Source organism: Strongylocentrotus purpuratus, unplaced genomic scaffold (genome assembly GCF_000002235.5).
Source record: "Strongylocentrotus purpuratus isolate Spur 01 unplaced genomic scaffold, Spur_5.0 spur5_scaffold_14, whole genome shotgun sequence".
In the NCBI taxonomy this organism is placed as follows: Eukaryota; Metazoa; Echinodermata; class Echinoidea; order Camarodonta; family Strongylocentrotidae; genus Strongylocentrotus; species Strongylocentrotus purpuratus.
In genome coordinates this window covers 33919734-33991822 of record NW_022145599.1, presented here as the reverse complement: position 1 = coordinate 33991822, position 72089 = coordinate 33919734, and the positions used below count along the sequence as shown (strand labels likewise).

At 36.7% G+C, this 72089-nt stretch overlaps 3 protein-coding genes across 3 annotated transcripts in view; 2 read left to right on the top strand and 1 right to left on the bottom strand.

Annotated features, from left to right (window-relative positions):
• The window catches only part of LOC100889134, a 7964-nt gene extending 1490 nt beyond the window's left edge, over nucleotides 1–6474 (bottom strand). Inside the window, exons 1-6 of the mRNA XM_003730141.3 lie at nucleotides 6339–6474; nucleotides 4035–4107; nucleotides 2574–2624; nucleotides 1685–2329; nucleotides 965–1083; nucleotides 351–461 (exon numbers count right to left, since the gene is read on the bottom strand). Coding sequence (XP_003730189.2) covers nucleotides 351–461; nucleotides 965–1083; nucleotides 1685–2329; nucleotides 2574–2624; nucleotides 4035–4098 — 990 coding nt within the window. The 5' untranslated portion in view covers nucleotides 4099–4107; nucleotides 6339–6474. The remainder of the gene's footprint in view (nucleotides 1–350; nucleotides 462–964; nucleotides 1084–1684; nucleotides 2330–2573; nucleotides 2625–4034; nucleotides 4108–6338) is intronic.
• Nucleotides 6475–27571: 21097 nt separating this feature from the next.
• On the top strand, nucleotides 27572–41884 carry LOC115923859 (hyalin-like). The gene is made up of 7 exons (XM_030985249.1): nucleotides 27572–27884; nucleotides 28729–28980; nucleotides 31130–31384; nucleotides 33821–34072; nucleotides 35837–36088; nucleotides 37142–37252; nucleotides 41660–41884. The coding sequence occupies exons 1-7, from the start codon at nucleotides 27572–27574 to the stop codon at nucleotides 41854–41856; spliced, it is 1632 nt and encodes a 543-aa protein (XP_030841109.1). The 3' UTR covers nucleotides 41857–41884.
• A 1401-nt stretch (nucleotides 41885–43285) lies between these two features.
• On the top strand, nucleotides 43286–52135 carry LOC115923858 (adhesion G-protein coupled receptor G2-like). Its single transcript, XM_030985248.1, has 8 exons — nucleotides 43286–43453; nucleotides 45049–45231; nucleotides 47111–47590; nucleotides 48249–48407; nucleotides 49291–49406; nucleotides 50107–50390; nucleotides 51150–51216; nucleotides 51502–52135. The coding sequence occupies exons 1-8, from the start codon at nucleotides 43286–43288 to the stop codon at nucleotides 52016–52018; spliced, it is 1974 nt and encodes a 657-aa protein (XP_030841108.1). The 3' UTR covers nucleotides 52019–52135.
• Nucleotides 52136–72089: the final 19954 nt, after the last annotated feature.

Genomic DNA, 72089 nt, shown 5'->3' with positions numbered 1-72089 from the left:
CGCAAATATATGTACTACATCTACATAAGATACAATGATGTATATCCTATTTATAATATATATATTACCCTGCTGTACGAATGTGAGGTGCAGGGGCGGCGATCACTGGATGCGAGGGGATCTTCCTCTCGGAAAATTTTAAAAAACTGCAAAAATAAATGTATAGCTGGATGGCCCAAGAGTGCAGCGTTTAGACGAATACAAATGCATAAGCAAATCTCACTCGGTCACTACGCTCCCTCGCGTACTATCATTCAAAATGAACAAGTAAACATCGCATGTCGTCCCCCCCCCCCCCCCCCGGTCATTAAAAGAAATCACCGCCCCTGGTCAGGTGTCATACAACTTACCCCACATATCTCATTAGGTGCGCAGGTAGCAACGGGCGATGAGTCATTCTGTATGCCATAACAATCAGACGTCTTCAATGTGGCCTGACACGAGAAACAGGAGAGCGCCATCTGCGGGTTGGACAATAAAAGGTTTAAGTAAATTATTTCAACGAGGCAAGAAATCAAATATTACAATACATGATAATTCTAAAGTTTGCTTGTTTGTCCGGCAAGGATATGAAAAGGGTTGGAAATTCATCAAGGCATTTCAGATGTGGCTTTACACCAAGTTTATTCAATCCACATGAGCAATTTGTAAACGTCTAAAAACAATGGCACTAGTTTCCAGCGCAATATTTGGTTTTATTTTTTCTCGATTTCTTCTTCTTCTTCTTTTTCTTTTTCTTTGGTTCTTTTGTTCATTATCTTCGTTTTCTTAATTGTTCTTTTTTCAGGGGTTTTGGAGTGAAGAGTTATACCCTGCAACACTTCTGATGAAAGCTCTCTTCCGGGAAGTAGTCGGTAGTGGAAAGCCTATATTACTGTATGAAATTGTCTTTTTGCCAAACGTATAAAAAAAACTACAACAACTGCAACGAAAATCTGTTGACATCTTTACACATCTATCTTACCACTGATGATGAATGGTGCATTGTGGGAGTATACATCATGTCTGATGACGCCATAGTTGGTTGTGGTTGTGTGGTGCGATGGATCATACCACTTGTGTTCATCATAGTCGTCATACTATCTGAAAGATACATTTAAATTCCATTTGTTAATCAACTCAATAATAACATTATCAATGATAATGACGACATAACTGAACGAAAATAAAGAATTTTTGAAATTATTCTTTTGACAAAGAAATGTGAAAAGGAGTATAGTATTAAGGAGATATGAAGTAGTAAATCGGAAAATAACTATTTTTCAGGACATGATTTTGACTCAACACTAATACACTAATTACTCGTTCAATTATGAGTATCTTCTTGCGTTAATTTTCAAACGTATTGGTACTAACAATATATAAACAATGGCATCATGGTATGGGCTAATCCACTGAGCACCTCTCTCTCTCTCCTTTGTGTTGCTCTTCGATTGGGTGGGGGGTGGGGGGGGGATATGTGCTCCCGTACCCCTCTATCTAAGCCATTTCTTACATTAACTCAGTGGATCATTTTTTCTTTACTTTGACACACCAGGGCCCCGCAACGCAAAGCTTAGCCAATGATCGTAAGATTGATTTGTGCGATAGATTGCATTGATCACCACGTTCAAAATTCACTCCTAGGTTCATATGCTACGCTTTGTGTTACAGAACCCTGATCCATAGACAAACGTTATGTTACCGTTCATGTGTTCTTTAGAAGCCTCGGACATCATCCCTGTAGTCATATTCATGTTCATCGTTGGTGTCATCGTTGGCTTCATATCCGTTTGCGATGTATTTTCTAATCCCATGTCTGTCGTCATGTCATGCATCCTCGTATTCATATCTGTCGTCATCATGTGATGTCTATCCATGGTAGTAATTTCGGACGTAATGTGGCCATCGTTTGTGGTCTTCTCAGCTGCTGTCATCATCGTCGTCATCATAGGATCGTCGTCGCTCATCATTTTCGATGTCGACATCATGTGTTGATCATCGGTTGTCATCGTCATTGTCGTCATCATCTTATCGTCGTCGCCCATCATTTTCGATGTCGACATCATGTGTTGATCATCGGTTGCCATCGTCGTTGTCGTCATCACAGGATCGTCGTCGCTCATCATTTTCGATGTCGACATCATGTGATGATCATCGGTTGTCATCGTCATTGTCGTCATCATCTTATCGTCGTCGCTCATCATTTGCGATGTCGACATCATGTGTTGATCATCGGTTGCCATCGTCATTGTCGTCATCATCTTATCGTTGTCATCCATCATTATCGATGTTGTCATCGTGTGGTCATTACTCGTGGGCATCATATCAGTTGTTTTCATGTCATCGGCTAGATGACAAAATAAAGAAAGAAACAATGTAAGCAAACATATTATAGTATTTTGCAGTACATTCATATTTTGGTAGATAGTGGGTAGTAGGAAACGAGACTGCGTGTGGACTTTTCAAAAGTTTAGGGATTTAACTTCACACAGGTACAATAATAAAATTTGACAAAGAAAAACAAAACATCAACAGCAAAATGCACCTCAGACTGCTGAAAATGAGCGTTACGTACAAATGTATATACTTACTCTGTTGAGCATTGCAACTCATTGGATCCAGGCAAATACAGGCTAACAGGGCTGCAAAGAGAGAGAGAGAGAGAGAGAGAGAGAGAGAGAGAGGGGGGGGGGGGGGTTGGGAGATAGAAATGATAGCGATATAGAGACGGATAAGTAAGACAGAGAAAGAGAGAGAGAGAGAGAGAGAGAGAGTGAGAGGGGCAACAAATAGGGGCCAGGGGTGAGAGAGAACACATTCCCAAACAAAAAGACTGATTAAACATACTACTTCATTTGCATAATGAAAAACGTGAGAGAGAAAATTAACATAATTAAACTTTCATAAGGTCTGAGCTATTATTTTGCTAATACGACGGTGCATTCATGGGTATTCCTATAACTGGCTGAAGTCGGGCGTATAGGATTGATTATTTCCAGAGCGGATAAACACATTCAACCGAAAAAAATGATGATACCACACACTGTGTGCAATCAATGAAATGAGACAATCATCATGGTCATTACAAATCCTTGTAGCTTTTATTTCGGCTGTTATTGTATTCCACAAGGATGACTGCCTGATGTAGTTTCGTCTATTCTTTTCGATAGAAAATAAATAAATAATGCACGGTCTTTTCCACAGAATATAAGAACACAATATAACAAAATCAATCGGGGTCATTACACATAGGAATATAATGATACTATTGATTTTAAGTGATAGATTTAGCCTCTTAGGACTTTTATCAGGACTTTCTTTGGGGGTAAATGATATACTGAATGCTATTGGTCATCGTATATACTTAAAGTACCATCTTATGATAGTAGGCTATAGTTATATACGAATTGTTGCTCGAATTGAGTACCATGCATTTGGGGTTTAGTTAGGGTTTTTGGTTTTGGTTATGGTGAGGATTAGGGTTTGATTTGATTTGATTTTTTCTTTTTTGCATCTTTTTTTCTCCTTTATCATACATTATTATGCAAACCCACCTTTTATCAACCCATTGGATGGCTCAACCGATAAGGTCAGCGTACTATAATTCAGAGTAGTAGGTTCAAATCCCAGTAATTATTCCTTCCCATTTTTGCCTTTATAAAAAGTGAGGCAAAGCAAAACATAACCAAAGTCTAATTGGTTGTGACCTTTTTCCAACCCGCTTTGATAATTAATAGGATGGCTTGCCTAGGTTAAAAAAAAAGCCGCCCCGGCCCCCGCCAACCATCGAAATAAGCCCCCTTGGACACTTTAGAAATACTGTGTAAATAGTATGCAGCATGGATCAACGTTTGATCACCCTATAAATCAAACATTTTGATCAATATTACTACTGATTATTCTTAGTGAAATTGAACAATAAACAAAATATTCTGAAATTGGGTATGAAAAAACGCTGTATGTGATTGGACATATTGCCATTTTGTGGGCCATTTATACTAAGTTTGTTGAACGGCGTCAGGTTGTGTAGTTATGACGTTTTGTACACTTACCAGAGATGAATACATATGCCAAGATGAAGCTGGGCGAATAGCTGCACAGCGGTGAGTGCTTCATAATGATGCCCTACAAGAATTAATCAAACAGAAGGATTAATAAGGACTGATCAAAATACAAACCTCGATTGTACTTTGTATTACTTCCAGCTGAGTTATTTTAAACACACACGTAAAATACGATGTCAACTACTTTCTAAAAATCAACCTCAGGCAATTGAAATATCCTCGTACATCACCAATGGAAACGTGCAAACATGACGATGACGTGTTACACAATCCGAATATGATTTATATGTTGATTTTTTGCAATAGTTGCAATCGTGTTGTAATATTCTACATAAATGCTATAATCACGTCATGAGCCTAAAAATGGGTAACATATCAAGTTGGAGGGAAAAATATTAAAGAATGACATCGACAAAAAATGATGACACATTCCTCCTTCACAAAGAAATTGTTCACAAATAACAGAATAAACAAGGAACAAGAGACGAAAGCCTCTTAAATTGCATTTATCATATGAACGACAATGTTATTGTAATACAAATTATTCAGAATCACAACTGAAAACTCAGAATGGATCAATCAAAACAGAAAGCAATTGATTTGTCTCTGTCCATTTCTTTTCAATACCCCGTCGTTTCCACGAAATCTCCTTCACAATAGTGTTCTTAAATAAACTAGAAACTAAAGACGGAATTTACTAGGGTGGTAAAGTGATTATCATGATTAGGTAATTTAAACCACCACTGTCATAAAAATAATTCAGAAGCACAACTGAAAACTCAGATGAGATTCGAGAGAGTCAAAACACTGTCCATGTATGACGTACCATGTAGGGGATTTCACACCATTAAAAGAAAACACTCTTTAAAGTGTATATTTTAAGTCCGAGTTCTTTTTTCCTCCACTCACGTCATTATCATCACGCGCGGATACTCCGCTATGTGTGCAACTTAAACGGGTGAGGCGGCTCCACTGTGGAATAAATGGTTGGCATGGTAACACGAGATTAAGTTTCCTCATACCGGTCTCAGTGCTATGAAAGAGCAGACATTTTGTAAACCACTTTGTAGTTCTTCATCTCTAATGTATGCATGTACTTCTATCATGGACATAACACGCTAATATACACCGTCATGCATTATGCAATCCATACATAGCAATGCATTGTTAAATTCCCGTAACACAAGGCGTGTCATTGTTTGACTAAAACAATGAAGTTTTTGTATCATCGTAAAGTCTGGAGAAAAACAACACATTGCAGAGTTTCAATTCAAGTCGAGTTGAATTCAGGGAACTCCTCTATTGATCTATACGCGTAAAGGAGCCGTCGAAAAAACACGCTTAGGCCGAAATAATGTCATATCCCCGCTCCTCTTCCTTTCCCTTTTCGGTCAACCATCTTTTATTTAATCATTATTATTTGGTATGTCATATGGCATGAAAGCAAGACAAATTGGAGAAAAAAATCTAGACAATACGGTATCAAAATTAATTGTGTAATTTCATTCCTTTAACCTCGATACTGCATGCACAAGTAAAATCATTTTTACTATTTCTTTTGCAATTGATCCTTAGAATGTGTTTTTACGTAACAAGAACATTTTATTTCAAATACCATTGAATTGGCCCCCCTCCTCATTTTCAAGAAATCTATACGATATGCTATAATCATGAGATAGAGTTGAACTTGATTGTACCAGTAACTACTATTTATTATTTCGACATGGTTTGGGTCATACTTCTATTCTCTAACCAGTCTGATGGTGCTGAGAAAATTGATCAACATATAATGACAATGCAGACGAAGATAACAGTACGAAAACAAATTTTATTCATACAGTGGTATTGATTATAGGGGAAACTTTTAGATGCAAAATATAATTTTGTCGAACAATCTAAAAAGCACTCCATTCAACCATGCTCCATCGAATAACGTTATGGTCTGATTATCAACATCATGATGGTTATTTTTAGAAATGTAATTCTACATTTGACATCAATTAACTCTCTTGCATTGCTGTATAGATTTGTACCAAAATGAATGTCGATTGTGAGTGGAGCATAATTAATCAAGTGCTATGTACATGTACAACATTTCATAAGACTGATGAATTGAATAATAATGAGCACATAAACTAGCATGTGATGTCGCTTCCTGGCTACACATTTCCCTTGTCAAACGAATCACGACAAGACTTTAGCTCATGTTCATCAAAACGACACATCAATTGCATACCAATACTCACTTAAAGATTATGTATCACCACCATGGTTTTCATTTTAGATGCCTACCTGTATGCCAGCTAATGTTCACCAGTAAATGGATGCCGTCTTAATAGGTTGCACGACCTTGTGAATGCACAGCCTCCGATTGAGATGCTCTTTCTTCTTGCTGTGTTCCCAAGATGCTGATTGCCTCCTCCTTAGCTCGCCCAACACTGCTATAATAGCGATCGTGCTGTGCCGATGTATACGGCTGCTGAGAAGGAGAGGCAGAGACGGTTGCTATGCAACGCATCGTTGACGTTTACCTGATTAAGCAGCGAGACGTATTGAAGATGTCTAGTATTCTGGACAAGGCTTTGTTCCTTTCATTCCTTCGTACTCTCTCCCTATCTCTCTCTCTCTCTCTCTCTCTCTTTCTCTCTCTCTCCCCTCTTTCACCCCTCTCTCTATCTTCCCTTCTCTTCCCATCTTTCCCCTTCTTTCCCTTTCTTGTTCGACCGGCTTAGGGTCGAAGTTGAAATCAAATTAAAACGTTAAGATACACGGATGGGATGGGAAAGAAAAAAATAGACAATAAGAGAGAGAGAGAGAGAGAGAGAGAGAGAGATAGAGAGAGAGAGAGAGAGAGGTAGAGAGAGAGAGAGAGAGAATTAGAAGGGAAGAGATATAGAGGCCAAGGATAAAGCGTTGTATTCAAGATGAGCGTGGACATTATGTCATGTATATTATGGTACGTGATTTTATACGCTTTTTTCTTCAACATATACATTTTCTTTTCTTTTTATTCATGAAATTCAGCTTTGAAGCGTTGTCTATTTGTTTGTACATGTATTTGAGTTTGCTAATTGTGAAACTATTAGTAAAATAGTCTTTAACGAGAAGGGGGGGGGGGGGGTCTATTGTGCTAATAAATTTCACAGTCAGTATACTACAGTAGATGCTATTCTTAATACCCACGATGTACTTGATTGCTGAATTCCATGCAAACTGCAATATGGTAATCGCAAAATCACACTGGATGACTTCATCTTTTCAAGCACAAACATTCTATTCATGCTGAATATCCGAAATACAATCTTTAATTGTAAAGGCAATGATTTCAACGAACACAATTCAATTCGGGCTATAAAGAATTGGCGTTAACACAAAGCGATGTCAAGGAATCAATAGCAGAATTAGACAGGTATGATGTATAAACACGGGTTGTTAAAGCCCGTCTGTAATAGTTTGACCAGGGGGGGGGGGGGGGGGGGGGGTTATACCTCCCTGCAAGGTCACCGACTGGTGGTTATTTCATCAAATCAGCTCTCAATTAACATAATAAAAAGAAGATCATGGGGGACCGACAGGCACGCAGTTAGGGCGCAGTTAGCTATACGTAGTGTAGTGGGGCTTTAAAGGGGATGTTTGAGATGACTTTTTTAAAAATCCCCCAGTCCTGCAGGAGAGTGGTTATTATTTTTTATAGCACTAAATGAACTTCAATGTCAACTGACCAACGAAAACGACAAAATAAATTAATATATATGAGGGCAGATAGACACAAACATGTCAGTCTGGTTGGGTGTCAAGCTCTTGGGCCGTTGATAGTGAACCCTTAAAAAGTTATCTGGACTATTTCATGAGAAACTTTTAAATTTGAGGTTTACTTATGCAAGCCTACCAGTCAACACTGCAAGATTCATGCAATTAGATTGACAGCTCCCGCGATCTGCAACCCTTAGATCGACATTCACTAATTTTCATTAGACCGACATGCCACGAGATCGTCTGTGCACGAGTCGGACAGCCCAAGAGACCGACAAAACAGAAAAGAGGAAATTCGCAATAAGGTCCAGTACGGCACTAGACCAACGGCCCACAAGACCGACAGCACGTGAGACCGATGCCTCCTGACAATGTTTCAAGGGATTGATTATCCACGGCACACGAGCCCGACAACCAACCAGACCGGCTTTAAAAAAAATCTACCCTTATATGTTTCTTTGTTTTGTCGGTTTCATCTGTTGTTGTTAATTAGTATTAAGACATTTCTGATTCTGGTGAATGCAAGTTTTGCACGATTGGGGGAAAGGTATCGATACTAGTGATGTCAAACTGTTTGATTAAGGAAAGAAAGATTTACATGTCTCTCCCGCCCTTAACGGTATTAGATAACTTTGCCTTTGATTCTAAACAAAATCTTGGATTTAGCTCATTCTGCAATCATAATCAAAACATTTAGGTCTGAAATGAATCCCATGACGTTTACAAGCCACTCGCATGTTTGATTATCAAGATATTTAGGATTGGAATTCGGAATTTAAAAAGCCAATTTCCCAACGGATTTTTACAACACTACAGCCATTAGGGTAAATGAAAATGGTAAGACCGGTCACTGAAAGACTTTTACTTTTTTGACGCACTTCTTGATCATTTTGACACGCTATTTTTGTAGGGCTTCAATATAACACCATATCACAGACACTGATAAGGTAGGGGCATGTATCTGAGATTTGTAAAAGTGGAAACATTATTAAACAATGCCTTCACTAAGCACATGCAAATGTTGGGAAAAACATGTCGTCCCATTCAACCTGATGTACAAAGCATTTGTATGAACAACCTTAGGGCATTGGGTACCTAATTGTTGAAGCCAATTCTAGCGGAAATCGTTATGACTTATGAGAGAACAAAGAAACATACAGTAGTTCTAAAATAGTTATCTTGTAGAATAGAGTTTGTCAGCTTATAAGCCATGTTCAGACGGGGACTTCCTAGTCGGCGTAATGCCTAGATCACATATAAACCGGACCCCGTACGATTTTTCCTGCCTGGCGCCTTGCCGTGGATTTAGAGACCGTACGGGAACCGTCCGATTTTCATTTCTACGGCATGTGTGGTCACATATTCCGCGGCGCCCGGGAGGTGCCCAGAGAAAATTGGTCGAGTGAAATGCAAGGCGCCCGTAAGGGTGCCGGCAGGGTGCCGGCCGAGTGCCGACCAGTTACCTTACGGGCTCCTTCCGATGAGCAGGTGTACCGATGACTCCCGGAAGGTGCCCTGCCGGGGACCGGCCGGGGTTCTCAAGGCGCCCGGCCGGGTGCCGTGCGGTACACTGGACTACAAAGCGAGTCATAAAAAATGTCCCATCTTTTAAAAGTTTTATTGTTTGAAGTATGAATATTTAATCATGGGTTTCATGATATATCTTGATAGAGTTATCCTCCCAATACATTTAGTTACCATTTTCATTTGAATCTCTGCATGCATCACTGAATCAAATATCCAGAAATGGACAATAAATATTAAATTGAAATTGAATTGAAATTGAATATCAGACAATCTTTACAAGACTGCCAGATCTCACTTGCGCCAAGTTATTGGGTGAGGAATTAAACAGTGCATTGGTCAAAGGCAGTCAGACACGCGCACACGCACACGGCCTAACGGTCGGATAAAAACGCCGGGAGAATTGGGAGCAGCCAACTCAGCACCACGGCGCCCGTACGGCTTAAAAAACTGTCCCGGCGCCCGTAGGAACTTTACGGCAACCGGCCGGACACCGGCCGAAAATTCCCAAAATGTTTGTTTTTACTCGCCGTACGGGCCCCAGAGTGAATATGTGAAAGCCCCATAAGTTAACCCCCGCAGCAGGTGAATATTGGACATACACCATTTAGTTGTCCGCACCCTCTTTCTCGGACCAACTTGCCACGATTAAAAGGAGAACGAAAGTCAATAAAACGATACTGTCAGAGAAGTCATTTGCTTTTGGAGGTTTTTTTTAGAGGTGGAGCTTAGCAGGTAAAACAAAAGTAATATAAAAAATAATATAAAATATATGACATAAATTTACATCAAAGAGTACAGTACATTATTACAGATCAACAAAATCAACATGAAGTTGTAATTTAGTCACCCTTTAAAGGAACTATCACACGACTGGGGGACACAACCGTAAAATGATATAATAATTTCCTTGTATAACTGCCTTTTGGATACTAACAGCATAAACCTAACTTGTTTGGTCGACTTTTCTAAAACATCTTTGTTTAAATGTTTAACATTTTTTTAGGTAGGCTTTAATTATATGATATATATAATATACATATTAAGTAGTGCCCCAAAGGAGAAGGCCTTTACTAAGAAAACTGATTTTTGTGGTATTTTTGTACACTGGACAAACGGGAGAGTAATCCGCGACTATGTTGTAATCCAATAACTAAATTGGCTATTTGAGATTAGTGATCTCACATTCTAAACACTCATAACTTTCACATTTTTGATCCGATTAATGTCAATCTTTTCCCCTTTTTTACTCTTATTTCTCGATTTTCATACAAAATAAATTAGTACAAATAATTGATTGCCCGTTTAGGGTCAGGAAAACACGTTAAACGCAAAGGAATGAGACCCGAAAAGCAGTGTGCGTTTCATATGAACAAAATACAAAATACATTCATAAATTTCCGCCTTTAACGAATGTGTTTTGGCACTCATTGAGCTTCTAAAGAGAATTCATCAGGAAATTGTAAGACCGGATATAGTGTGTGTGTGTGTGTGTGTGTGTGTGTACGGTAGCGTGGAAATTCACAATAGTTATGTGTTATGATGGTTCAATGGTATTTATTTGACCATGCCATTGCTAATACTAGAATAGAAACGTGTCACCCTTAGGCTATATTTATCGTGAAGGTTGAAGAAAAAAATAATAGTCGAAGCTATCCGTCTGTTCTCTTTTATTCTTCGGTATGATGGTATGTATCTTTACTCCTATAGGGGAATATAGGGGAGGAGAGGGGGGAGGGGAGGGGGGGGGGGAGGGGTAAGAGGACACTTTTTTTTTGGGGGGGGGTCTCGAAATTTGAAAATTTGACATTTTGCTCCGTTGGGGGAGGGGGGGGGGGTTTCCTCCAAAATACACACATAAAAAATACAAAAGGGGGGGGGGGTTTACCCTCAACCCCCCCCCCCCCTGCGTACGCGCCTGGGTGTGACGACGTTTCGCTTTTATTTTTTCATTTCCTCATTCTCCCTTTTCTTCCCTTTTTCGCAACATAAATGCAGTTTTGCAGAGGGGACCATTTTACAAGATTCAATAATTCTACGATGCCGAGCAAGATGAACTTCACTTTAGATTGTGTAATTCTTTTTTTGCTGGCATCACAGGCTGTGGCACAATGTAAGTATATGACGTGAATCATGTTTGTTAAAAAGAAATTGTTCATATGTTGAACCTGTGCAGTTATCTCGTTAATTTTCTATCCGCCGAATTATTGTTAGTTCGCCATAAGTCATTTTCTATTCCAAGCATTATCTGATGCGTTTCATGACTCAGTACCCATTAGAAATACAAACGTGGACCGTCGAAACACTTCTTATTTTGAACAGAAAATGACAAATCGCTTGAATTCCGAAATGCCCGATTTTAACTTGGTTAATGATGAGAGCGACACTTCATCGCATAATAAATGTTCTGTCTATTTGTAAACCCAATATTTATTTACAAACGATAATGTGTCATTAGTAAGGAATAATGTCACAGCTCTGCATTATAATATAACAAGTCTTTGAAAAATGTATGATCAATTGCATTTATTTCTAAATTCCATTAATGTAGGATTTTTTGTCATCGGTCTGTGTGAAACCTGGCTATCCGAGCTACTCGCCCTACCTTTTACTCTAGACGGCTATTAATTTGTCTCGAATAATAGAGCAACAAAACAGGGTGGTGTAGCTTTTTACGTAAGCAATGACTTCGAGTTTGAAGGCAAGGACAATTTGTGTTAAATGACTGATTCGTTTGAAAGTATTTATATCAAAGTAGATGTACCCACGGGAAAAAGAGTTATAGTAGGATAAATTTACAAGCCACCCGACTGCAACTTTACAGAATGTATGGATATACTACTCTCTATTTTAAATTCACCATCCCTCGTCAACAAGCATTGTTTTTTAATGGGAGATTTTAATTCAAATGTGTTTCACTATAATGAATATTGTCAAGAATTTCTAGATACCATGATTTCTAATTTCTTCCTTCCATGCATTACTAGGCCTACAATAGATGCAGATGCTTCATCAACACTGATTGATAACATTTTTGTAAACATGTCTTGTTGTAGTGACCAAACTATTATTATCGCCGACATATCAGACCACTATTCTAGGTACGTTTTCACCGCGCATGTTCAGTCTCAGACCTGGGGCGGTATTCTGAACCCTGTGTTATCTCTAATATTGTTGTATCTTTGAAGATAAGATAAAGTTGGTATTCTGAACACTGTTGTAACTTTTGTGTTATCTTTTGTTGTATCTTTTCTCTCATCTTATTGGCCGCGCCTGCGCTCATACTTTGGTGCGCTTGTAATTGTGCGTATTATTAATAAAGTGGCATTTAATTCTCATTTGCATATGCGCACGGGAGATAATATGTCGAGATAATTGGTATTCTAAAAGTTGTTGTATCTTTTATCTTATCTTATCTTGCATGGTATTTACAACAATATTTACAACAATATTTACAACAGGTAGGGGGTTGTTGTATCTTTCGTGGTGATATAATGGCGGCAATATTTTTTGCCTAGAACCAACTTCGTGCCAATAGACGAGTTAGAAGAAGATTGTGTGTTGACCGGAAACATCACAGATGAGAACTTTCTAAGATATTACATGCTAGGATAGGACTATTTTAATGCTCTCATCTTAACCAATATAGCAAAGTAGCAAATCAGCTGTTGAAAAATGGAAAGGCCCCCAAGACGACTAATTCACACAGGCACAAACTACCTGGAGTTGACCAGAACATGTCTCTTTTCACAAGACCTATTTCTGAAGAAGAACTACAGAAAGGTATCTCCACGCTACACGTCAACAAGGCGGCAGGCATCGATGACATCAGATCGGAGCAGATCAAACACATGGGCTCTGTAGCACAGAAATGGCTGCTAGACATGTTTAACAACTGCATCGAGAACACATGTGTCCCAAAACAGTGGCTCCGAACCAAAGTCGTCGCTATCCTCAAGCCAGGAAAGGACTCGAACGAAGCCAAGAACTTTCGACCGATCTCGCTCCTGTGCCAAACATACAAGCTGCTTGAACGCCTTATTCTCAACAGAATTGGGCCTCACGTTGACAGCCAACTGAACTGTGAGCAGGCAGGTTTCCGACCAGGAAAATCCACCACGGGACAACTTCTCAACCTGACCCAACACATCGAAGACGGTTTTCAGAACAACCTCATCACAGGTGCAGTATTTGTGGATTTATCTGCGGCTTATGACACTGTCAATCACCGAAGGCTACAGACAAAACTTCATGACATCACAAATGACCTCAAACTCACCAGATTCATTCAGAAGATGATGCAGAACAGACGCTTCTTTGTCGAACTGGATGGGCAGAAGAGCAGATGGCGGAAACAGAAAAACGGTCTCCCCCAGGGTGGCGTCCTGGCGCCAACACTCTACAACATATACACTGCTGACATCCCTTCAACAGAGAACACTCGAAACTTCATCTATGCAGATGACACCTGCATCACAGCCCAGCATAGTACCTTCGAAGCTGTTGAACTCCATCTCAACACAGCGCTCGCAAGCCTTTCGGAGTACTACAGAGCAAACTACCTACGGGCAAACCCATCCAAGACTCAGGTGTGTGTTTTCCACTTGAAGAACAGGGAGGCAAAGAGAGAACTGAAGCTAAAGTGGAACAATGTGCAACTTAACCACTGCGAGCATCCAGTGTATTTAGGTGTAAAACTTGACCGCACTTTATCCTTCAAGAAACATATCGAGAAGACAATAGGCAAAGTAGAATCTCGAAATGCCATCATCGGGAAGCTAGTATCTTCACACTATGGCGCTGACCCCAAAACTGTACAAAGTGCAGCTGTTGCTCTATGCATGTCATCCGCAGAATATGCTTGCCCAGTTTGGAGCAGATCAGCCCATGTGAAGAAGCTTGACACCACACTCAATAACACATATCGAAAGATAACAGGATGTCTGAAACCAACAAAAGTTGAGGAGATATATCACCTCGCTGGCATTGGATCTCCTAACCAAAGGCGCACTAACACCTGCCTAAAGGAACGGATGAAGCAGGCGACAGATGACAGACACATGCTACACGGATACTTACAACCCCACAAACGACTTATATCCCGACACAGCTTCCTCGATTCTGTCCCACCACCTGAACAGAATCCTCCACCATCAGTCAAGCCCGTACTCATCAAAGGTCTTAACCTGAAGTGGCCGGAGTGGCAATGCCTAAATCGAATGCGGACGAGAATGGGACGGTGTAAGGTCAATATGGCAAGATGGGGCTATGCCCATGAAGGAGATACTCTCTGCGACTGCGGAGAGACTCAGACGATGGACCACCTCTTGCAGTGCGGCGGAACGGGTTGCACAGATGAAGACCTGTCCCTTGTTAATGAAACGGCCATTGCAGCAATCGAGCGATGGAAGAACTTAATTTAATTTAATTTACTTCTAAGTTAAGGAACTTTACATTACTATCTTGATCTAAGGAGACACGAACGATAGTGAAAGCGTGATTTGTCTTCATGATCCACATTCAACAGCGCATAATGATGACGCGCGTAATAAGTGCTCAAATAACTAATTACGCCCATGATTAGTATGCGCTAGGCGCATCTTCAGATATGGCATAAAGTATTCCTATTGGTTGATCTACTTATCATGCTTATATAAAATAGATTTTGATTGGTAGGGTCCATACAAATGGGCGTGTCATCAATGGTCAAAGATAAGATAGAGGCGGTCCTTCAAGAGATAACACAGGGATAAAACAATGTTCAGAATACCAACTTACAACAATATTAGCGCTGTGTTATCTCTGGAAGATACAACAAAAGATAACACAAAACTTACAACAATGTTCAGAATACCACCCCTGAACCAGTAAAGCGCACAACAGCATCCCGTGCTATTTTGGAGCTTTTCCCAAGTTAACTGGTCTGAAGTACTTGATACTAACGATGTGGACTGTGCATATATAGTTCATTGATAAATGTTTGTCTCTGTTTAATACTCATTTTCCAATAAAACCACCGTTCAAACCAAACTATTAAAAAGTCGCCAGGTCTGGATTACTATGACACTGTTATAATAGTTTTGTTTACAATATCAAATCATGTTGCACTGATGAAGCTAAATTCAAATAACCTCATATCGTAATGTTTTAACATCTGTGCTACGTCAGGAAAAAAAAGGTTATTTTTCTTCCCAGTTTTCTACTCACGAAAAAGATATAACATCTACTTGGACAATTATTAATGATGTCTTCAGGAAAGTTAAAAAAATTAATATATTTGGATAACATTATTTATAATGGTAATGTCGTAAAAGACTCCCTAGGCATTGCTGAAGCATTTAATTCATATTTTGCAATCTCGCTGATAACATCCCCACGCCCACAAAACCTTTCTATACGTTTTCAAAAAAGAAGGTCTCAATCTATATTCTTTCTTCCTATTAATGAAACAGAAGTTCTTGATAATTGTGTCGAATGTGGATTAAAAAAGGCAAAAAAGAGCGCAGGATATGGCGGTATTTCAAAAATCAAAATTTCTTCATGACAAAGTCGTTCACGAAATAGTTTCCTCTTTAACTTGATGCAAAAAAGCATTAACGCCTGTACACTTTCGTGTTTTTTGTTTGTTTTACTTTCTGTCAAGATTTTTTATTTTATATACAGACACGACACGAAATTGTCTCTCGTTATAAAGAACAAGTTCCAACAAGATTGTGAATTGCTTTTATATGATTAAAAATTCAAGAAATTAATTTGTATTCATTTATTTATTTCAGTCATTCATTACTTTCTGTCCAACAGAACAAAAACACAAAATACGTAATAATGAACAAGTTCCGACAAGAAGTAGAACTACCTTGATATTTTTTTTTACTGTACATCGTTTACAGATGACTGAACTATCTTAATTTCTCAGCATTTTTGCAGCATATGGATAAAACAAAAGCGTAACGATAATGGTTACAGACCAAGCGATAAAACAAACTTTTGCAAACACACACACACACACACACACACACACACACACACAAAAAGTCACACAATAAACATCATACCAAAGAGGTATACATGCATTCTACACAGCTAGAAGCGGCTGGTGACAATTATAGGCACTCTAAGTCTGAGATGCAGTGAACTAATATCGATTTGCTAACCAGAGCTCTCAGCCTAAAATGAGAGTCTGCTGTTTCAGCACATTTAACAAAATATGTTTTTTATAAAGGCTAGTATTCACATTTTACGTATATATATATATATATATATATATATATATATAAAAAACCCTATACATGGAACATCAAGTGGACATCATAAAAACCCTAACCCTAACCCTAACCCTAAACCTAAACATTACCCTAATGTCTACTTAATGACTTATTTTTTCACTCCAAATGTCCCTCCAATGACGCATTTAGTAAAATTACATATATCGAGAGAGATATATAACAAAATTGGGCCTTCTATGAGAAATTAAACGTAAACAACGTTAAGAGGACACCAAATTGTTCTCCTAATGGCAATGTCTACTTTAATAATGACTCCCTTTTTTCACTCCAAATGACCCTCTAATGACCCTCTAATGACGCCTTTAGTAAAACAAGTATATATTTGTATATATATATATACATTTAAAGAAATATTGTGTAAGATGTCTAGAAAGGCAAACTGTCTTTAAAGGCCAAGTTCTGTGTTGGGATTGCCTCATTAGACAGGTTTTGATGGATGGATTATTTCTGTGGACTGGTATAACCGTAACGTACTGACCGATGTTAAATACCATCAGTTTGGTTTATATAATTCAATGATAAAAGAGAAAGTACATTTTTATAAAGCTTCATGGCATTCTGATCAACAGTGACCTGAAATTGGAATCAAATGTAACATATATCATCAAAAGAGCACACAGAAAACTTCACATACTACGTATCTTAAAAGGCACTGCCTTCCAGGCCGCAATTTGTTAACCATATATGATGAATATGTTCGGCCCATTCTTGAATATGCAACACCGGTTTGGAATAGCGGCATCACCAAAAAACAATGCGAAAGATTAGAAAAATTCCAAAAGCGAGCCCTCCACATCATCGTTGGTGCTCAGTATATAACTTATAAGAACGCTCTTTAATACCTGCTTTGAAATGCAAACACTTGAGCAAATGAGACATTCGCTGTGCACATCTTACATTGGAAAATGTATTTCCAGTAACTAATTAAAGAACATCTTATCCCAGATTACTCAGAAAGAGTTCTTAGACATACTAAGAAATTACCCGAAATACGTTGCCGAACAAACAGAGTGAACCAAAAGCCACACACCACCCCTTAAACGCATCCACGATTCTAGTTAACACTAAAAAAGATGTTTCATACCACCAATATTATAGTAATGATGTAATAACAAAAGTGCAATACTTAAATACAAACTATAGCTTCAATTACTGATACACACAATGTAATGAAATCAAGTTTTTATGTAGATTATATTATATATATATATATATATATACCTCTTTTATATTTATACTTGGGTCTAATCTTTGTATCCTTATAATAAATACACCACATCTTCTGTATCGAAGTTAAAAATCTATGATCACCATTCATTTGTAACTGTTTAAATGACTGAAATTATCCCCTTTTTTCGTCTGCTTCTTCTTCTTATAATTCCCCTTTTTCTGGATAAAACATTATAACCTTTTACTTAGAGTAGCTATTATTAATTCGTACAATTCGTCATACGTGTTTTCTATATAAACTTCGCCGCTATCGTTTGTAGTTTGTATAATGTGTAATGCTTGGATATTTATATCGATACCTTATGATAGTGTTACTATTCGCACTACCCTCTGTTTATCCTCTCACTATCTTCTTCTTCTTCTTCCTCCTTCTCTTATACTTTTTCCTCTTCTTCTTCCTCTTCACCTTCTTTTTAATCTTACCATCTTAATATCCTCTTTTCTTTTCTTTCTTTACTCTTCACCATTATCATGTTCTTCTTCACTTTTCTTTTTCTCCATTTTATATAAAATGAGTTAGGGAGATCAAATAAGAAATAAGAATTTTTAAAGTGAACTATTTGTTTATACAATTTACTCATTCACGTTCAGTTTTGATGTTTTTATATGAATGTTTTTATATATTGTATTTTACATCAGTAAAACATTGCCCAATTGGCCGTTTAGGCCGTGATGCATTGCTATTCTTTTATTCTTTCATTCTTTCACTTTTCTTTTTCTCCATTTTATATAAAATGAGTTAGGGAGATCAAATAAGAAATAAGAATTTTTAAAGTGAACTATTTGTTTATACAATTTACTCATTCACGTTCAGTTTTGATGTTTTTATATGAATGTTTTTATATATTGTATTTTACATCAGTAAAACATTGCCCAATTGGCCGTTTAGGCCGTGATGCATTGCTATTCTTTTATTCTTTCATTCTTTCACTTTTCTTTTTCTCCATTTTATATAAAATGAGTTAGGGAGATCAAATAAGAAATAAGAATTTTTAAAGTGAACTATTTGTTTATACAATTTACTCATTCACGTTCAGTTTTGATGTTTTTATATGAATGTTTTTATATATTGTATTTTACATTAGTAAAACATTGCCCAATTGGCTGTTTAGGCCGCGATGCATTGCTATTCTTTTATTCTCAATACAACCATTATCAATCCAATTCAATTCAATTTACCCAATCTGACGTATGGAATATGTTATCTTTGTTATGTTGGGATGTTGGTCCTGATGTTAAGACAATTATTGTTTACATGGTATGGTATGAACAGATATCATATTAGAGGAAGTTGAAATGTCCCTATCCAAAATGATTGAATACAATATAACAAGTCCCAATTGAAGTATAAACGAGCCGTTTCGTAAAGTAGAATAGGCCCAAACAGGTTCCAATAACAATAATTTATATGGTTTCATTCATTAATGAAATATAAACATAACAGAAATTGAAGGAAAAACAAATAGTACCCGGACTCTTTTGTGTTCGTTCATTGGTAATAATGCATGCATTCATATGAATCACCTATGATTGTATTTGTATGACCGCATTATTTAGGGAGCGTATGAACTGGAAAGCATGCGTGCTATTTGAACCAGGAAGAGTCGATGTGACAAATATTTGAAGTACACATTACTCTATCGTCTGAATATCAATGTCATGTTCGATTGAGATTAAAGCGACGGATGAACTCAAACTATTTTGTTTTCCAGTTCATCAGATATGACACATTTTATTATGACCGTAATATGTTGTGTATCTTGTAAGGCGTAGAAGAAGTGGGTACGGGGGCAGGGGGCGTGAACTCAATCAAATTGTGAAGAAAATTAACTTCCCAGGTTTTATCATGGGTGTGAACCCTGGCTACATAGAAGTTAAAGGGTGTATGGCTTCTGGCTGGCAGCCCCTAACAAAGATTTTGAAAAAAACTAAGGAGACAGCGAACATTAAACGGCCAAACAGCTTAGTTAGTAGAACGCCGGTGTCGTGGCGACAAGTGTCTCCGTAAAAGCACGCTTAGCAGACAAACCTCGACGTATTTTACTGGCGAGATGTGCGTCCTAGATCGGCAAGATGAGTCTGCGATTGGCGAAAAGTATTTACTTGCCTAAATTGTTTACTTTCGTGACCCATCTATTAAGGAACTACATGTTTTTTTTTTGTTTTTTTTTACATGATATTGTCTAAAAGTACATTCCTGAAAGTCTTCAAGCGCAAAACTCGCGCATTATTAAAAAAAGGAAAAACCCTAAATATTTTTACCAATAAACTCGAGAAAATTATTTAATCACAGCGCTCTAAACATTAGCACAAAACGGTATTTCACAAGCCACAGCCAATCAGATCATTTGTTTCATCGACGCAACACTAGCAATACGTCATAGCGACCTCCATGCTGCGGGTCGAGATGCTAGTAGTGGGATCAGTGGCAGAGGGATATATAACACCCGTTTATTCAAAGAATGGCCTATTAACTCACATGATTCTGTAGATATTTTGTTTTAAAATGATCCACTTGATATACTTAAATTGCAAGAAGCTTGGGAATGTGATTCAAGCTATGATTCTATTCAATTAGTAACAATCTAGAAAGGAAAGATAAAAATACATCAGGTATGTGTTGTTGCTTGCTGTATTAAAGGTAAAACAAAGTTTTGGTATGGGGTCATGAATTTGGTTCAAATCAACATGTTGGAAGCATATGCGATTCTACAATATTCAATGATCGTTGTCGGTTGAAATCGAGTCTAAAGTTATGAAATTGTAAATAATAAACGATTTATGTTGTATAGCTCCCTCTCAAGGTCAATATATTAATTTAGCTATTAAACAATGTTTCTTGACCAAAATCGACCAATTGGCTCATACCGTTTGTAAATTATATATCACAACTACATATTCTAAGATTTTCATGGTCGCAACTACTATTGTATGGCCGTAGGCACCATTTGAAATTCATCAAAATTTACCGGGAGCACCGGTAAATTTTTATATTTAATTTATCTCGAAAGCAGAAGTTTTTGAGGGGCTAAATTTTCTAGTGTTTATAATTCACCACAGGGGAATCCAAATATATCAGAATTGGAAAGAATCACTATCCAGCCAATTTTCATAATTTCCCGAAACTTTGTATTACCTTTAATTTTAATTGGATCTACCCCCGTAAACATGATTTAGACCATGAGAACCTGGAAATGTTATGGTTTTAAGTAAGATTTAAACATCTAAATTTTCATTTGATTGCTTTTGTACATCGAACACATTATTATTCCACCCACTTCTATTCTATTAAAAGCAGAACTCTAATTTGAACAACCTTTACAATCTACTCAAAATGTTATTATCCTTGGATATTTCACTTGTAATAATCCTCATTGTCATCTAAACTAAAAAAACAACAACAACAATTACCAGAATATTGAATAATAAGATCAAAGGTCAAACGCCATGGGTAAAATTAAATGACAACAAGAACACGACAAGTAAACAGGTACACGATACACACAAACGTTTGATGACATTTGAAATTTGTCCAACTTCTCATACCTGTATAAATGTGGAATACAATTTATATAATCAGCTGTGTTTTACAAAATATTATTAGGATACGATAAAATCTTGTTTGGGTCATTCGATTAACAGTATCTTCTTATTTTTTAAAAACTATATTTATGTTTCGAGCTGTCATGGTTAGCGCGTTTAGTGTTTTTGGCCTTTTTATACCTCGATCCATCCATCGTGATTATATCCTGAATGCATACGTCTGTCTGTTACATGCTATTACTATATTAATTGTGGCATAGATCACAATTTTCCATATTTTGATTTTTGTTATTACCTAGGAAAATCTTTTAGAGCCTATGCTGTTATACATGCATGGCTATTAAGTTTTGTCAAACTCGGTCAGTTGCTGAGCTAGCGCCATGAGCGTCCCTGGACGGTGTGTGCGCTCTATAAGTTTACACTATTATTATTATTATAGTAGAGGTGTCGTGGACGAGTGGATATGTCACCGGACTGTGGATCACAAGGTCCGCGGTTCATATTGGACCGGTTGTCTAATTTTCGCCAGCACAAACGTAGCTAGTTCGCCTTCTATAGAACGTTTATAGCAGTCGGCAATCGGCGGATCAGACGACTCTTGATAGTGATTTTGTATGTGAGATTACTTTGCTAAATATAAAATACTAAAACCTTTTCCATATCTTTAAACTATCATTGATACCTGATAATTAAACAGTTAGTAAAATACATCTACCAAACTACGTAATTCAAAGAAATACTTGACTGAAAGTAGGGGAGTTTGATGGGGTGCACACTTGCACCCCTCTGGATAATGTGAATAGTGTGCGAATAGTGTGCGAATAGTGTGGTGTGTCATGAATATTCATGTGTGTGCTTACCTCGGCAAAATTTTTGCCTATACTAAATGGAAAAATTACGGTGGGGGGGGGGGGGGGGGGGTTGGCTGAAGTGGACAAAATGAACCAAGCAGAACTGATCTATGATGATTCATGCTTCTTATACTTCGTGTGCTTGACCTATAATCTTACAATCGCGTGGTACCTTGCGTCCAAAGTTCGACTTGTTACACATGCGTTATATATGCAATGGCGAGCTTGCGACCTATTTTGATCACATTACGGTGGGTGAACTTTCAAAAGTCAATGGGACATGAGGGTACCAATGAAAGAGCTAGTGTCAACGTACGTCGGGGTGGATGAGCTTTTCGTTTAAACAAAAAAAGTCCCACCGTGGCACTAATGTCTTTTGGCAAGACATCGATCTACAGTTGCCACTCTCCACCCAGGTGTTAAATGGGTACCCAGTAGGATGTGAAAGCTAATGTGTGCAGGTTAGCATAAGTGCGGTTGGAAAAATGACGCCTGGCTGGAATTGTTATTATTATTTTATTTGGCAAATCAAGTCACATAATACAACAATATAACAAACATGAATTGAGATTAAAAAAATCAATAGAAAGCATATATAAATATTGCAATAGCAGGTGCATCCGGTCGAGCTGCCCGGGTATTTGAAAACGTTAACCAAATAACTGTGATCCGCAGATCTTCCTCCCTACACCCAACTAGATGCACCTAATATTGGTTAAAAGAAAGCTTTAAAAAAAAGATAGATGGGGAGAAGGGAAATTGAGAAAAAGGGGAGAAAAAAGAAGGAAAAAGAAAAAAAGGAAAGAAAAGAAAGAAAAAGAAACAAACATTGCATTACAATTTCTTTTTTAAAGTTGTGATTTCATGACAGGTATAGTAACATATTGTTACTGTTAATCATTCACACCATCATCACGTTGTAAAAAATAAAAATAATATCATTATCATTATCATTATTGACATTATTACTACTACCGTTACTATCATGATTATTATCATTATTATAATTTATATCATTGAAATCAATATTTGTATTAAAACATCAATAAAAAATAATTTTCATTGAGATCACAATTTCAACAACCATAACAACCAGTCTCAAAGCTATTACACGATCATAATATGTACAGATGAAGGTAAGCCCTATATCATGTTTATGAAAATATTAAAATTCAGTAATACAATTTTGGAATGATTTGGAATGGTTAAAATGGACTGTGTATGATTTCAAGTACATATAATTATTGTTTCATATTATATAATGAGAAATGGAACAGAAATTATACGGTATACATCTCAGGCGATTCATATGTGAGGTCTTATTTATAGAATTGAAGAATTATTTATATTCTATAAAATGACTATAAACAGCAACAATTAGATAACTAGCATTACAAAAGCATAAACAGCATTAAAAGATCACACTGTTACAAATATGTATATGCATACACGTCACTATTATCAACATCATCTTCCCTATCATTAATATTATATTCCACATACTAAGAATCTTGCTCTACGATTGGTCATAAGTAAATCACGTAATGAAAGAAAGTTCGCCCATTATTGATGGGAGAAGCAAAAATTTCGTTACACTGTGTAGATAGAGGTACTATCTACACAGTGCAACACACTTTCACTGAAGATTATCCAAAAGCGCACTAAAACAAGTGTAATTAAGCGCGCATTATTTACCAATGAGCGCAATTAAAGAAAACACATACGCGCACCGTACCCTCAAGGGGTTGGGTTAAACTTATTTTTGTTGTTGGTGTGAATTCGGGCCTAGGTGTCTTTTATGTAGATGCATACACGTCGATCCTTTTCTTTTTGTAGTTAAATTGTTATATTAGATAGCTTAGACAGATACCGAGATGTGATTGGTCCAGAGCTCGTCACGTGATATCAATTGCGAGGATCCAAATTGTTATATTTTCCTGGCCGGTCACTTTTCAGTGTTATATTTTACCGGCTGGTGAAATGAATATATTTTTAATCAATGCATGTCGCCCTCTTGAGGACTGTATGTCACCAACTACATACATTACACCATTATCGAGGGCCATTTTATTTTTTCAATATTTTTTTTTCATGAATTTTTTTTTTTCCCAAGAAATTTTTTTTCCACATTTTTTTTTTTTTTTTTAACCCCAATTTTTTTTTTTTTTTTTTTAAAGGTGATCTCGACAAATTATTTTTCCGTAATTTTGATTGTCTCCGAAAAAAAAAAAAAAAAAAATTCGGGCTAAAACAAATATGGACCCCCCCCCCCCACAAAAAAAAAAACCCAAGGCTATCTAATATAACAGTTATTGACTGGCAGGGGGTATATAACATTCTTTGGACCTGAAGGGAGTTATATTTTCCCTCGTGACCATATTTTCCCTCAGCGCTGCGCGCTTCGGGAAAATATAACCACTTGGGAAATATAACTCCCTTCAGCGGTCCAAATAATGTTATATTACACCCCCTGCCAGTCAATAACTGTATAATAGATGTGGAATATAAAGCAAATAATCAACTTTTGGTTTCGGGCGATGGCAAACTATCACTTCCTCGTCGATCAGAATGTATACGCTATCTTTCCTCAGCTTCGCTTCGGAAAGATAGCTACATCCAGATCACCTCGAAAGTGATAGTTTGTCCCATCACCTTCACCAACGGTAATTATTTGCTTATTATTAGTATTGCACTCATTATTATTGCAACGATTATATCATATAACTGTTACAATCATTATTATTATTATTATTAAGAAATATAATGTATAATACAACATGAATAAATACGGAATCATATAAACAGATTTACAAGCCAGAGTTCAACAACTTCAAGTGGGAGCACCAAGAGCCGATTTGAGTCAATAGTACATCGTTACGAATTACGAATATGATCAGGAAGTGTGTCCCACAATTTCGGAAATGAGTTAATGGCTGACGAACGCAGTCTTTCAGTTCGAGCGAACAAATGTTTGAACTTCAGGTCGGTACTATACCTTGGATTTACATTTATGGCGCTGTTTACACTATCGCATGATACAAACACAAACAAACATTTGATAATGAATGTGATCAAAGTGTACTTTCGACGAGACTCAAGAGATGACCAGCGGAGCTAGGCGTCGCAACCTTTCCTCGTATGACATTTCCATTCTTCTTTGTTTAAGAATGCTCCCCTTGGAGTGGAGAATGTGCATACATTGTGTGCGGGTAAGCCTGAATCTGATGACCGGGCAAATAATGTATATATTTATCTGTAATACGCTTTGAGAGGGCCTTCAGTCCTGAAAAGCGCTATATAAGAACTAGATATACTTGCAATAATAGATTTTATGGTTTTTTTTTTACGTATGTTAATATTGGGTTAATTAGAAAGCTGGATATTGTCTTTGGAATTCTTCATTTGTATGATACCTTCATCACTGAAGTAGATCTTTTCTTCCAATCATTTTATATGTTTTTATAAAGATGCATCAAGTAATACATTTACACTAGTGCATATTTTGCCATTTGTCATTTCTTTTTCATGAAGTTTGAGAGCGTATAAAAACAACTATTTCTCGAATATTAAAGCAGTCATTAATACTTTTATATGCCGAAAAAATTATGACACCACCTTGGCCTTTCTCTTGTTTAGCTGCACGGTTGTTTTTTATGAGTGTTTCTTTGAGAGTATACTAGATCTAGATTCTAGTCTAAGCAAGATATTTTTACAATTTTAGGGGTAGGCCGGCCCTGTGGGGAATATGGAGAAAAACCTGCGCTCTCATATGACACCTCACTTATTGAGTATCACCTTCAGGATCACGAGCAATATTAGTTTGAATGTCTGGTAATTAAAACATCGACCAATCTAGCATGATCGAATGCGCAATGGCCAATGGAAATGCACAGGGATGTGTGTAATCTCTACGGGAAGGATCTGCATCTGTCCGTGTGTGACGTACAAATCACTACAATCACCAGCATCTGGTTGTCGCGTACTAGAATCTAGATCTAGGCCTACTGAAAAAAAAATTATGGAAGATTTCACGTACCCTTTTTGGTGTTCTTGCTGTCAGTATGTCTAGCATTTGATCCTCATCCAGAAGTTAAAATCTTGGGAGAGTTTCTACAGCCATTTTTGCCTTGTTCGAATCGAGATATATTGCCGTACTAAAAATGCCGACCAATTCTTCGCACACGGTATCCGGTATCCGCGATCGCTCAAACCATTTTTTAACATGTAAACCTATGGGTAACCATGGTTACTGGGATTTTAGAACTATTTTTTTAGAACATATTTTCCCGGTTACCATGGTAACTGGGATTTTAGAACTATTTTTTTGAACTACTACATGGGTTTGGAATTTTACCGGGAATTTTACAGGAATAGTTAAGTTTATGAATGCAATTTCGACCAATCAGATGGCTGGATTTCTTAAGTGAGGTATATAACGCAAGCTAAACCCTTCACTTGAGCCGTGCAATTTTCTTTTATTTATTTTAGATCTGAATGTAAGATGTGAATGTGAGTATAAGGTTCATGTTAGTACAGAAGTGTAGGAATAATACAGATGGAAGGGATATAAAACAATATAAAAATGACTTATTCTCGGAACAAGCTAAAACTATTCGCACTCAGGAACATCATTAGTACTTTTCTCCCTCGGGCCGATGGCCCTCGGGAGAAGAGTACTAGTTGATGTTCCTTCGATGCGAATAGTTTCAGCTAGATCCTCGAGTGTCATTGTATATTTGTATATTATATCCAGACGTTTCCTGCCGACTACATCGGAATAGTTCATTTGTTATTGGTGACGTCACGCGCAGTTGCCTTTTTCCCTAGGGAAAAAGGGAACTGTGTGTTTTCCCAGTGAGCAAACAGGATTTCAAATGCCTCCGCACGGGCAACTCCCACTGTGTTACGGCGCTCTCAAAGCCCAAGTCCACTCCAAAAATAACTTTCTTTCAATAGAAGCAGAAAAGTCAGACAAATCAATCAAATTTTCTTTTATTTCGTTTCGATCTGAATGTAAGATGGAATGTGAGTATAAGGTTCATGTTATTGCAGAAGTGTACAATTAGGAATGATATACAGATCGAGGGGATATTTGTATTTGTATTTATTAACATTTATTTCCTTCTCAACAGTACAATATGAAACACAATGTATATATACATGATATATGTAACACTTATTTCAACAGAGTATACAGTAGATAATTCAGATACGGAAGGATACGGATATAAAACAAAAATAAAATGACTCATTCTCGGAACAAGCTTAAACTACTCGCACTTAGGAACATCACTAGTACTTTTCTCCCTAGGCCCGATAAAAAGGTGAAAATCTGTTGATGAGATTTCAAATTAATCCAACTCCTCGTACATTTATTCTTCCCAAATTGTATCTTTCAGTTGACAGAACGCCACCTGTTGCCACATGCCCTGCGGATATCCTGCGGGAGGTTGGATTAGGACAAACAAGTATTCAAGTCTTCTTTACTGCACCTACTGCAATAGACAACAGTGGACAAGTCCCGACAATTACTTCTCAATCTCATTCAACAACAGATTTCTTTGTCCCTGGTAACACCCAAGTTACCTGGACCTTTGCTGATGCCAATGGAAATCAAGATTCTTGCAGCTTTAACGTCACTATTACACAAGGTTAGTATTACTGAAATAATGATCTTTTGAGTTAATGATACGAATCTGCATGGATCTACCTCAAAAAAAATTATCCTTTCTAACTGCAAAATATCTGTATTATCGGTTACACTGACGTTATCTGGAGCTTTGTAGATGGCAAGGACAACATTAGGGTAATAACAGCTTTGTTTGTCATACAGGTTAGTATTACTGGGGAAATAAAGTTTGATTTAAGAATTGAATGTAAAAAAAAAATTTACCTAAAATATAAATGATATTCTTTATAATTTAAAATAAACCATCTAATGATCATCTTTTTTTTTAAAGTTAACTTGATACAACAAAAAAAGTTTGATTTTCTGCAGAAGAATCACCTTGTATATCTTTACCATTTTATGTTTCAATCTGATAAGTGTTGTATTGTGTTCTTTACAAGCTTGTCATACCTCGATCCATCCATCAAGATTTAAGCCTGGATGTTTACGTCTGTCTGTTACATGGTATCATTATTCTGTCATTTTAGACTACATTAATTAATACAATATTACTACAATCTTACGTTCCTGATATAACTTATAATGTATCTGTGTATTATGCTACCCATATATCTTAAATGCTAAGTGTCATTGCAATAAAACTCCAGAGTAATTTGGGGCCAAATCAGCAGCTCTATGTTAGCTTTTGGGGATAAAACGACCAAATGTTTATTTCATGCAAACTTTGGCTCTCTTTACAGAGAAAATGTAGTTAGAACATTTCCTATGGACACATGTAAATAGGTAAAAATGTGAAAATCTGTTGATGAGATTTCAAATTAATCCAACTCCTCGTACATTTATTCTTCCCAAATTGTATCTTTCAGTTGACAGAACGCCACCTGTTGCCACATGCCCTGCGGATATCCTGCGGGAGGTTGGATTAGGACAAATACGTATTCAAGTCTTCTTTACTGCACCTACTGCAATAGACAACAGTGGACAAGTCCCGACAATTACTTCTCAATCTCATTCAACAACAGATTTCTTTGTCCCTGGTAACACCCAAGTTACCTGGACCTTTGCTGATGCCAATGGAAATCAAGATTCTTGCAGCTTTAACGTCACTATTACACAAGGTTAGTATTACTGAAATAATGATCTTTTGAGTTAATGATACGAATCTGCATGGATCTACCTCAAAAAAATTATCCTTTCTAACTGCAAAATATCTGTATTATCGGTTACACTGACGTTATCTGGAGCTTTGTAGATGGCAAGGACAACATTAGGGTAATAACAGCTTTGTTTGTCATACAGGTTAGTATTACTGGGGAAATAAAGTTTGATTTAAGAATTGAATGTAAAAAAAAAATTAACCTAAAATATAAATGATATTCTTTATAATTTAAAATAAACCATCTAATGATCATCTTTTTTTTTTAAAGTTAACTTGATACAACAAAAAAAGTTTGATTTTCTGCAGAAGAATCACCTTGTATATCTTTACCATTTTATGTTTCAATCTGATAAGTGTTGTATTGTGTTCTTTACAAGCTTGTCATACCTCGATCCATCCATCAAGATTTAAGCCTGGATGTTTACGTCTGTCTGTTACATGGTATCATTATATAAAATAAGGAATAGATTACAATTTTCCATAATTTGATTCTTGTTAAAACCTAGGAAGATCTTTTAGAGCATATGCTATTATACATTCATGGCTATTCAGTTTTATCATACTCGGTCAGTTGTATATGGTAATTGAGAGATGTTTCTCATGTTTTTTTTTTTTTTGCATGACAACTTTTCTGTCATTTAAGACTACATTAAATATTAAATACAATTTAAGTGTACACAATAAGTGTTATTGTGTTCTTTACAAGCTTCCATTATATGAACTCTGTCATAGATTATAGAACTGAAAAAGTAGGATGTTGTTAATAAACTTAGAAAAACATTAATAGTAACTGTTGCTATACATGCATGGCCAATTTTAGACTGTTTTGGGTGTCAATTTAAGACTACATTAAATATTAAATACAATTTAAGTGTATACAATAAGTGTTGTATTGAGTTCTTTACAAGCTTGCATTGCATGAACTCTATCATAGATTATAGAACTGAAAAAGTAGGATTTTGTTTTTAAACTTGGAAAGACATTGATAATAACTGTTGCTATACATACATAGCCAATTTTAGACTGTTTTGGGTGTCAATTTAAACTAGATCAATACTGCATTATTACACTTTTACGAACCTGATTCCTAATATTCTACCTAATAATTATAGTGCTTGTGTAATGGAGTTATGTATCATTACAATAGAGCCACTAAATGAAGTAGGTTGATTAGTTTGGGGGATAAAAAGACCAAATATTAAACGTAATGGGTAAAATATGATGAAAACGATAGTTCCATTTATAGTGAACATCTAGTTGATGAAACCTTTCATGTAAAACACAAGCATGTTAACAGGAACAAAATATCAATTACAGAAATGTCGATAACATTTGAAATTTCTCCAACTTCTCAAACCTGTATAAATGTGGAATAACATTCCTAATGATCAGTTGTGTTTTATCAAATAGTATTTGGACATGAAAAACTCGTGTTGGTGTCTTTATTAAAACAGTATCTTGTTATTTTTTGTTATACTATATTTATGTTTCGAGCTGTCATGGTTAGCTCGTTTAGTGTTTATGAGCTTGTCATACCTCGATCCATCCATCGAGATTTAAGCCTGGATGTTTACGTCTGTCTGTTACATGGTATCATTATATAAAATAATGAATAGATTACATTTTCCATAATTCGATTCTTGTTAAAACCTAGGAAGATCTTTTAGAGCATATGCTATTATACATTCGTGGCTACTCAGTTTTATCGTAATTGAGAGATGTTTCTTATGTAGTTTTTTTGCATGACAAATTTTCTTTCATTTAAGACTACATTAAATATTAAATACAATTTAACTACAATTGTATGTTCCTTATTTAACTTATAATGTATCTGTAATGCTACTTACATAATTGAAGCGTTCAGTGTCATTGCAACATAACTCTAGAATAATTTGGGGCCAAATCAGCAGCTAGCTCTTTGTTAGCTTTTGGGGATGATACGACACATTGTTTAATTTCATGGAATCTTTGGCTCTCTTTAAAGAGAAAATGTAGTAAGAACATTTTGTATGGACACATGTAAACAGGTGAAAATGTGAAAATCTGTTGGAGAGATTCAAAATGATCCACCCCTCATACCTTTATTCTTCCTAAATTGTATCTTTCAGTTGACAGAACGCCACCTGTTGCCACATGCCCAGCGGATATCCTGCGGAAGGTTGGATTAAGTCAAACAAGGAGTCAAGTCTTCTTTACTGCACCTACTGCAATAGACAACAGTGGACAAGTCCCAACAATTACTTCTCAATCTCATTCAACAACAGATTTCTTTGACCTTGGTATCACTCAAGTTACCTGGACCTTTGCTGATGCCAATGGAAATCAAGATTCTTGCAGCTTTACTGTCATTATTATTGTACAAGGTCAGTATTACTGAAATAAAGATTATTTAGATTATAAAGATTATCTTAGATAGATGGCGCCTCACAGGCAGCACGTCGTTATTCAGAGCTCTCTCTTTACATGACTTTGCTCTGTATTTTCATCGCTTTTCCTTCATCTTCAAGTCTCAGATGCTGAGTATTCTACTACTGTATATGAACTGATATATCTGGACCATGTAAGTTATGTAAAAGATTGTTTAGAATTTCACAGTCCATGATTGAAATATGTGAATGAATTTTGATAGTTTTTATCTCAATTTTCTGCAATACTGAATATTTCTTGCCATCTCCCCTCATCTGTAATGATAAGGTACCCTTTGTCTGTCTCTTCCTCTCTTCAACCCTCTCTCTCTTTCCATCTTTCTCTCCCGTCCCCTTTCTCTTTCTTTCTCTCCTTCTCTCTCTTTGTCATCACTCCAACTCTCCCTCTCCTACACCTTTTTTTAACAAAAATTTGAATCTGATCAATGAATGTTTATGAAATGTCTATATGTTTGATTATTGATTTATGTCATATGTTGTGTTATTTCAATTTGAATTGCAATTGTATTGTATATAACCTTGTGAAATGGATCGCAATTCAGCCATTGGCTGCGATGATCTTTTTAATAAAAACCATTTCTATCTATCTATCTATCTATCTATTATTTGATTAAATTACATAAACTTGCATAAATGGATCTTCCTCAGAAATAAAAGAAAATCCCTTTTAACTGCAAAATATCTGTATTATCGGTTACATTGACGTATCTGGAGCTTTGTAGATGGCAAGGACATCATTAATGTAATTGCAGCTTTGTTTTTCATACAGGTAAGTATTACTTGGGAATTAAAGTTTGATGTACGAATTGAATATTAAAAAAATCAATCCAAAAATATACATGATATTGTTTATAAATATAGACTAAAACATCTAATAATCATCTCTTTTTTTTTAAAAGTTAATTTGATACAAAATAAATAAAATTTATGATTCTTTTGCCGAAGAATCACCTTGTATATCATTTTATGTTTCAATCCGGTAGTGTTTTATTGTGTTCTTTACAAGCTTGCATTATATGAATTGTGTCATAGATTATAGAACTAAAAAATTGACCGTTGTTATCACTTGGGAAGACATTAATAGTAACTGTTGATATACATACATGTCCAATTTTAGACTCTTTTCGGTGTCAATTTAAACTAGATCAATACTACATTATTACATTCTTACGATCCTGATTCCTAATATTCTACTTATTTAATAATAATATTAATAATAACAAAAATAATAATAATAATAATAATAATAATAATAATAATAATAATAATAATAATAATAATAGCCTAATAGTCCACTCCAAATTTTATTAAACTGAAACGCAAATTCTGTTTGCCCAATTGATCGTGGGCCCGGCAGCCACTGAGCAGCGCCAGATCGACGTTGCTCTGTCCCTTATAGTGCTTGTGTAATGGAGTTATGTGTCATTACAATAGAGCCACTCAATGAAGTAGGTTGATTAGTTTGGGGGATAAAAAGACCAAATATTAAACGTCATTGGTAAAATATGATGAAAATTATAGTTCCATTTATAGTGAACATCTAGTTGATGAAACCTTTCACGTAAACATGAAAAGAATATCATTTACAGAAATGTCGATAACACTTGAAATTTCTCCAACTTTTCATACCTGTGTAAACGTGGAATAACATTCCTAATGATCAGCTGTGTTTTATCAAATAGGATTTGGATATGAAAAACTCTTGTTGGTGTCTTTTTTAAAACAGTATCTTGTTATTTTTTGTTATACTATATTTATGTTTCAGACTGTCATGGTTAGCGCGTTTAGTGTTTTTGAGCTTGTCATACCTCGATCCATCCATCGAGATTAAAGCCTGGATGTTTACGTCCGTCTGTTACATGGTATCATTATATAAAATAAGGAATAGATTACAATTTTCCATATTTCGATTCTTGTTAAAACCGAGGAAGATCTTTTAGAGCATATGCTATTATACATGCATGGCTATTTAGTTTTATCATACTCGGTCAGTTGTATATGGTAATTGAGAGATGTTTGTAGTTTTTTGCATGACACATTTTCTGTCATTTTAGACTACATTAAAATTAAATACAATATAACTACAATTAAATGTTCCTTATTTAACTTATAATGTATCTGTAATGCTACCCACATAATTAAAATATAACTCTAGAATAAATTGGCGCCAAATCAGCAGCTCCTTGTTAGTTTTTGGGGATAATTCGGTCAAATGTTTAATTTAATGGAAACGATGGCTCTCTTTACAGAGGAAATGTAGTAAGAACATTTCCTATGGATCTATTTAAACAGGGAAAAATGTGAAAGTCTGTTGATGAGATTTAAAATGATCCACTCCTCATACATTTATTCTTCCCAAATTGTATCTTTCAGTTGACGGAACGTCACTTGTTGCCATTTGCCCTGCGGATACACAGTTGGAGGTTGGACCAAGTGGAACGAGTAGACAAGTCTTCTTTATTGAACCTACTGCAACAGGCAACAGTGGATTAGTCCCGACAGTGGTTTCTCAGAGTCATACACCAGGTGATTTCTTTACCCTTGGTACCACCCAAGTTACCTACACCTTTGCTGATGGCAGTGGAAACCAAGATTCTTGCAGCTTTAACGTCATTATTACACAAGGTGAGTATTGCTAGAATAATGACATTTTGAGTTAATGATACGATTATTTATCGATCTACCTCAGAAATAAAAGAAAATCCCTCTTAACTGCAAAATATCTGTATTATCGGTTACATTGACGTATCTGGAGCTTTGTAGATGGCAAGGACATCATTAAGGTAATTGCAGCATTGTTTGTCATACAGGTCAGTATTACTTGGGAAATAAAGTTTCATGAACGAATTGAATGTTAAAAAAATCAACCAAAAAATATACATGATATTGTTTATAAATATAGACTAAAACATCTAATAATCATCTCTTTTTTTTAAAAGTTAATTTGATACAAAATAAATAAAATTGATAATTCTTTTGCCGAAGAATCACCTTGTATATCATTTTATGTTTCAACCCGTTAGTGTTTTATTGTGTTCTTTACAAGCTTGCATTATATGAATTGTGTCATAGATTATAGAACTAAAAAAATTGAACGTTGTTATAACTTGGGAAGACATTAATAGTAACTGTCGATATACATACATGTCCAATTTTAGACTCTTTTCGGTGTCAATTTAAACTAGATCAAAACTGCATTATTACATTCTTACGATCCTGATTCCTAATATTCTACTTATTTAATTATAATAATAATTAAAAATAATAATAATAATAATAATAATAATAATAATAATAATAATAATAATAATAATAATAATAATAGCCTAATAGTCCACTTCAAATTTTATTAAACTGAAACGGAAATTATTTTTGCCCTATTGATCGTGGGCCCGGCAGCCACTGAGCAGCGCCAGATCGACGTTGCTCTGTTCCTTATAGTGCTTGTGTAATGGAATTATGTGTCATTACAATAAAGCCACTCAATAAAGTAGCTTGATTAGTTTGGGGGATAAAAAGACCAAATATTAAACGTCATTGGTAAAATATGATGACAATTATAGTTCCATTTATAGTGAACATCTAGTTGATGAAACCTTTCATGTAAACAGGAACAGAATATCAATTACAGAAATGTCGATAACACTTGAAATTTCTCCAACTTTTCATACCTGTGTAAACGTGGAATAACATTCCTAATGATCAGCTGTGTTTTATCAAATAGGATTTGGATATGAAAAACTCTTGTTGGTGTCTTTTTTAAAACAGTATCTTGTTATTTTTTGTTATACTATATTTATGTTTCAGACTGTCATGGTTAGCGCGTTTAGTGTTTTTGACTTGTCATACCTAGATCCATCCATCGAGATTTAAGCCTGGATGTTTATGTCTGTCTGTTACATGGTATCATTATATAAAATAAGGAATAGATTACAATTTTCCATAATTTGATTCTTGTTAAAACCTAGGAAGATCTTTTAGAGCATATTCGTGGCTACTTAGTTGTATCTTAATTGAGAGATGTTTCTCATGTAGTTTTTTTTGCATGACAAATTTTCTTTCATTTAAGACTACATTAAATATTAAATATAATTTAACTACAATTGTATGTTCCTTATTTAACTTATAATGTATCTGTAATGCTACCCACATAATTACAATATAACTCTAAAATAATTTGGGGCCAAATCAGCAGCTCCTTGTTAGTTTTTGGGGATAATTCGGCCAAATGTTTAATTTAATGGAAACTTTGGCTCTCTTTACAGAGGAAATGTAGTAAGAACATTTCCTATGGATCTATTTAAACACGTGAAAATGTGAAAATCTGTTGATGAGATTTAAAATGATCTACTCCTCATACATTTATTCTTCCCAAATTGTATCTTTCAGTTGATAGAACGCCACCTGTTCCCTCATGCCCTGCTGATACACGGTTGGAGGTTGGACCAAGTGGAACGAGTAGACAAGTCTTCTTTACTGCACCTAATGCAACAGACAACAGTGGAGTAGTCCCGACAGTGGTTTCTCAGAGTCATACACCAGGTGATTTCTTTACCCTTGGTACCACCCGAGTTACCTACACCTTTGCTGATGTCAGTGAAAACTCAGATTCTTGCAGCTTTAACGTCATTATTACACAAGGTTAGTATTACTAAAATAATGATCTTTTGAATTAATGATACGAATATTCATGGATCTACCTCAGAAAAAATATCCTTTCTAACTGCAAAATATCTGTATTATCGTTTTACACTGACGTTTCTGCAGCTTTGTAGATGGCAAGGACAACATTAGGGTAATTACACCTTTGATTGTCATACAGGTCAGTATTACTTGGGAATATGTTTTAATTTAAGAATCGAATGTAAAGATATCTACCTATAAAAATTAATGATATTCTTTATTAATATAGAATAAATATATAATGATCAGCTGCTTTTAAATTTCATTGGATACAATAAAATATGTTGTTTGATTCTTTTGCTGAAGAATAACTTTGTATTTCTTCACCATATTTCTGTTTCAATCCGGTAGTGTTGTAAGTGATCGTTACATACTTGCATTATATTAACTGTGGCATATAAAATTTAAAATGTTGACTGTTTTTATAACTTAGGAAAAAATTAAGAGTCACTGTTCCTTTACATAAATGACCAAATGTTTTTTTGGTGTCAATTTAAACTAGATTTTTACTGCATTACTACATTCTTACCAGCCTGGTTCCTGATATTCCACCTATTGAATTATAGTTGTTATGTATAAAATGCATGTGTCATCACAATAGAGCCATTCAAAGAAATAGGTTGGTTAGTTTGGGGGATAATAAGACCAAATGTTAAACGTTATGGTTAAGATTAGATGAAAATTATGGTTCCATTTATAGTGAACATCTAGTTGATGAAATTGTTCATGAACAACACAAACATGTGAACAGGTACAAATACATAATTCGTTTATCCGATTTTCCGTTTTCCTCAACCTCAAAATAATTCCAAAAGTGTGCCCCACCCCCACCCCCTTCCCCCTAGCAAAAAGGAGTAGCGATTCGGGCTTTTGTCATTTACCGAGTTACGAGCATGAGGAACAATGAGCCTTCGGAGTAACGTATCCTTCGGAATTAATTCCGATCCTTTGGATGTATAAACCTTTGAAGAGCAATAAGTAACCGGATTTAACTATTTCATTGATCATTAGAATGTCCTAACGTCACGATGGAAACTGAATTCGGACAGGCCAGACTTCCGATGACTGAAGTTGGAATCATTATCGACTCGGAAGAACTGTGCCCAGAGGAAGGTTCTGAAGGTAGGGTAATTTGTAGTGGCATATTTTCACAATTTCCAGGGGTGGGGTAGGACGACTATTTTAATGGACTTTCCATTCATGACATCTTCAAAAATGTATTGTAACAAAATACCGAAAACTATCTTTTAACCTTTTTATCTGACATTGAAAGGTAATCTATTTCAAGATTCACTGACCACAACAAAATAATGAAAGTTCTTTTTCATGTGGAGTAGTGGAAAAGTTATGCACTATAAAGTCACAATAGTCTAAAGTAAATATGAGGAAAATTGTTATTAACCAATTATCGAAGTACGAGCTGAAAAGTACATGAAATATTATTCCTGTGAATTTTATTATAGGAATATGAGACACACGCCCTCTAGCATAACATGTTCCATCGATTCAAACTCCCCACTGCTATTTTTTTTTTTATCATTCCCTTTAATTTATCGTATGCATATAGTCAGTTGAGTCTTGTCAGATAAACAATGTAGCATTGATATTGACTTTAATCTCTAATCGATTTCAGCTTGGCTGTTATGGGTTTCAAAGAAATACGACTATTAAACCAATAGCAGTTCGGAGTTTTCTAAGGGTGTAAATCAATCAGCTTTCCCTCCCAAATTGGCACCGACCATTCGTAGTTTCAACTGTTTCAAAGGTTAAAATATAAAAATGGAATGGTGTTAGTTAATTTAAGTTCGCTTTCCAAATTTGGAAATGTCAAGCCTTTTTTTGTTTCGATTAAATCGCTTTTATGTATGAGAGAGACAATGTACTGCACAGAAATTTACTCAAAATTTTCAGCGACATTCAGCGTCATCTATTAGAGAAGCGCTTAAACTGCATTGGGTTCACGAATCAATCGATAGTACCGAAACAGAGAAACAGTTTATTTGCAAATGGTGGCACCATTTGCTTGTCTGATTTCGTTTACTAATTTATTGTGTTAACATTTTTTCACAAGGAAAAACATGAATTTTATGCTGTATCAGCATGATCAGTAGCAGAGATAGCAAAACGTTTTCAAATTTGAATTGAATTGAATTGAATTTATTTATTCACCATCATTGAAAACATTGAAACAAAAGATAAATGTACAATGACAATGTCAATATAACATAAATGCATGACATGAATTATAAAAAATACATGTTCTACAGCGATATACATGTACATTATGACAAATATAAAGTAAACTTTGCTTCAAGAGTAAAACAATAAATTACTATTTACAATGATTTTGTGATCGATGGTAAAATAGAGTAAAAAAAAAAAATGATACTGGTTACTATATACAACTAAATAGTTACGAGGTTATGATTCGTGGTTTTCACTTAAGAGTAGTTTTGTAAGTTTTTTACGAAAAGAGGTTCTTGATCTCTCAATTCTTAGATCAGTAGGAAGCATATTCCAAAAATTACTTCCAACAAACGAAACAAAAAACTTTCCTTGGTCTGTTTTGAATAAAGGAAGACGTAATTGTCGACCCGTTTTTTGTCTTGTGGAATATTCATGTTGTATCATACTGCAATAATGTTTTAAGGAATGAGGTAATCGTTCATTTATCAAATCAAACACAAAAGTACAAATAGATAATTTATGCAATTTAAAAACATTCAACAATTTGAGGTCATGAAACAGTCCATTAGTATGAAAACGATGTGGCTTGAAAGTTATAGCACGTACAGCGTACAGCCATCTTTTGAGTATAAAATATACAATTCAAGTGTGTTTTATAAGTACTACCCCAAACCTCGATGCCATATGTAATATGTGGCTGTATCAGAGCTTTATACAACAGTATCAATATATGTTTAGGGACAAAGTGCCGTAATTTAAAGAGGATACCGACCTTTCTCCGTATACAGTCATTAACAGATTTTATATGTGAATTCCATGTTAAATGTCTGTCAATGGTAATGCCAACAAATGTTGCTTCCTCCACTTCTATTAATTCTGCCCCAGATATTTTTAATCTCCCTTTAAGCACAGCCTTTCTTCTACGACTACTGAAGAACATGAAATTGGTTTTTGATGCATTGATAGTAAGCTTATTTGCAGTGCACCAATTCTGTATTGATTTTAAATTTTCATTTACTTCACACTCATCTATTTGATCTACACCTTTGGGAAAAGTATGAAAAATATTAGAATCATCTGCAAATAGTCTGAAATTGAAATAATTTGTCACAGTTGGCAAGTCATTTATATAGATTAAAAACAGAGTTGGTCCTAAGACAGAACCTTGTGGTACACCGCATTTGATATATCTACTTTCTGATGATGACTCTTTGTATTTCACAAACTGCATTCTGTCACTAAGATAGCTTTCGAGCCATTTCAGTGCATGTCCTCGGATGCCATAATGTGATAGCTTTTTAAATAATATTTTATGGTTTATTGTGTCAAAAGCCTTTTGAAAGTCAAGAAACACGCCAAGCGTAACACATCCTTCATCTATACTTTTCAATACCGTATTCATAAGATTAATTAATGATAATTTAGTACTATACTTTTTCCTAAATCCGTACTGATGGTGATATAAAATGTCATGCGTTTCTAGAAAACTGGTCAATCGAACATTAACTATTTTTTCTAATACTTTACCCAAAATTGGTAAGACAGAAATGGGTCTATAATTCCCTGTTTCATGTTTATTACCTTTCTTAAACAGTGGACTGACTTTAGCAATTTTCATTTGATCAGGGAAATTTCCTGTTTCCAATGAAAGATTGAAGATATGTCTTAATGGTTCAGCCAAAATAGATGCACCATCCTTAATCAGGCGTACTGGAATGTTGTCGTAACCACAAGCTTTCTTCTCGTCTAGAGCCAAGATGTGGTCATGAATTTCCTTCATTGTGACCGGTTTCCAAAAAAGGGATTGCTCAACACTATTATTCAAATAATCTTCAAATAATGTGGGTACATTTGGTATTGCTGATGCTAGATTTGGACCAATGTTACCAAAAAAATCATTAAATTCATTGGCAATTTCAGATTCAGTTGTTAAAACTTTATCATTTCCATCAATACGCCTTATAAGTTTTTCTACCTTAGTACCTTTGTTACCTTTATTTCTCCCAGATAGTAATTCATTTATGATGTTCCACGTTTTACTAGTGTTATTGCTGTTCTCAGCTAGCAAACCACTGTAATAATTTCTCTTGGCATTGCGAAGAACAGTCGTTAATACATTTCTGTAGTTCCGAAATTTTTGTACATCACTTAAATCAAAATTAGATTTCCTTACTTTTAAAAACAATTTATATTTTTTTCGAACAGACTTCATTATTGATTTGGTTATCCAAGGTTTCTTATGAGCGCGTCCTTTGCAGCTTCTTTTCTCTTTGATTGGTGCATGTTTATTACAAACATTATTTAACAAATTAAGAAAAATGGAATATGCCATGTTAACATCTTCACAGCTATTGATATGTTGCCACTCTTGCCCAGCAAGCTCATCTTTAAAGTTGTTTACATCATAGTTTTTATAACATCTGTAAGTTACAGTCTGTGGATAATGCATCTGCTTCGAATTTATACATGGATTTTCTAAAATCATGAACACAGGGTAGTGATCAGAAATATCACATTCTATAAAACCTGAGTGATTATCATACTTGTTCATATTAGTGTATATATGGTCTAATAAGGTTACAGACTCACTGGTTACTCTTGTTGGATATTTTATTTTCTGCTCCATTCCTACGCATTTCATCGCTGTTGAAAACCCTTCTGTTGTTCCGTCTGAACTTAATGAATTTATATTAAAATCTCCTATTATAATGGTATTGCGTCTGTCGACTTTAATGTCTTCTAAAACTGTGAGAAGACTTTCTTGAAATTCTTTAACATCTGTATTTGGTTTCCTATATAAAACACCTACCATCACCTTCTGGAATTCTCCATTGTTTATTTCAAACCAGATTGATTCTGTATGCTTCACTGTATAATCTTTCACGACGTATTTCAAATTAGAACGAATATAAGCTCCTACCCCTCCTCCTCTTTCTCTACCATCCCGGCACTTTACCTCCAATAAATAACCTTCCATTTCCAAGGTTGATTTTTCTAAAACTCTCCATACTTCTGATAATGCAATTACATCGAATCTGAACTTAACGCAATCTTTATATAACAACTTTAAGGAATCAACATTTTTGTTTAGCGAACGTACATTTACATGGGAGATACTAATTGATTTTTTACCGTCAAGTGGCAATGTACTATCAAATGAATTTGGACATAACTTATAAGAATGTGATATAGTGTTATCAAACATATTATTAGAATTTTTGTATTTTGAAAAAAAAATGACATTATGAAAGGGGATAGCCAAATGATGCCAAATGATAGCCAAATGATGTTTGTTACTTTCTCTTACCTTTCTTTCTTTTTATATATAATTTTTTTTTTTAGGCCCTGTGGCACCAATTATTAGAGCTGTTTGCCAAGTTTCTAGTAACGGCACAACTTATTGGAACGCCAGTATGAGATGTCAAGATGATATCACTCGACGATTAATGGGAATATTGATGGCAAGTTACACCATGATTACTTCAAATGCTCTTACAGATATGAACAGGTATACCGTGGTGGTTTGTATTAATGTGTGAATGAATGGCAACTAAGCACAACAGAGGTTCTATGGCTTTCTCAGTTCTTCGCGTCTTCTGGTTACACGTACTTGCAGAATGGTCTGGTTTAATAATAATAATAATAATGATAATAATATTGGATAGTTATATAGCGCACATATCCACCCTATAAGGTGCTCAAAGCGTTCCAATTTTACTCCGGCTCTGCTAGGCTACCGATTTCGGTGCTCACATCACAGGGAATTCCTAACTACCGGTACCCATTTACTTCACGTTGGTGGAGTATGGTAAATGTAGATCAATGTCTTGCCAAAGGACATTAGTGCCGCGGCGGGATTCGAACCGCGGACCTTATAATCGACAGTCCTGCGACGTATCCACTCATCCATGACACCTAAGATGTTTTTGTGAAGAAAAAATAAATACCATTTTGTCTATTTTTACCGACACTTTTAGACGTTTTTAACTTGTTTATAATAATCACAAGAGAGTTTGGAAGAAGGCCACCGATCGACACTTCGCCGTTGTCTGATCATATTGGCATGTTTTTTCACAAACAAATGTACATGTAAACAGATAAACCTTATCTCTAGGACAATCATTGAAAACGTTGTGATTATTTTGCATTCAGTTTACCCGATCTTTCGTGAATAATGGGGCCTGTTTTCACAAAATATCGTTTAGCCTGACGTGAAGCACCCGACCTTTTGCGAATAAAGGGATACTTTTTACAAAAGGTCGTGTAACCCGACAAACCGACTTGACACGAAGATCCGATTGAACAAAATAAGCCTACGCGTATTTAAATTTACGTCATCATTAAAAGAAAGAAACAAACGCCGCTGATTACCGCTTCATATCTAAACGGATCACTTACAGAAGCGCGATACCAGGGGAGTGGTTGCAGGGAGGGGGAGTTTCATTAAATTTTTAGGGAAGAAGACAATTCGTTGTACCGTTCTCGACTCTTAATACTTGTCTAAATTCAGTTTCTTTTGACGTTCATTAAATTATTAGAGAAAGAAGACAATTCGTTGTACCGTTCTCGACTCTAAATCATTGTCTAAATTCAGTTTCTTTTCAGGTTTCATTAAATTATAAGAGAAAGAAGACGATTCGTTGTACCATTCTCGACTCTTAATCCTTGTCTGAATTCAGTTTTTCCCCTCCCTCGCGAAGCGTGGATGCTTTGACGATTCATTAAATTATTAGAGAAAGAAGACGATTCGTTGGACCGTTCTCGACTTTAAATCCTTGTCTGAATTCAGTTCCCTTCCCGCCCCCCTCCCCCGCGAAGCGGGGGAGCTATAACGTTTAATTTTGTTTTGGCCGGCGTTTTTTTTTTGGGGGGGGGGGGGGGGGGGGGGGGGGGGCGACCGCCCCTATCGCCCCCTGGCTACGCGCCTATGCATTTTGCAGTAAAGAATACAAACGACTTAATAAGTATATGTGTGTCTCTTTGTACTTGAAGAACGGGATCTTTGATGCTAATGTGAAAGAAGTTGCTGAAGAAGTTTTTACAATAACCCAGAACTATGAGGAAATTGAAGATGAAGACATTGGCTTACTGTTTGAGATCCTGCAGCTGATAAGGGACCTGAATCCTGATGCAAATGTGAGTTAATGGGTCATTTCCCCTTCCTCTCACGTATCTTATCTCATAGAAACAAATCATTTTATCTAAAGAAGGAGAACGAGCATGTTCAAACACATCTGTATTGCTAAGTGTGGGAGAGAAAGTCTTTAATATTATTATCGAAAATCATGCAATGAAAGATGAATGATAAATGTTATGGTATACTTTATATTAGTATTAGTAGAGTCACAATGGCTCAGTGCATGGTAAAACAGTGGTTTCTTAACCGGGAGGTCCGGGATTCGAAACCCAGATGATGTGCTAGTGCCCATTGATTGATGGGGCTTTTACACTCCGGGGCCCGTAGGACGAATAAAAACAGACATTTTGGGAATTTTCGGCCGGTGGCCGGCTGGCTCCTTTACAGTTCCTACAGGACCAAAACATTTTCACCAGCCGTACGGTGCTGAGTTGGCAAATCCCAGTTCTCCCGGCGTTTTCATCTGACTGTTAGGCAGTAGAAAGCCCGTTAAGGACATGTGGGGCACCATACGGGTCCCCCGCTCCCCGCTTATTCAGCGGCTGGCTGAGTCGATGCGAAATTTTCGGCCTGATTTAAAAATGTCAACCCCCCCCCCTTGAAAAAATCCTGCGTACGCGCCTGGCCGGCATCCTTACGGTCGCCTTGCGTTTTCACTCGACCAAATTTAACCGGGAAGCTCCCGGACGCCGCAGAATATGTGATGACACATGCCGTAGAAATGAATATCGGAATGGTCCTGGACGGTCTCTAAAATCCACGGCAATCTGCCGGGTAGGAAATATCGTACGGGGCACGTCGTATATGTGTCCTAGGCATAAGGGATTATTAAATTATCTTTATGCCTAGGTCACATATACACCGGGCGCAGTACGATTTTCACTACCCGGCGACTTGCCGTGGATTTTATAGACCGTACGGGACCCTTCCGATGTTCACTTCGGTCGGGTTCCGGCCAAATGCCAGAAGGTAGGCTTACGGGCTCCGTCCGATAAACAGGTGCACTACATGGCTCCCGGTGCCCGGTCAGGGTCCTCAAGGCGCCCGACTGGGTGCCGTGCGGTGCACTAAACTATGTGACTTCAGTCGCCGCGCATCCATTGAGAATTGACAGAAAAAGAAGTCCGGGTACCGTTCGGAGCCCGCACGGTACCCGTACGATGCCCCACGTACCCTCTACGAGCTCTTTACGGCCTAACGGTCAGATGAAAACGCCGGAACAATTGGGAGCAGCCAACTCAACGCCACGGCTCCCGTACGGCTCGTGAAAAATGTCCCGGCACCCGTAGGAACTGTACGGGAGCCGACCGGGAACGAAAGTTCCCAAAATGTCTGTTTTTACTCGCCGTAAGAGCCCCCAAGTGTATAATTATGTGGAAGCTCCATTACCAAGACCCTGGTTGCGTGCTTATAATCGTACAGATCTTTTATAGCAGTCAGGTAAAAAAAAACAATATATCAAACCTAATTTATAGTAAAGGGTCTGAAATAAGAACGGTTACGGTTTGTGATGTTTTGACGTGTCTCGTTTGGAATGAATGCAGAAAGTCTAATCTCTTTTGTTGTGTAACGACATTTACCTTGTCTTTCATAGGTAACCGGTCTTATAGTTGGAATAGTAAACAATGTGATGTTTGTCGACGAGGATGTGCTAGCCTCTGCCCAAGAAAATGGAAATTATACTGCCCTCATCGTCCAGGTCTTGGAATCTCAGTTGAATACCGTCGACGTTGGTAACAGCATGCTTGACGCACCTTACCCCCAAATAGCAGTTCAGGTAAACTAGACCTCAACTCTCACAATTTGTTATATTCTTTCTGCCCGTATTTACTTCTATGAATTGTGTAGATATGTATATAACAGTTCAGATAAACTAGACCTTAATGTCTAGGTCAAATTTCCCGCCGCGGCCGTGCAGTCTAAAATATCTACGGCCAAACGCAATTATAGGAAAACGCGAGGCGTATGGTAGCCTTGCGTTTTTATATACTCCATGGGAGAAGCTGTAGCATCAGTCTGGCCGCACGGTCGCCGTATGGCCCCCTTTTGGCCGCCTTGCGGGTACCTTAGTATTTTTCAAAAAGCTACGGCCACCGCAGGGAAGCCCTTAGGCAACCGTGCGTCATCATTTTAAAAGCCGTACGGTAGTCGCAGATTTTCTGTCTCCACAAATTCAAAATACGCCGTGCGGCTACCCTAACATAATGTGACCGCTACCGTATGTAAACGTGGAAATGCTGCGGCGGTCCTTTGAATGATATTGGCCGTAGAGATTTTAGACCCCACGGCCGCCACGGCAAATGTGACCTAGGCATAACTCTCAAAAACAGGGGCGGCGATTTCTTTTCATGACGGGGGGGGGGGGGGGGGGGGGGGGGGGGGGGGGGGGGGGGGGGGGGGGGGGGGGGTGGTGAAATGCGAGGGACGATGGAGCAGTGGCGTAATGAGCAAAAACGTTGGGGGGGGGGAGAGAAAAATGCGTAAATTGGCGTGGGGTCCAGGGGAAAACCCCCGCGGGGGTAAAGGGGCGGGCCCCGTCAAACTCAGGAGTTTTTAGACATTTCATTAAGGTTAGATGAGCATCAAGGGGGCGGAGCCCCGGGAGCTCAGGGGTTTTAGGCATTAAATTAAGGTCAGATGAACTACCAGGGGCCCGCCTTAGGGCATTTGATGGGGTCCATGAGGCAGTGCCCCCGGAACCTCAGGGGAAAATGCCATTTCAGCCACATTTGTAAATCACTGGTATCGAATTAAAAATAAACAACGTTTGAATTTTATTTTTGGAGGGGGAAGTTTCCCCAAGCTCTCCCCCATCAATACGCAAGTGCGAGGGAGCATAATGAATGAGAGTGATGAAGGTGACGGAAGTGACTACCCCGTCACAGGTTTTGAAGTTTTGGTTGTATTAACAAATTACATTCCTGTAAAGCAAAACTATAGTATAAAAACAAGCAAAATATCTTTTTCACACTGCACTTTTCTTGGTATTTATTGTGCATTTCGAAGGATATTATGCGAGGGGGCGTATGTTGAGATCTTAAAGTGTAACGTGGTCTTAAAGTGTAACACGTTACCTAAGCTCCTGAAAAAATATGCATTTTTATTTGTCTAAACGCTGCATGCACTCTTGGGCCCTCCAGAGCCTAAAAGTGTGTTGCAGTCTTTAGTCAGTATTTGCTATACATTTTCTTGGCACTATTTCAAATTTGAGTGGGGGGGGGGGGGGGGGGGACGTGTCCCCCGTCCCCCCAGGATCGCTGCCACTGCTCACAAATGTGTACATTATATTTCTGCCCACGTATACAGATGTGTAAAAGTTTGTAGATGCATGCATTTAAGTACACAGTGAAACATGAGTTGTGCAATTTTTTTCCTTCTCTAATCAGACGTGCTCAGTTTGAGTGCTTTAAATGAATGACATGTTGACTGGGTTGCGGGAGGCGCGCTTGCGGATTTGAATTTCTATATTGTTTGTTTAAAAAAAAGGCAAGAAACACCTCCAAAACGTATTTTATTTCAAAACGTGTGAATGTGTGTGTATATTATGATTTTGTGAACATATGGTGTATTGTTCTTAATATGTACTCAATGTTTAAAGCAACAATATGGAGTATTGTGATAATTGCATAATCATAACTGCATACATTTACCTGTAGGTGCTTGATGTGCCTTTGGACACTGCTGGAGACGGCATAGTGGTCACCATGTTAAGTATGGACACCGGTTCCTTGATCAACAGTGACATCATGGTAGAAACACACCAATATACACCTACTGATTCTGTCCCAAGAGACACCTTTGCCAGGGTTGTTGTACCCATCGAGGTAGCCCAAGTTTTCACTACTCCAGAGGTCACGGAAGGCCCATCAAGTTCTAACAACGCTACCAGTGGAGATAACCTCGGCACAACTACCGTTTCAGGAGTGTCCAGTGGTCCTGGGGAAACGATGGGTGTAAGCGCTATTGAGTCTCTCAGGGTTGCTTTCGTTGTGTATGCCAATGATGCCATGTTTCCTTCACCGAGCCTTGCTCTACTCAACCAGGAGATTGATACACCAGTGGTATCCTTAACAATCGGTGGGCAGAAGATAGAGAATCTCATGGAGCGTGTCAATATCACTTTCTATAGATTAAAGGTAGGATTGATATAAGGTGCACTGAAAAGTTGTTTGACAAATGCTCCGGTAACAAATGCTCTGATGTCAATATCCCATTATTAACAAAATGTGTAAATTTGGTCTTGGACCAAAGACTGTACCTTTAACTCTAGCCCTAACACTAAACATAACCTAAGAATCACTTGGAAACCTAACCACACCACTATAATTATGCGTACATTTCCCACGAAACACACCCGGAAGGGGCAGTAGTAATAACAACACTGACTGGTGTTTTAATGAATCAAGAGTCAATCAGTTACTTATCTTTTTTCAAGGGTTTCTAACTATGATAGAACTTCAACAACTTTAAAGAAGGAAATGAAAGGAAAAATGTTTTTTATAAGATAAATATTCAAAAGCATAGGGCACTATTTATCATGGATCAAACACTATTTTCTATGCGGATCGCTATACAATTGTGACGCCATTAATTTCCTGCAATTAGCACTGTTGTTTTACACTACACTAGCCGATGTTATGATAAAACCCAGATGCTTAGTATAAGACGGGCCTATACATTGATTATACTTGTACTATACAACAGACAAGTGCTAAGTTCTTGTGCCAGTGGTTGTGGGCCGCATGTCTCTAACATCTTACATATATATTTGTTTAAATAATTTTCTGATTTCAGCCTGACTCTCGTGATCCTACTTGTAACTTCTGGGAGTTTAATCTCGGTGAATGGTCCATGGAGGGATGTCAACTGTTACCTGATAACGCCACCAATAGCTTCAGTGATGAATACTACACATGTGCCTGCGACCACCTGACCAACTTCGCTGTTTTAGTGGTACGTGATTCCTTCCACACGTTTAAAATATCGATTTGTTTTCTTCTCCTGAAACTGTATGAGAAGTGTATTAACGTATTACGTAGCCACATTAAACTTAACAACTAAGTAAACATGAGACTGATGTTAAATATATAGGATCCTTCATGAACTCAAGAGGTTTATCAGCAAAAGCTACAAGTCCTTTTTTTGATGATTCACTTTATTGGTCATTCATCTTAATCGTTTTGCAAAATGATAAACAAAGATTTGTTCATTTTGAAAAGATATCGGTTAATCGTAAGAAAGGCAGAGCAATGCACGATTAGCTTACCTCCCATGAGCTCCTGGACTGGGGATATGGATATTGTTAATTCTGTGTTCTTTAACGGACAGCTAGTAATTCGGTTTAAAGGACAAGGGATGAAGGTAGAATAGGTCGGTCGCTCCCAATATCTATCAGTGTCTCAGCCAGGCAACCATTTACTCGGGACGGCCAGATATCACCATTGGTTTCGCCTTGATCTAGAGGCCTCTAGTATCCCCAAGGCTTGATTCACGTGAGTTCGGTTTAAAGGTTTGAAAATTAATTGGTTTAAAGGTTAGACAGGTTGGATTTAATCAAGAGACATGGGTAGTGAACGAATTAAATACTTTAGTGACAGGTATATTGATCGCCCGAAGTTCTAAAGTTAATCACATTTCATGAAAGATGGGATTGTTATCATCACAATTAGGATAGATAGAAATGAATGGCGTGACGCGCTTTAAAACCAATAACAGATTTCACCTGTTACCTTTAAACTTGTTATCAATGAGTGAAATTCATAATGTATACAGATTTATTAATTCTTTACTGTATTAAATCTTATTTCATTGCTCCTGCACGCGTTTTACGCTGAAGGACATATATGCAGAGGACGAACCTCCGAAACCTGTACTCCGTTTATTGAGTATCATTGGGTGTGCTATATCATGTGTGTGTCTGGTCGTCGCTATCGCGTCGTATCTAAGTGTCAAGTAAGTCAAAATTTTGTGGTTGTTGTTTTCTACCAACCCTCCCCCATCCCCCAAGACAATTATATGACAAGATATAATCAGTATAAATCAATGAATTTATACAGAAACAACTGTACTCAATCATGATAATGTACAAAAGCGATTGAAAATGGAAGAGTTGATAGTGAATTATAAAGGCCTATACCTATATATATTTTTTTTTTGTGGGGAGGGGGGGGGGGGGGGCGGGAGTTCTATTTCATGCAAACTTTTGCCAGTCTGCTTCTGCTGTACCTCTCTAAAACTTTGGAATAGCCTACCATGAGACGAAAGAAAAGCCCCGACTGTGGCTGTCTGCAAAGTTTGTTGAAAACACACATGTTCTAAGAAGCGTTTTGAATAAGTTTTGGTTGTGTGTCGCTTTAAGATTTTTTTTTCTCACCACAGTGCGAGACAGTATATTGAATTAGCCGAGCTGTAAATCTTTCGTATTATTGATGTTAAAATCAACGAATGGCTGTTTTTTGTATCATGAACAGTGTCTTGAGAGTTTTCATTTGGGGATGAAATAGATGGGGACAAATTATGTCGTATACAGTTTCAATGCACGGAACTACCCTTTTTAGTACAATCAGATCAAAGAATTTTCGTTTTTTTCTAGGAAGCAAAAACAACAACTAGCCAGACAAAACGTACATACGATAATATCTTTCATCAACAGGAAGATACGAAGATCTCAGACTCACAAGATTTTCATCTGTCTTTGCACCACCCTGCTCTGTTTGTACACCGTCTCCCTCGCCATCATCGCTCTCGACACGGAGTTCCATCATGCCGAGGTCGAGTGGATACCCTGTACCGTCCTGGCGGCACTCGTCCACTACTTCGTGCTATCTTCGCTTACGTGGATGGGCATCGAGGGCTTTAATACTTATCTGGTCATCGTAAAAGTGTTTAATACTTACATCCCGAAGTTTATGATCAAAGCTTCGATTGTAGGATGGGGTAAGAACTATTGATTTTTCTTGATAATACAACAAAATAATACACCTCTAGTGCGTACTAATAAAAAATAATAATTACAAGAAACGTGGCCTTTATTGGTGTCTAGATGACGCTAAGGATCACCAAAGACTTTTCAAGAACAGACATGGCTTGTTTTTACACTTGATTTCTACATTCACTATTGTGCTATTTGTCTTGTTAAAGGAGGATAGCCACGTCATCCCAACTCACCACACCCTTACAATAGCACCGTCCGCTGGTATTACTCTCAGAGGTGTTTCCCCATTTACCTAATTTAGCTAATAAAAATGTTGCCTTTGATCTAGACTGTCTCGCCTTAATGTTGTGCAATGGTCTGAACCCTCGCTCCCTCCATACATATCATATGACTTGATTTGTGGATAATTATCAGACGTAGATGACTCTAAACTCTACACTCTACCCGCACCACCTCCCCTCACCACCTCCCCTCACCCACCCCAGCTTCTCCACTTCCTGAATGATCAGGACCACATAGTGTGAAGCGGAAAACGATTTGGGCAACTTTCAGTTTTTGTTTATTATTTGCTTATTTATTTATTTGTTTGATTATTAATTTATTTTCTATTTCTTTTTTTAATTACTCTTGTATCTTTTTTTAAAACTTTGTTCAAAAAATTAATCATATAGTTTTGTATTATTTACTCCAAGGTGTATAGAGTAATAGAGCTAGTATAACGGGACATTGTCTTATTTTCAAAATATTCTTTTGAAACTTAGGTATCCCGGCTGTGATTGTTGCCACAACTGGGGGAATCACTAGGAACTATTATGCTGTCGAAGATTAGTAAGTTGAGCCATATTTGTTCATGAGGAATCTTGCGAAAAATATGGTAATTGATGAAAAATTATTTCCTGTTTATCTATGTATCGAAGTTGAAACAGAATACTCCTACTATTTTGTATCAGAAGAATGGCTCTAATACAGCTCTGGAATAGAGGAAACAACACCATTGCTTGTGCTTGACAATCATGACTAGGGTACTGATTAAATATACTAATGCGTGGTCAACCTTGTTTTCTAGAGTCTTCTCCAAGCAATGTTACCTTTTCTCTTTATCTCAATCCACAGTTGTTACATCCGGAAGTGGCCCCTCATTGGTGGTCTCCTGGTCCCAATGGCTATCATCCTCATCATCAATATCACTGTGTTCATCCTGGCAATGTGTCGTCTGGAAAATTCTGCACGAATGGCAGGACGTGTGAAGAAGGACTGCAAGACAGAACGACAAGAGACCCTGGAGCGGATCCAGAATGGCATCGCCATGTTGCTCCTGCTTGGCTTCACCTGGACTACTGGATACCTGACCCTGATCAACGTGGACTTCACTGAACTCCTATTCATCATCTTCAACTCACTCCAAGGCTTCTTCATCTTCGTCCTCTATTGTCTTCGAAAGGAGACCATCAGGAAGCAGTGGCGCCGTTGTATTTGCTGTGCACTGTTGCGGGAACGTGGCAGCGCTGAGTCCCAAGGAAGTTCCGGACGAACACCACGATCTACGAGTGGGACTGGAGGCTCCCAACCTATGTTTGAATCTTCGTCTGCCATACCCCATACCAATCCATCTTTTGAATACGCAAATTAGATACAAAACCATCAGGCTGCGATGATTAATGTGCGAACGATGTATCTCTAGTTACTAATTGCTAGAAAATGATAGTAGACACGAGCACGAAGACTTTGATTTAAAGGTATTACAAAGTTTTGGTATGGGGTCATGAATTTGGTTCAAATGAGCATTGGAAGCATATGCGATTCTACAACATTCAGTGATCGTTGTCGCAGTTGAAATCGAGTTTAAAGCTATGAAATTTTATATAATAAACTCTTCATGTTGTATAGCTCCCTCTCGAGGTCAAGATAATAATTAAGCTATAAAACAATGTTTCTTGACTAAAATCGACCGAATAGCTACTCCCGTTTGGTAATTATATATCACAACTACATATTCTGATATTTTCATGGTCGCAGCTACCATTGTACGGCCGTAGGTGCTATTTGAAATTTATCAACATTTACGGGAGCACCGGTTATTTGTTATATTCAATTTTTCTCGAAAGCAGAAGTGTTTTAGGAACTGGATTTTTAAGTGCTTATAACACAACCACAGGGACATCCAAACATATCAAAATTGTAAAGAATCACTATCAACCCAATTTTCAAAATGTCCCCTAACTTTGTATTACCTTTAATCAGGGCAACTTTTATACCCTAATGCATCGCCTATTGAAATTATGTTCGCATTACGTAATATGGCACAGTCGTGTTCCTACATTTTAATATGTAACGCTCAAGTCTATTGCAATTGCCTGAAGTTGATTTTTTTGAAAGTCTTTGCGATCATGCTGCACATAACTTAAATACTCAGAAATTTAATTTAAACGCGTCGTAACTTGTTATTTGCTGTTGGTGGTAGGGACTATCTGACTTTAAAAAAATGATTATGTGTAAATGAACAGAGGTTGATACACAATCATGAATGATGTGAGTGTGGGGTATTTGTTTGAATAATAAATTGGGGCTTGGTGACACATTTTGTATAAACGTAAATACATTAACGCGAAAAGGTTTTAGAGGGGTAGTATGTTTGTTTGTTTGTTTGCTTTATTGTTACACATTTCACGTAACAAGGTTGTCTCATGCATAAGATTTAACAAGAGAATGCATACAACGATGATAGACATGTAACATAGATAAATGATGAAGTGAAATTAATAAGCAGCACAGCTCTTAAACCACAAGTTCCCGAATTAATTAAATACAAAATACTGATTTCTGATTTCGATAGCAAAAAATAAAGACGTAATTATCCACTGGTCGACGAAGTCAGAGGGGATATAGTAATGCTGCCGTCCGTCCTTCCTTCCTTCCTTCCTTCCGTGCGTAACAAATTTGGTTTCTGATCGAAAACTTCAGTAATGTTTGACGAAAATTAATGAAATTTGATATGAAGGTACATGGTATCAAAACTCAGCCTAAGTTCGATTTCGGAGTATGTAAGTGAAAGGTCATAGCTCATTTAATATGCGAAAAATACACATCTGGTTTCCAATCGATAACTTTAGTAATGTTTGACGGATTTTAATGAAATTTGATATGAAGGTACGTGGAATCAAAACACAGCCTAAGTTTGATTTCGGAGTATGTACATGTAGGTCAAAGGTCATAGCTCATCTAATATGCAAATCTGGTTTCTGATCGATAGTTTTAGTAATGTTTGACGGATTTTAATGAAATTTGATATGAAGGTACATGGAATCAAAACACAGCCTAAGTTTAATTTCTGAGTATGTAGGTCAAAGATGAAAGGTCATAGCTCATTAAATATGCAAAAACACCTAACTATATATGTTAAAATGTGATTAACTTCCTTGCCTAGTAATATAATACTATAGTCCAATGGAGGTAACTTGTTTTTACGTATATAGGCCATTTGTACCATGCGAGGGGAAGCTACGCTGTGCGTTGACTTGTTAAAGTTCGAGTCACTGACATATTTGCATTATGAATAACATGTACACAAGTTTTGCGGTCACAAATGAAATTACTTGATGCTGCAATAGGAATTTAGTTTAGATGAGAAGAAATGTCAAATATGACTTTTGTGCCTATTAAATTTATGTTGTTATTATGAATAAGAGATTTAAAAGTCGAACAGATATTTTTTTGTTGGTACATTCTTTCATTTTGAAGCAATTCAAAACTTTGCTGAAAACATGAAGAGATGGAAAAGGTTTATTTCGTCAAATTTTTGTTTCACATATCATTTTCCTCAGAAAACTTTTCATAGAGGCAGTAGTCATATTAACTTTTCTTTTCAATATGCATAAGCTAGTTTCCGCTTATGCACATTCCAACTCCCCTTGTACGCCCCAAATACTGTTTGTTTCGATTTTTTGTTGCTATCTTTTTGATAAATGTTTTTAGTTTTGTAAATTCTAAATTGTAAAGCGTATTGAGAGAGCTTTCTGTCCTGAAATACGCCTTTTTTTTAAAGTAGAAAACCGACATAATCTTTTATTATAATTATTATTTTTACCCTTATTGTTATTGTTATTTTTTTCATTTATTATGTATTCATCATTGTTATCATTAACTCTAATAATGGTATTTTCATTATCATCTTTATCATTATTATATGTTTTCTTCAATTATTACCTTTTTACTTAATGCTATTATTCTATTGGATATTTCGGCTTTCTAGACTAAGAATAGATTAAATATCCCCTAGCTATGTCGAGTGATTTGTTGAGTATAGAAATTCCTGTACCAGCCTACAGGCACATTGCTGTAAATAAAATAAATACAATCATTTTGTCTTGTTACCATTAAATTTCGTATGATATACAGAGTCTATAATTTTTCCGTTTTTATAGCAGTTCAGTAAATCTATATACCTTGTAGTGCTTAATCATTATACCATGGATGATTAGACGTAGAGTACTAGTACAATAAGATAAAGATAGAGGTAATTTGTATAAAACTGTAAAACCCATCGAGACGATGGTGGATACGTGTTCATGAAAGTTATGTAATCATTTTTCATGTATGCTCTGGCGTCAAATTGTTATATTAAACAGGCGGCTAGTATTATTTTTCAAGGGGGCACAACAAAAGTAAATACAATGTATATTTACGCTCTGGAACTTTCATGGGCCATCCTGTCAAATATTTAATGTGTTTTATATGCTTTTTCACTTGTCTTTTGTACTAATGTATTTTGATATGTTTAGCTTGGCAAATAAAAAAAAATAAACTCATATCAACATCAATCACCCCCAGTTGGCAGTGATTATTCTAACATGCGCACAATGGGACGTAAGCCTCCATGTATCAAAGATCTAATATATTTTGGGGTGAATCTGTTCAAGTGCTATATCCGAAATGGCTTATCATAAATAAACCGTTTTCGTAACATAACTCAATATAATGCATACATCTTTGTAATGTGTGTCGATACGAATTATTTCTTTAATCTGATACGAACAATTTTATTTCAATAATCAGGATATAAACTACATGTACATACATTTAGTTGTTGCCATGTAGAAACAAACATGTTGGCTTGCCCTACCCAACAACACGTAATATGCATTTTGCATTATGATTATTGAAGTACAATTATTCATCACAGTGATTTGTATTGAGGCACTTCATAAAGACGTATGCATTACATTTAATTATATTATGAAAAATGTATATTAGGGTAAGCTTATTCATTATGTAAAGGTTGTTTATAGTTAGTCGTCTGTATTTACCATCTTTCAGTTTCCCCTTGATCTTATCTCTTGCCTCTCCCATTGTCGCTGAATGTATTTATTAATAGTTTTAACATGGGTATGTTTAAACAAATTGTGTTTAATTCTCAATACAGAGTAATTATGCCTATTTGACACTATTACTCGCTGAAATGTGAGCAAAAAACGTCTTGAATCACCTTTGTCTCTGGCCTCTAGTTTTATATTTCCCTTTTTTCCCTTAATGAAAATCCTTTTGCATACTAATTTCTTTTCAAGCATGATTCCGGATTTACTCTCTTTTGGGGGATGCAATGACCCATAAAGCGCACATGCCACGTAAAGAGATCTCATTGTCGATGCCCAAAACTAACACTTTGATGAATGCAAACGCCTCAACACAAACTCACCCTCCCCTTACTTAATTAAGCACAACGTTCATTTCACGTTTCTTCCTTCTTCCTTTCGTTCCTTCGTGCTCTCTCCTCCTTCTCTCCCCTCTATATCCCCCTCTCTTTCTTACTGTGTATATATATATATATATATATATCTTCCCTTCTATTCCCATCTTATCCCTTCTTTCCCTCTCTGTTTCGACATGCTTAGGTTCGAAGTTGAAATCAAATTAAAACGTTTAGATACACGGATGGGATGGGAAAGAAATAAAAGACAATGAGAGAGAACGAGAGAGAAATAGGGGGACGAGAGAGAGAGAGAGAGAGAGAGAGTGAAAAAGAGAGAGGGAGAGAATGAGAAGGGGAGAGATAGAGAGAGAGAGAGGATCGAGGCCAAGGATAAAGCGTTGTATTCAAGATGATGAACGTGCACCTATGTCATGTATATCATGGTACCTCATTATATACACTTTAATTATCTTCTAAATGTACATTATATCTCCGTTTAAGACTAAGACTATGTTGATAATAGTTTCACAGTCAGTGTACTACAGTATATCTGATTCTTAATTTCCACGATGCACTTGATTAGCTTAAGTCCATGCAAACTGTACTATAGTAACCGCAAAATCGCACTGCATGACTTCACCTTTTCAATGACAATCACTCTATTCATCCTGAACATCTTATATACAACTTGTAATTGTAAAGCAAGGCTCTCACTTACCCGAAGTGTATTAGCGAATGGAGGTGGTGTATATTAATATCAGTAATGTGTAGATTGTATTGATTTTCTTCTTTCCTCCTGATTTCAATTAAAAAAAAGTTTTTATTTGGGTAGGTCAACAAATGAAAAATATTTTTGCGCGCTTGAAATTTGACACCAGGTGTGGCTAATTAGCATTATAAAGAAATACATTAACAATATTATTATCACTTCTCATTCATTAACTACTTGCTGGATCATGTTCAAACTTTTTTGGAGTTATTTAGTGTTGCTGTGTTAAGTCAATGAATTGTCCTTCTGGTGAAAAAACAATTCTCTTTATTTTTTATGATTTTTTAATGGCATTTTTCTGACCAATCATTTTTAAGATTACCTAATTATATATTCATAAGTAAATTATGAGGAAAGAATTGCTAATTTTTTAAAATTAAATAATTCATTGACAAGAACAGTTATTCAACAAGCAAAAGACCAAGTTTGGACTCAATCAACCATTGCATATTTTCTCACAATCCATATTTCAATCACTAAATGCAACTAAGAATCTTACTTTTGATAAAACAAAGAAAATAAAAAGATCTCAATTTTACAAACATACACATGTTGCCGACTATCTAAAGAAAATCTTCAAAATGGCGTAATTTCTTAATTTTTTAATCATTTTTTTAGAGTAAGATATCAATCTAAAGATCTCTTCCTGCTCCACAAGAATCACTCAATGTAAAGGTGTTTGCTGCCATCTGTGGGTGAGGGCCTGTACAACATTCATTTCTCCACTGAGCTGAGTCAACATTTTCAGTATTTCTACACACAATTTTGTATCCGCTAAAATGGGTCGAAAAAGTCCAAAATACGTCCAAAAGAGGAATAGTTAGAGCCAGGTGGGGTAACTTGAAAAAAGCCAGGATTAATGAAGAACCAAGCCCTCCAGAGGAGACAGCCTCTGAAGGAATGCTGAAAACTAAATAACTCCCCAAAATTCCACGACTGGTCCCACACAGCTAGATCCATGTCAGTCGCTTGAAGGTCATTCTTTTAGACAAATTTAATGTCTTTGAACAACTATTTAAGGTATTTCGAGTCCATGTTTTTGTCCCAAACTTAGGATTCAGCTTGACTTAATATCTCTGAATCAAATGGAATACAAATGTAATAAATGATTTTGGACCAATTTTGTTGCATTATACAAGGGTATTTCCCTGTTGTGGTGAGTTGCCTCAAAGAGGCACTCGCAATAACTCGCGAAAGCTCTTCTTGTAACTTGGAATAACTCGCGACAACTCGGTATGGCTTAGCGTAACTGTTTACAACATTCGTAAGGATTGACACCCATGGTTGTAATTCGAGGTGAACTCGCTTACACTTGTCATATACTCGCATTACTCGTAACAAGCTCGCGACGCACTCTTCATAAAGTGGCGAGTTGCTTCAAATTATGAAGAGTGCAGCGGGAGCTAATTGTTACGAGTAATGCGAGTATATTACGAGTGTAGGCGAGTTCACCTCGAATTACAACGAATCGGCACAAATTTTTAACATGTTCAACATTTTGGAACTTCGAGGAGAGTCGTGGAACGTTGTAAAGAGTTACGCTAAGCCATACAAAATCGTTGCGAGTTATTCCAAATTACAAGAAGAGCTTTCGCCAGTTATTGCGAGTGCCTCTTTCAGGCGACTCACCACAACTCGCCATTACTCGCTAATACAACTCGGCTAAGTGGGAGCCCTGCTTAAGGAAATGATTCCAACGAACAAAATTTAATTCGGGCTAGTATTGGCGTTAACATGAAGCGATGTCGAGGAATCAATAGCAGAATTATACAGGTATGTTAAAGATATTTTTTTCTTCTCTTTTCCTCATACGAGGCACTTTATTACTTTATATCATTTTAACAACATTGTATATAGAGTTTAATTACAATATATATATATATTCACAATCAACAAACTGATATAATAAAATAGGGGAAACATAAGGAAAGTGGAAGGGAAAGATCAAGGCATGAATATAAATGCGTTAAAGGTTCAACTAAGAAAGATTCATCTTGATATTACTTATTAATTGTTCTTGGTTTCTGTATTGCCAATTGACATAAAACATAAAAGCGCTTTTGAAAGTCATCCAAATTGAATGACTATTGAAGGATTTACTTCTAAGATGATTAAGTATATACACCTTATAAATTGCATATTGTGCGTAAACAATTAATACATTCATGAGCAAAAACTCCGGGTCTTCAATGTTGAAACCAATTAGTATGATTTTTTCTCCTAACTCAATATCTTTTTGGAACAAGTTCGTTACCAGATGATGAATTTTTTGCCAAAAGACTGCGACTTGGCGACATCTTAGCAAAATGTGTATAAACGATTCTGATTCATTGCAATATGTACAAAGCATATCGGATGTAATTTTCCACTTGTAAAGATTGTCTTTGAAGGGTAAAACTTTATGAAGCAGTTTGAAATTAAATTGTCTTACTCTGTTGTCTTTGATCTTTTTTAATTTAAAATCTAAAACATGCCTCCACTCAAAATTGTTTGGTAGTTGCAGTATTTCCTGCCAAAACAATGACACCGGAGGATTTTCTTTTTTGAACTCATTCAAAAGAATATAAAAGTGTTTTGCTTTCATGAGACTTAATTTAATCAAGTCGCAGTTCGATATCTCAAACATTTCCTTCAGAAACTTCTGTTGCAATTGGATTAAAATTATTATTTCTTATTTTTTCTACCCATACTTTTGGAAAAGCCCTTTTTAGTTTCGAGAGTTTGAAGCTATCTAGTAAAGAACTTGTACCTAAACGTTCGAAGAGAGTGTTGCATGACACCCATTGTCCGTTTTCAAATACATCACTAACTTTACAGATTCCATTTACATTCCATTTTTTAAAAAATAAAACATTTCGTTCATGTTTGATGTTACTGTTATACCACAGAATTTCATTACATATGTCTCTTACATTCAGGAAATGAACATATCTTAATTCGCACCAATATGTGAGTAAGTTAGCATAGAATATTGGTAACTTATACATCTTACATAGCGAGAACATGTCTTTGCTTGAGCAGTTTACTTTCAAAATTAATGGTATGTCTTGAATAAAACTGATCCAATATCTAAAAAGTATTCTCCATTGCGACTTACCCCCTTTCATATATTTTGAAAACCAAGATAATTGCAATGATTGGAATTTGGTTTGTATATCTACCATGTTTAAACCCCACCCCTCTGCAGCACGAGTAACAACCTCTCTTTTTATTTTTTCCCTTTTTGATCCCCAAAGAAAGCTATAAATTAATCTGTTTAGGTTGACAACAAACTTTTGTGGAATTGGTAAACATGTCGCAATATATACAAATTGGGAAGCAATAAGCGTTTTTATGATTGTTATTTTCCCATAGTATGTCAGGTTCCTCATTTTCCAAACTCTCAGCAACGAATTTACTTTCTCCAGTTTCAAGTTCCAATTTAAACTTTCCGATTCTTTCTTTCCTTGAGTTATGTACACACCTAAGTATTTAATGGGCTCATTAGTCCATTCTAAATTATCTAAGCATTCTTCTTGAAAAGAAGTTGACATGACATTGGTTTTCATTAAATTCAGTTTTGGCCCTGCTACCCTGATAGCAGAGACTGGTAAATATCACGTCATATTTACGTCTTGTACTACGTCTTTAAGACGACATAACACGACGTCAAAGAGACATGATTTTGCACCCGCGCACGTCGTCATGAGGACGTCATATTTTGACGTGATTTTTACGTCTTATTAGTCAAAGAAAGACGTCTTTAAGACGTCAACTTGTACCTTAGGAAGACGTCGTATGGACGTCATATTTACGTCTTACTAGTCAAAGAAAGACGTCTTTAAGACGTCAACTTGTACCATAGGAAGACGTCATATGAACGTCATATTGACGTCTTTTAGTTAAAGAAAGACGTCTTTAAGACGACATAACACGACGTCAAAAAGACATGATTTTGCACCCGCGCACGTCGTCATGAGGACGTCATATTTTGACGTGATTTTTACGTCTTATTAGTCAAAGAAAGACGTCTTTAAGACGTCAACTTGTACCTTAGGAAGACGTCGTATGGACGTCATATTTATGTCTTACTAGTCAAAGAAAGACGTCTTTAAGACGTCAACTTGTACCATAGGAAGACGTCATATGAACGTCATATTGACGTCTTTTAGTTAAAGAAAGACGTCTTTAAGACGACATTACACGACGTCAAAAAGACATGATTTTGCACCCGCGCACGTCGTCACGAGGACGTCATATTTTGACGTGATTTTTACGTCTTATAAGTTAAAGAAAGACGTCTTTAAGACGTCAACTTGTGCCATAGAAAGACGTCGTATGGACGTCATATTTACATCTTTTGGTCAAAGAAAGACGTCTTTAAGACGTCACCTTGTACTACAGAAAGACATCGTATGGACGTCATATTTTGTCGTGATTTTAACGTCTTATTAGTCAAAGAAAGACATCTTTAAGACGTCAACTTGTACCATGGAAGACGTCGTATGGACGTCATATTTTTTTCTGGTCTTATTGGTCCAAGAAAGACGTCTTTAAGACGTCAACTTTTACCCAAGAAAGACGTCCTACAGACGTCGTGTATACGTTGTATGGACATCAAATTTTGACGTGATATTTACATCTTACTGGTCATTTCGATGTACCTTTTATCCTTACATGATCTTTACGTCTTTTGTGTCCTCTAAATGACATCTATATGACCACCTGATGAAGGAAGAAAGTGTAAAAGTCACTTCATGAATACATTCTGAACATTCACACAGTAAAAATAGAGCAACAGATATTGCATCACATAATATATATACATGCCAGACAGAAAGTAATTTTCATATTTTTAATGTTCATTTATATGGTATGAAAATGAATAATAAAAATATAGAATACTTATGTTTATACCTTCTTCTATCTAACTTGTCTTCTATAAATACAAAATCTTTCCATCACCATCCTGAAACTTCTTCCAAAACATGCTGTATAAATACCTAGTGTATTTCTGTCAGTCTCATAATTGATTTTAAGAAAGTTAACAGGCCATCACAAAGATATTTGTTTCGTTATAAATTGTGCTATTTCATTTCAAATTTAATTCAGTTACAAGAAACTATGATATATATTGGCTTAACTTATAAGTCTTGCGGTTGTGAGAAGCAGGTTAGCAGCATAGAGACTAGGTAAAGCTACACTGATACCCGCAGTTGTTTAGTAGACAAGAAAACATCAGACTGGGAAGTTCCTCATATTCAGCAAAACAGCATAGTGGAAAGCTGGGCATTCATCAGTGCAGCTCTATTTCTTCTCCATGCTGCAACACTGCTCCTCACAACCCCAATACTTTAATGCAGATAAAGACTATAACATAAAACAAAAGGTTGTTGGAAACAATTCCTGAGCATGAAAGATCAATACTTGTTACATACAAGGGGAATATCTAAGTTTATGGCAAGAATTCAGTATAAAGTATAAAACTATACAATCTAAATCACACACAAGAGAAAAATGGCACAAATGATAAACACATGGCTTAGCTAAGTTATTTCTTACACTCAAAAGGAACAAGTTGGCAGCAAGGGGAACAGGGACAGCTTCACTGATACCTGCAGAGTTTTCTGATGATGGTTGCTTGCCCGTTGAAACCACGATGTTCACATTTGGCAATACAGCATATTAGAAAACTGTGCAGATATCAGCTCAACTGTACCTATTTTCTGTGCTAGAAACCTGCTTCTTACTGGCACATGACTTAAATACAAGAAAAGGCATTAGTGGCAACATTCATATTTTATAAATATCATCCAAAAAAAAATTGTTGCAAATACAGAAGCTGAAGTTCAAGTATAAAAATACAATTTCTATCAGATAACATTCCCGCCAGTACGAGTAGCTTTGTTGGGCAATTCCAAGGTGACTGTGCAATAATTATTCAGAAGATATTTCCAAGTTTAAGATAAAATAGCAAACATGCTGAACAAGTTTAGCACAAAGAGATACATTCTATTGCTAATGTCACAACATTCATTTGGCACGTTTGAAACTTCTGGGGGGAGTTTCACAAAATATTAATTTAACTTAAATTTTAACAGCGAATTCAATAAAGGTAAGCCATATAGTGCTCTCAAAATCACAGATACAATCCAAGAATTTTATACTTTTAACTACCAAAAAATTCTCAAACCACAAAGATATTTATGGTTTTCTTTGAAGGCGCCACTGTGTGTCACTCTTTAACACTTCATTCTCCCAATAAATTTTTGAATTTTCCCCCAACCGTTTTTCCATGAAAATAAGATATAAAACAGGCCTTTAAAAATCTAAGGTATTAGAGCCAATTCTTTTCTCTGTGATGATTTACATTCACCTAAAATTTAATTAAATTATAATAATATAGTTGGAAGAATTAAGGAATCGATCAGATCAGTTGTTCCCAATTTTTATCATCAATAATGGTCTTTTTTCACTCAAACTTTCAGATTATCTTTAAGTGTACATATAGCATTGAAGTCAATACCTTAGCACAATTGTCTCTCATCTGAACAATTTTACCACGTCCCGTTAAGGCTTGCTCAGATATGATGCTGCAAAACAGTCAAAATCGCAGAGTTTTTTAAATGCTGACATAGAGTTCAATACGCTTTACATAGTGTATATTATTAAAAAGAGCTCACTGAATTTGCGCAGTCCAAAACATACAAAGACACGCACCGGTAGGTCCTTTGTTGCCATTCACTTTACACATAAAACCAAACTGCATCATTTTTGAAATTTGTTGGAGGTTCACGTGCCGTACCTGAACAAGTCTTAATTGCTTAATAATGGATTCGATTTGTATTGCATTTACCTCACTCAATTTTTCTCTATTACCAACTTACAATGTATATATAATTTGCAACATGTTTTAAGAACTGATATGAAGTGGATGGGGTGGGGGGAGGGGGGTGAGCATGAGACATTATGAAACAGGTCAACTTCATGAATAGTAATTACAAATATCCTCAAAATACTGGAATCTTTTAGACTTTTACCCAAATCGTTATTATGTCAGTTCGTAAATCCTGTAATTCATTAAAATTGCAAGTAACATGACTGGAAATTTCAGTTCTACAGCTTATCCATTCAGGTTTGTGGCTACACCTCACCCCTCCCCCTCCCCCTCCCCCAATCTCTCTCTATAAAGTATAATGAAGTGAAAAAATAACCTTTCTCTAGCAGTAAAGCTATCGGGTGAGTGTAGATCAAATTTTGCGAAATATTCCACTTCAGCTTGGACTTGTGGGTTAGCTTTTGGGTGGAATCTCCTGCATTATGCACTGTTTTCAGATCCAAGGAACATAGACGCAAGGAATTCTAATGCATGAATAAAGCAAAAAGAAAGGAATACAATTTAAGAAAAACTTTCATATATTTTAAAACTGGAACGTAAATAATTAATTCTGTCAGAAAAGTACTGCTTGGTAAGATTTATCAGAAATAATTTCTTACTGCTCACAAACATAAAGTCAACACACCTTTGGGTTTTAAACATTTGTGGGCAATGCAAAACGTGATTCAGGATTTTGTTTGGTTAATTATCAATACAATTCTAGTTTCAGGGATGCCAGTTAGAATTGATCAGAGGACCTGAAAAATCACCTAGAATGAGCTAGCTTGTACACAAAAAACCTAAACTATGGTATGAAAATAACTCCTCAGGGCCTGAATTCAGGCTATTGCCTGAAAACTGGCATTCCTGTAGTTTGCTGATGAGGGTAGAATGAAAGCTCCTTGACCTATGCTGAAGGGTAAAAAAACACTGTTTGAAACTCACATAATATTGTCGGTTATTGCAACATACCTGCAGGTTTTAGTGATCTAAAATTAATTGAATTATAAATATATTTGAAACTTAGGACAAATAACTGAAATAAGCCTTTCAAATGAAATGAACCATTATGTAGTGTCTAATTCGTCAGTGTCTCAGTGATCATGCACAATATGACAAATAAATGTACAGAAATAATACAAGTACATGTACACATTTACCGATAATGGCTTCACCTGTTTCAAGAGGCTGCTGATCCTTAGGGAAGTAGGGAACATCCACAAGGTTGAGAGAAAGTAGCATTTTCTGCATGGTTTCACATCAATATACTGAGGCCACAATGTGCTTTGAATCCACTTCTTTGACGAAAGATGTTAAAAAAAGATGCCTACAAATAAATGAGAAAATAAATAAAGTTAAAACAAAATGAAAGGTTGATAATGTATGCATGTGCAACACAAATACTACAAGCTTCTTTGAACAGCCTGTGGGGAAAGAATTTTGTTTACCATTTACAGGTCTAACCGATTATTTCCAGATAAGATTTCTGTATACGGTAGCCTATTAGCTAAATTTGCTGTCTAAAGACTGTAGAAACAAATTGTTTAAGGTTACATGTTTGTGACACAAGTCACTGCTTTATTCCTCTACGTATCGACAAGCAATGTTCAATTTTCAAACATCTGGGCCTGGGCCGGTACTATAGTACACTTTCTCACAGGTTTCACTGTAAACCGCTGCACATTACAAGTGCATACCGATGGTGGTTGCGGGCGGGTGCACGCCTCTGTGAAGTTATCTACCGTACAATGAGGAGGTAGATCACTTCACACAGACTTACGTGCCCCCGCAACCCTCCATCTGTATGCACTTGTATTGTGCAGCGGTTTGCCGTGCAACCTGTCAGAAAGTGTATACTACAATCAACGTTTTTCCCGAAAAATACTCCCCCCAAAATAAGAAAAATTGACCAGAAACAGGTTAGAAACATAACGACTTTTAAATCATGACCGGCATTATTTGAACATTTCATGAATATTTGCTTGATTTGGGGTAGGCCGATCTAGACCTATGTTTTAGATTTTTAGGACTCTCACCGGCCACGCCATGGGTCACTGGTCAAAAAGTCTGGATATGATTCTGAACTAGTAGTAGATCTACAGTATTGCTTGGAATAAAGGAGTGACTGCATGTATTATCCATCTTAGGTGTGACTTAGCAGTAGACCTACCTAGTGCCAAAGCTTTCATCAGTTTGCTTCTCTTATTTTTCTGCTTTCTTTCAGTTTTAGAGCAGTTGTATATTCGAGTTAGATTTCCCTTTAAAGCCATGCAGCCCATGTGTAGGCAAATGAGTAAACTTTTTTGCTTTAAATAATGCCCCATGCCATGCATCCCATCAATCAATTATTATAGCCTGTCCTCCCTAACGGTTGTGTAATGAGAGAGGATGTGTGTGCTGAAAGCTGGATCAAAAGCTGGATCAAAATCCATGTAATCCACCACTAGAACTTGGCTTTTTGGATACAAATTTGCTTTATTCTTCATTATTGACACCAGATGCAACTATATGGGCAATTATTTTGTTCATTCTATGTATTTTGGAGAGTTTTCTTGGAGAATACATTTTGATATGCAGGCATGCCACTGGAGTGAATACCATTTCAGTCCCACTTGTGCATTTCTATGCGAGCAGTAACTTCACTACTTTTTTAGTTTGGTGTTCTCAACAAACACGATTGTGGACTGGACCTTACTACAAGATAACATCAATATCATCAGGAGTGATAAGTGTTGCTACTATCTTTGTTTCAATCAAAATCATGACTCATGCTGTTGGATGTTTTTGAGATTTTGAGTGCTTTTTCAGCCCTTGCTTTGACCTTGAAATTGAGTGAATAGGCCAGGTCTTGTATCTGTACAACATTACTTAACTGGACTGAGTGAACTTTGAATTTTGTCTGTACATAACTGTATTCAACGTGAGATGGCTACCCGCAAAGGAAACAAACCACCTTCTACTACTACTAGAATCAGACAAACTAGAGGAAGTGTGAACTTAGATGAAAAGCAGTCGACAAGCGCATCCAAATCAAAAGATGATAAATGCTGTGGCTCATGTAGACTGATCGTTTTGTCTGATGATTATGCCATTGAATGTGAGTTGTGTAATTTCTGGTTCCACTGCACATGTCAAAATGTCTCAAGCAAATTATATGATATAGTCAATGAGGAACCAGAATCTGTCCACTGGTATTGTCACATCTGCAACGGAACAGCACGGAGTATGCTAAATGCAATGGCACAGCTCCAGACCCAGCAAGCAAATTTACAGAAGGAGGTAGAAAACATGAAAAGGGTGATGCAGGATTACAGAGAAGAAAGTGTAGACACCTTCCATCAAATGACAACAAAGTTGGAGGAGGTGAAGAATGGTATGATCAATGCAGAAGGTGCAGCCAATTCTTTTCAGCCTGAAGCTGTTCACATTGAGCTAAACAAACTGGTGAAAGAGAAATTTGATGAAATGGAAGAAAAGGAAAAGAGAAAGGGCAACCTTATACTCTTTGGAATTCCGGAGTCTACCAGTATCGAATCTGGCACACGAAAGGCAGATGATGAGAAAAGGTTTCGAGATATGATCGGAAGTAAGCTTACCAATGATAAGATAGAGATCAAGGCATTGTATCGACTTGGGAAGAAAGACGGCGAAAGACCAAGACCATTGAAAGCAGTTTTGAACAACCAGTCCATCAGAGATGAGGTATTAAAGACGTTTAGAGATGGAGGCTTGAATCTTATAGAATATCAGGAGAGATCGGTACAGATATCTAGAGATCGTACTAAGGCAGAAAGGGAAGAGTACAGGAAACTACGTGAAGAGTTGAAGTATCGATTGGAGAATGGAGAGAAAGACTTGGTCATTCGAAATGGAGTGATCAAGACGAAACAGTCTTTTCGCCACCCAGGCGAAGAGTCTGGATAGAAAACAGAATTCATCAAGTCACAAGGGCACCTACACAAGCACCACTAGCACCACCAGCACTGGCCACAACACCTTCTGCAGCAACATCACAGTCACAGGAGAAAGGTGCAAAAAACTTAAAGATAGTGAGGGGGGTTATCACAAAGGTGAAGCCTCCCACAGACCAAGGACCGTAACGAAGCAAACCATCACATGCACAAATGTACATAGAGCACCCTTAAAGCACTACACACATTTGGAAGAACCAAGAACTTTGATGGAAAGCCACCACGAAGAGGATCATCCAAATTATTCTGATATAACAGCACAAGAGACACATGGTAGCAAAGAAGCAGGTATAAATGTGTATAAACTGAGTACTAAGAGATCAGAATTAAGATGTAGTCTAGAGGAACCAACCACTTTGGAGGAAAGCCACCACAAAGAGGTCTCATCAAATGTTTTCAATACTAAACAAAAAGAACAATTAAGACGAAATGCAGGCCTGAAGAAATGCAACTCAAACAAAAGAAAAGGGAAAGTGAAAAACTACATAGATGAACAAGGACCTCTAACAGAAAGAAATGATGGAGGCACAACAAGTACCCACGATGACCTTAAGGATCAAGTGAAACAAGGAAAACTAGATTTGTAATACTTGTTTGGTACAAGTATAGGTGGGCTGGTCCAGCTAACATTTTAGACAAAATGAAGGGCACATTTGAGATAGCTAATTGTCTCAGCTACATCATACTCGAAGTTCAGCGTAAATGAAGCTAAAATGACGTAGATGTTGCCCGCGAAAGACGGGAATGTAGAATCGAGTTTTGAGAAAAAGTCATGTCCCATAGAGAATACACGCAAAATGTGAAAAATTGACATGCCTCCTTTAATCGCAAAAATACGCCATGATACCTTTGTCAAAATGAAGAATAGTACGACTGCATTTGTAGAAATTTGTCTCAGCTAGAACATATTAAAATTTGGAAGAAAATTGATCAATATTTACAGAGATACAATCAATTTTCCATAAATATGCTGACGTCATAATATGCAAATTGGAATTTTGAGTTCGGAGGCCATTATGATGACGTCATGAGTTAATTGAGGGTCAAATGAGACATGAAACAATATTTCCGAATCATACTCTTTTAAAATATGAAAACAAATTGGGGTCACCTTGCATCCTAAAGAGCTACAATGGATTTTGTATAGGCGTGTTTTTGCCCATATATGCTATGTATTACAAGAGCTCGCGCGCATGGAGATTTATGTTAAACGGTCGATCATTCCGTTATTAATAGTCATAAAGAGACAAACATGGTATCAATATGTTTGTAAATATATGTGGTATATTATGAAAGAAAAAAAAAAGGCAATTCAATGTTGTGCAAAAGTTTTACGCGCGAAAACGCGCGCGCATGCTCGTACGCGCGATTTTTTATAAAATGCTTAGAATGGCCTAAAACGTATGCAAAATGATTTTCAGACGATTTTGAGCATTTCAAAATTTTGCGCGCGCATTGACGCGCGGACGTACGCGCACGCGCGCGTTATTTGACCTTTTATTGACCGGACGGATATTGACCTTGATCATGATAAATATGAACGAGAAATACCTTTTGGTTATGAAGATATGATCATGAGTTGATTTTCGTAAAATTTTACAAAATGGCGCCTAGATGACGTCATCAGTGAAGGTCAATGTTGAAAATGTTATTGTGCTTTGTACATATGTCTATACATATGTGTGCCAAATTTCTAGGCATTTGATTGAGCCATTTCCAAGTTATCTTGTTCACAAAAAAGTGGTTAGAAATAAGAAAAATATATAATAAATAAAAATAAAGGCAATTCTAACGAAATTATAAGGTGGTCTGTACGTTATACAGCCCACCTGATTAAAGGATACTCACGCCAAATCCACAAATGCCAGGAAAAAGTTGATGTGCATCTTTACCAATGCACAAAGCATCACGAACAAAGTAAATGAACTGTCTGCCGTAATTGAAGCAGAAAAACCAGATCTGGTCAGTATAGTAGAAACCTGGTTGAATGACAAGACCACAAATGCAGAAATTCAAATGCCAGGATACCAAATCACAAGACTAGATAGACAAAGAGGAGCCCATGGAGGAATAATTTTATATGCAAGAGATGGCATTGAAGTGCAACCGAGAGAGAGCCAAACACTAGCTGAATATGACGAAGCACTATGGTGCGATATCTCAAGTAAGGATGCAGCCCTTGACTTACTTTTGGGCATAGTGTATAGGAGCCCAAACAATTCAAACGACCAAAATGACTGTCTGAATCGAGTTTTGATGCAATTAAATGATGAACATAAAGATATAATGATTGTCGGCGACTTCAACTACAGAGACATTGATTGGGAAAACATGCAAGCTGCTTCAAGCAACTCAGGTGCATTTCTAGAAGTTATACAGGACAATCTATGGTGTCAGCATGTGACTCAACCTACAAGGCTTGATTCAATTCTGGATCTTGTCATCACATCAAATCCTGACATGATCGATGAAGTGGAGGTCCTCGCACATCTTGGAACCAGTGATCATAACATGTTAAGATGGGAAACCAACTACTATGTCCAACCATGTGTACCTCAACCTAAGAGAGACTACAAAAATGCTGACTTTGATCAAATCAGAACAGAACTAAAAGAAATAGATTGGATAAAGGAACTTGAAAACCAGACGACTGATCAAATATGGAACACAATTGAAAGAAAGTTGAAGCAGTTAATGCATGATCATGTACCATTAAAAAGGCAATCTAGAAAGAAGAAAGCTATCTGGCTCACAAAAAGAACACAGAAAAGCATCCGTCGAAAGCATCGAGCTTGGAAAAGGTACAAATCAGATAAGACAACCAAGAACTTAGAGTACTACAAGAAATGCCAGAGGGACGCCAAACATGAAATAAAGACGGCAAAACGTGACTTCGAGAAGAAACTTGCTCAAAACATTAAAGAAGATTCGAAGAGCTTCTATGCATATGTTCGATCAAAACAAAAGTTCAGAGACACTGTAGGACCTCTTAAAAGAGAAAATGGAGAGTCACTCCCATCAGGCCAACAAACGGCAAATATCTTAAATGAATACTTTGCAGCAGTCTTCACTGAAGAGGACCTAAATGTTCCCAATCCCCAGAATGTCTTCATAGGAACTAATGAAGAGATCCTTGCTGAGATAGAAATCACTGAAGATTGTGTGAAAAAGAAGCTTGAACACCTCGACCCATCCAAAGCAGCGGGTCCAGACGATATACCACCGGCTTTTCTAAGACCCCTGGCTGAAGAACTGAGTGTTCCATACACCATTTTGTTTGGAAAATCATTAAAGGAAGGACATGTACCAGAGGAATGGAGATCAGCCCATATAACTCCAATATTCAAGAAAGGGGCAAGATCTAAACCGGAGAACTACCGACCGATCAGCTTAACATCAGTCAGCTGTAAAGTACTAGAGAGCATTATCAAAGACAAAATAACTAACCACCTGAATAAATATGGTCTGATACAGGATACCCAGCATGGTTTTAGGAAAGGGAAATCTACAACTACCAACTTGCTAGAATACCTAGAAATCATCACCAAATCAGTAGACAATGGTACACCAGTAGATGTAGTATACCTTGACCTAGCAAAGGCCTTCGATACCGTCCCACACAAGAGACTAGTAACAAAGATCAAGGCCCATGGAATAGATGGTAACATATTACAGTGGATAACAGCCTGGCTCAACAGTCGCAAGCAGAAAGTCGTTACCCAGGGAGCCAAATCTAGCTGGAGACCTGTTACCAGCTCTGTAGTACAAGGATCAGTCCTGGGACCACTGTGCTTCTTGATATACATGAATGACCTCGAAATTGGGCTAACCGACAAATCAACAGTTAGCAAATTTGCTGATGACACCAAGCTAATCCATCCAGTGCAAATAGACAATGATAGAACAGACATGCAAAACTCCATCAACCACCTTCACAGATGAGCAAATACATGGCAGATATGAGGTACAATGCAGACAAATGTGGAGTGATGCATTTTGGAACCCACAACCCACACTACACATACACGATGGGCAACTCCCAGCTGAAAGAAAGTACAGAAGAAAAAGATCTAGGGGTTCTAGTACACAAGTCCCTGAAAGTTGCCTCCCAGTGTGCTGCAGCAGCAAATAAAGGAAACAGGACACTAGGAATGATAAAACGCAACTTTACATTCAGGAGTAAGGAAGTGATCTTGAAACTATACAAGTCACTCGTCAGACCCCACCTAGATTATGCCATTCAGGCCTGGTGTCCTTACCTGGAAAAAGACAAAAAGAAGTTGGAAAAAGTTCAAGCAAGAGCCACAAAACTTATCCCAAGTATTCAACATCTACCATATGAAGAGAGACTAGCAAAACTGAAACTAACTACTTTGGAGAAAAGAAGAGAGAGAGGAGACCTACTGCAAACCTACAGGA

Bases quoted from the DNA above. Each gene is read 5' to 3' on its own strand.
- LOC115923859 (XM_030985249.1), top strand. From the start codon at position 27,572: ATGAGATTTCAAATTAATCCAACTCCTCGTACATTTATTCTTCCCAAA. The intron at 28,981-31,129 runs GTTAGTATTACT...TGTATCTTTCAG, and splicing joins TAACGTCACTATTACACAAG to TTGACAGAACGCCACCTGTT. The intron at 34,073-35,836 runs GTGAGTATTGCT...TGTATCTTTCAG, and splicing joins TAACGTCATTATTACACAAG to TTGATAGAACGCCACCTGTT.
- LOC115923858 (XM_030985248.1), top strand. From the start codon at position 43,286: ATGTGTGTCTCTTTGTACTTGAAGAACGGGATCTTTGATGCTAATGTG. The intron at 45,232-47,110 runs GTAAACTAGACC...ATTTACCTGTAG, and splicing joins ACCCCCAAATAGCAGTTCAG to GTGCTTGATGTGCCTTTGGA. The intron at 47,591-48,248 runs GTAGGATTGATA...TTCTGATTTCAG, and splicing joins TCACTTTCTATAGATTAAAG to CCTGACTCTCGTGATCCTAC.